General features: G+C 39.4%; 2 protein-coding genes across 2 annotated transcripts; both read left to right on the forward strand.

The window, feature by feature from the left end:
• Positions 1-14,246: 14,246 nt before the first annotated feature.
• On the forward strand, positions 14,247-15,781 carry LOC127106423 (uncharacterized). The gene is made up of 4 exons (XM_051043718.1): positions 14,247-14,328; positions 14,668-15,003; positions 15,049-15,405; positions 15,558-15,781. Exons 1-4 carry the CDS (start codon positions 14,247-14,249, stop codon positions 15,779-15,781), a joined length of 999 nt encoding a protein of 332 aa, XP_050899675.1.
• Positions 15,782-19,788: 4,007 nt separating this feature from the next.
• On the forward strand, positions 19,789-55,038 carry LOC127106434 (ethylene-responsive transcription factor ERF017-like). The gene is made up of 2 exons (XM_051043728.1): positions 19,789-20,015; positions 54,690-55,038. The coding sequence occupies exons 1-2, from the start codon at positions 19,789-19,791 to the stop codon at positions 55,036-55,038; spliced, it is 576 nt and encodes a 191-aa protein (XP_050899685.1).
• The last annotated feature ends 17,051 nt before the right edge of the window (positions 55,039-72,089 follow it).

Below are 72,089 nucleotides of genomic sequence, written 5' to 3' on the forward strand. Positions count from 1 at the left end.
CACAAGATTTGTTGTCATGTGGCCCCAACATTGACCGTTGTCGTATGCCATAGTCCATTTCTCCAATGGAATAATGTCAATCCACCCTACTGCATATGAGTTTGACAATCTTATTTCTTCGTGGTAGTGTTTGAAAGAAGTTTCTGATAATGCATAAACTGCATTGACAACCTTCTTCCGCAATGTTTTGTCTTTGATCTTCTGCATAAAATTTTGAGCAATATGTCTAATACAGAAGATATGCGTCAAAGGGGGATCCTGTTAGCCATTATCAATGCCATTATATGCACTGATGATTGAAGGGTGTCCGTCGGAGATCAAACATAAGTTAGGTTGAGGTGCAACTTGAGAAAGGGAACAACTTGAGTTCCTCATAATATATATATATATATATATATATATATATATATATATATATATATATATATTAATTAAAGATTATTGATTTATTACCAATTGATGTTTTATGAGTTCGATTCTCAATGCTACCGCCTTTAATTTTTATTTAAAAAAAGAAAGTTATATCACAATGATTTATTAAACTAACTGTTGTGATATATTTTTTTCTATTTTTTAAAAAAATTAATTGCTTAAAATTTGATGGTTTTTTTTTATAAATGATCATAAATGTAAATTTTATATCACAACAATTGTCAAAATACACAGTTATAATATAATTTTCATTATTTAAAAAAAAATTAATTGCTTGAAATCTGACGCTTTTTTATTAAATGTTATTAATGTAAATTTATATCAAGACGATTGTCTAAATACATCGTTATAATATAGTTTTCATTATTTTTTAAAATATTTTATTGCTTAAAATTTGGCGTTTATTTTCTTATAAAATATCATTAATGTAAATCTTATATTACCATGGTTGTCTAAATACACCATAATAATATAGTTTCATTATTTTAAAAAAAAAATATTTGCTTAAAACTTGACGTTTTTTTATAAAATTTCATCATATATCACAATGGTTTTGATAAACAACCGCGGTGATATGTTTTACTCACTTTAAACAGAGGTAGCTAACTTGTCTCTTTTGTTCCATATTTTCATTTCCATCAAGAAACAACCATTGGCGAAACAACGCAATTTTCAATTAACAACACAATTTTCAACCCTAACGAAACGTCCAACACCATCTTCGAACCTGAAGAAACAACAACATTTTCAACCAACGTTTGTGCTTTCGTGTCGTCGAGGAAGGAGCCAACACCGTGTTCTTTGTTCTTGACGAGCCTTCGATTTAGCAGTCGAGGAGGAACTCTAATATTCTGACAATTCTTATTCATCACGTTTTCGGTACGTAAATTTTTTCCCCAAGCATCCACACTACCGTCATTTTCTATTGGTGTTGTTGTTGATGTTATTGTTGATGATGTTATTGTTGATGATGTTTGTGTCTTGATGTCATAGTTATTGTTGATGATATTTGTTAATGATGCTATTGTTGATGATGTTTGTTGATGATATTATTGTTGATGATGTTGTTGTTGATGCTATTGATGGTGATGCTTTTGATGATGATGTCATTGTTGATAATGTTTGTTGATGATCTTATTATTGATGTTGTTATTGTTAATGATGTTTGTGTCTTGATGCCACTGTTGTTGTTGATGATGTTATTGTTGATTATATTATTGATGATGCTATTGTTTTGATGATGTTTGTTGATTGTTTTATGTCTTAATAGATGGTCTCTTCTTCATCTAGTAGTAACTAAATACGTATATAAATGAAATGAGTTCAAATGATTCTCAATCTATAGTAGGACAACAACAAAAAACATCAAAGAGATGCCACAATGATGGCTAAATTAGCAAAAGTCTGCAACTCGGGTATCAAACTTCCGATCGAGTTTAGTGTTGTTTATATTATTCTTGATGGTCCTTATTCATCGCTTTTTAAGAGTTATGTTGCGTTACTTGGGCATAACAAAATCAACATATTGTTAGATTATTGGAAATATGTAGCATCTGAGGTGAAAAATAGAATATACACAGATGTTCAAGTATATTAATTTTAATTTTCATTGATTCGATATTACTTTATATAAACACTAATATATACTTATCTATATAAATGTATAGTTGACGTTTGAGTTTAGTTATGATACGAAGTTGGAAAAAAATGGATCACTTATGGTGGTACGACTTGGAGAAGTTTTAAGTCATGGCTCATTAGTGACTACATTACGAAGCCTAAGCCTAATATTGAGCACCTGTGGGTGAAATATCCTTTTCTTGACAAGGAGATTTTGAATTTTTTTGTGAAGTCTTGTAGTGTTCATGGCTAGTACAAGTTTTATTTTCTGATAATTTTATAGATACAACCATGGATGTTAATATTTTTCCTATGTTTAAAACAGGTTAAAAGTGAAGTAGGAAAGCTGAACAAGCCTAAAAACAAATACCCCCATAGATTGTCTCATGGGGGATACATGGCATTTGAGAAAACAATGATTGTTGGAAAAAACAACAACTAGGAGATGAGGATTCCATGATTTGTGATCGGGAACCATCTCCATCATCACGACATGACAAGTGGAAAAGAGTTCGACAAAGACCAAGTGGAAAGTACACTTCAGAAGCCCCAAGAGCATTCTGTCGCATATCGAAAAATACGATCCTTCGCGATGGTCACGGAAAGAATTATTCGAACATAGTCGTCCGTTATCGCATCTTGAAAAATATGATCCTTCATGATGGTCACTGAAAGAATGATTCGAACAGAGTCGCTACCGAACTTTATTTATTCTGAATAAGGAAAGGGAAAATATCGATAAAACTATTTAAAGAAAAAGAAGATGGTTGTCTCAATCAAATTCGGGTTCGGGAGTCGATTATGCAAGAGGAATGTATTAGCACCCCCCACATCCGTTATACTCAACAGGAACTTTTAGTTAAACTTGCGATTGAATGTTGTCTTATGTTAATTGTTTTCTTTGAGTGGAAAAAATACAAAAGAAAAAGAAAAGGGGTTGCAAAAATGTTTTTATTAGAGTGCTTGACAAGATTGTAAGTCTTACTCCTATGTATCTCCAGATACAATGGAGAACTCAAAGCTACGTAGTTCTTGTTAGCAAATGAGTATTGGTTGATTGATTTTAATGGACAAATGTTTAAATCACACTCTAACGGTTAAACATTGGATTGCCTACTCGCGGTGGGGGAATAAGCGCTTGTTTGCATTCACATTAGAACGGACTAAATGATGTTGTTTGTGAAAAGGGTTTCAATCACACGCGGGCAAGAAAAGATAGGTTTGATTGGTGGAAGTTTTTTTTATCGAACAAGTGTTAAGATCAAATTCTAATGGTTAAACATTGGCTTGTTTTCTCGCGGTGAAAACTTAAGCGCTAGTTTGTATTCACATTAGAGCGGACTAAACAATGTTCTTTTACAAAAGGAAGTTGTTGATCGCACGAGGGAGAGAAATTAGGTTTAATGTATTTGAGTATGTTCTAGAATTGGAAGACGAGTATTCAAACAGAGAGCTCTACAATTGTGTCCAAATAATTGGAGACTGGGGAAGGTCTAAACCCAATCAGTCCTTTTTCTTCTAAATTATTACAAAAGATGTATGGCGAAGTAAGTCAATGATCATTAACATAATACGATTATTCAGACAGGGAGCTCTACAGCAGTGTCCAAATAACTGGATACTGAGGAAGGTCTAAACCCAATCAGTGTTTTTCCTTCTATAAGAGAACCAACTGAATTCAATTAATTATTATGTTTTAGTACGGAAGAGGAGCGTCCGAACATGGAGCTCTACAGCAGTGTCCAAACACTCAGAGAAGGAGAAAGGTTGATACCTAATCCCTCTTTTTTCTTCCAAGTTATTGCGAAAATGAGTTTGAAAGTGGTTTCGAAATGTTTTGAAGTCGATAGTGAAATTGGCTTGAATTGGAATTATGGTTAATCGAGAAAGATATCTGAATTTGAATTGAATTGAAACAAGATGAAATGAATTTTAGAAACGATCCGCTTGGCGTTGGACCAAGGTTTTGTTTAATGAAAAGTTTCATTTTAAGTCGTCTTATTACTTAATTGCAAACTTGATCTCATACGCATAGTTAAACCATGATTAGCAATGCATGATTAAGCAATCAAATGAAAATGAAGTTAATTAATTAAGATTTAATTGAATTAATTAATTAAAGTAATTAACAATAATTATCAAGATTAAATGATAAAAAATTAATTCTATCAACATAGTCGAGTTAATTAAATGTAATTAACAAAGTTAATTAATTAAAATCAAAATTAATCAACTAATTCTATAAAATGATTTTGATAAGAAGATGACTTATTGAAATTGAAATGAAATAGAAATAGAAACAAAATAAAAATATGCTCAAAGTCAGTTTGTGTGTAATGACAACACGAGTAGAATGTCATACACAATAATCATAACACGGCGAAATTACCATATCAATGTATTGAAATTTCGGCGGCATAACAACATAAATTTGTCGAATCCGCGGATCAAAATCTGACTTAATGCAATGAAATACATAAGCAACACAATACAATATTGTAACATATATTCACATTGTTGTACCAATATCACAGTATCAAAGTCCAGCATAGGCTCTGCATAATCGGATCGAAATCTACACATAATACTATATTTAACACACAACTAATAATATAATTACAATTTTTTAGCAATCAACTAACAATATAATTACACTAATATGGTTAAAACAAAATAGATAACAAACAAATTATTATTATTCTAACAGACCAAACTTAACAAAGAAAATGTTGAAAATAATTAGGTTGAAGGTGAAGTAGAGAAGAAGAGTCTATCAGACGAGGTGTGTTGGGAGTATGGTGAGGAAAGCAAGAAGACGATAGAGGTAACTTACAGAGGGTGTAATGGTAAGTTGAGGAATAGTTGTTTGCGGTTGGTGTATGCGTGTTTCGAAGGCGATTGGGTTTAATGGTGGCTTGGTTGTGAATCCGCGGAGGTCGAAACTTGGAGGTTGTGGTGTTTACTGTTGGTTTAAGAAGACAGAGGGAGTTTGGATCATGAAATCATCGGTTGTTGCACCGCAAAAAATACCCGAGCGCATCGCACGCTCTAAATACAACATAGTCGCCATTGAATTTTATTTATTCTAAGAGAAAGGGAAAATATCAAAAACTCCAAGGGGAAGAGAAAAAGGGTAAGGAAGTCGGTTATGCAAGGGGAATGTATTAGCATCCCCCACATCTGTTATACTCAACGATAACCGTTTTGATTGTTCTTTGCGTAAATGGGTGTTATTATCTAAAGGTTACTTGCGAATGGTTTTTAATTAAGGGGAAAATAAGTTTATCGTTAATGTGCTCGCCAAGGATTCGAACCCTCATGCCTATGTATTCTCATAGTGCGATGAGAAAATCAAAGTTTCATAGTTCGTGGTAGAAAACTATGTATTTGTTGGTTGATTTTAGGGAACGGTGTTATAATTATATCCTAGAAGTGCTTTAACGTTAGTTGATTTGATCCTAACTTTGATGCTTTAAGCTTTTAGTTTGACTGTTAAGGAATAAATTATAATAGTTCTTTTATGGAAAGAAAAAAAGTTGCTTAGGAAATGAATTGAAAAGGTTTATGAAGTGGTGAAGGTGTTTCTTGGACCAAGAGTGTATTTTTTGAACCCATGGAGAGGTATATGAACCAAGAGCGTGGTATTTAACCAATAAATGGTGATTAACCAATGCAAAATTATAGGGTTTTGCCGAGATTCGAGGGTTAAGGCCTAAAAAGGTTATTTTTCCTAAGCACCGAGACTCACAAGGCAAACATGAAAGAGATGGTCTGCTTAAGTTCTGGGACTCACAAGGCATACATACCTGAGAAGAGGTTTTTCCTAAGCATTGGGTGTCACAAGGAAAACATGCCTGAGGTGAATTGCCTAAGCACTGGGTCTCACGAGCATGTCTGGGAAATGTTTTCCTAAGCATTTGGTCTCATAAGGCAAACATTAAAAAAGAGGGTATGCCTAAGAGTTTGGTCTCACAAGGAAGATATGCATGAAAATGAAGGGTTTTCCCAAGCATTGGGTCTTAGAAGGAAAACATGCATGAAAAGGGTTTGCCTAAGCATTGTGTCTGACAAAGCTAACATGCATGGAAATGGTTTGAACCATGAGTAAGTGATTAACCCAAAGAGAGGTGCATGGTTTAGAGATGGGTGATTTAACCAAAAGAAGGTGATTAACCCATGAAGGAGGTATTTAACCACGAGAAGGTGATTAACCTCAAGAGTTGTATGGGTATCCGAAGAGTATTATGTTTGGTCTAAGGAGAATGGTGTTGTTGATGTGGATCATTGAATTATTGGCCTGAGGATGAAAGTTGAAATTTGCTTTGATTTAAATTTCCCTAAAGTATATGAGTAGAAGTGAATAATTTGAACAACCCAGTGCTTAGGAAAATTTTCTCATGCATGCTTGCCTTGTGAGACCCAATGCTTAGGCAATCCACCTCATGCATGTTTGCCTTGTGAGACCCAGTGCTTAAGAAAACCCTCTTCCCAGGCATGTCTACCTTGTGAGTCCCAGATCTTAGGAAGACCACATCTTTCATGTTTGCCTTGTGAGTCCCAATGCTTAGGCGAAACCCCCTTTGTAGGCCTTGACCCCCCAAATCTAGGCAAATCCCTATAATTTTGCATTGGTTAACTACCATTTATTGGTTAAATACCATGCTCCTAGTTTAGACACCACTCTATGGGTTCAAGCAATACACTTTTGGTCCAAGCAAAACCTTCACCACTTCATAAACTTTTTCAATTCATTTCCCAAGCAACTTTTTTTTCTTTCCATAAAGGAACTGTTATAATCCATTCCTTAGCAGACAAACTAAAAGCTTAAAGCATTCAAACTAGGATCAAACCAGCTAACGTCAAAGCACTTCCAAGATACAATTATAACACCGTTCCCTAAAACCAACCATCAAATACATAGTTTTCTACCACGAACTACAAAGCTCTAATTTTTTCATTGCATTATGACAATGCGTAGGCACAGGGATTTCAATCCTTGGTGAGCACATTAATTAAAAACTTATTTTCCCCTTAATTAAAAACCATCGCAAGTAACCTTTAGATAATAATACTCATTTGCGTAAAGAACAATCAAAATGGTTCTCGTTGAGTAAAACTGATGTGAAGGGTGTTAATACTTTCCCCTTGCATAACTGACTTCCTTATCCTTTTTCTCCTTCCCTTGGGTTTTATTGATATTTTCTCTTTCTCTTAGAATATATATAATTCAATGGCGATTCTTAGGTATTTCGAGTGTGCGTTGTTGTAATATCTCATATATCCTAAAATGCTCAATTACTTGTCAGTTGAGACTAACTGAGTTCCTATGTACTCTATCTCTTATCAATTCGAACAATTTGAGCTCCTATGTACTCTAATTGTGGTCAGTTGGGACAAATAGAGTAACCAGTAGACTCATAAGAGATAAATTATTATTAAAAGAGAATGACAATTATTAATAAGTACAAGAGGGGACTTTTCGGTAACATTAATAATTGGTCAATTGGTATTAGAAGAGAAAATATCATTTGAGATATTTTGTATTACTACCTAATATTAATATATATATATATATATATATATATATATATATATATATATATATATATATATATATATATATATATATATATATATATATATATATATATATATATATATATATATATATATTAATTATATGTTATTTATTTGTATGGTATAGAAAGAAAGAAGAAAAATAAGGGATAAGAAGAAAAGGAGAAAGAGAGATATCAATAAGAGAGATAAAAGGGAAAGAAAGAGAGAAAGAAGAAGGGAAGAAAAGAAGAGAAGAGAAGAAGGAAAGGAAGAAAGGAAGAAGAAGAGGAAACCATGGAAGAACTATCATCATCATATACAGCTTCATTTCATCATCTTTGTTGGTTCCTTGTGTTGGCATCAATTTTGGTAAAACTTAGAATTATCACAAGATGTCACGCATGTTGTCTTGACATGTGATATCAGCTTCCTGCAGGATGTTTAAATATGGTTGTGCAGGATTTAGTCAAGATGTCAAACCCGATGTTAAGACATGTGCACACAGAACATTCAGTCTGAATGTTATGTATTTTAGTATTGCGCTTTTCATGCAAATCTGTGTGTGCTTATGTGGAGGTTGAATGCGCTATTCAAGGAGTAATTTGATTTAAAACCAGAATGATCTATTTTCCAATAAGGGATGATTAGCTGCTGTTTCTTAGGAGATACGCAAGTAAAATAGAATTAGGGTTTTATGCTACACAGGCCCATTTAAAAAGCTTATATTTAAAGGCCATGTAAAACCTGGTTTACACACATAAGATACGAGCGATAAAGAGAGAGAGTTTTAGGGTTTTAGCCTTGTGTGAACTTGTGTATTGTGAGCCATTCATTCATCTTATTGATGTATGAATTGGACTGACTTTTGTGTTGTAATTTGTCCACTCTAAGCTTTGAAGTACGAGTGTATTTGTTTACTTGGTTGAAGCTTTTAAGAAAGATCAAGTATGTGTCCTTGAAGTGTGTCTTCTTTCTTTTTGTATTTGTTATTATATCACTGCTGTTATTGAGGGGGAGTGAGTAGGGTCTCATATCTAAGAGTTCTTAGATAGAAGTCACACGGGTAGAGATTAGGTGAAAAGACTGTAACTTGAAGTTATTTACTGAGAGTCTTTGAACTAATTCTGTTTAGTGGATTTCCTTCCTGGCTTGGTAGCCCCCAGACGTAGGCGAGTTTGTACCGAACTGGGTTAACAATTGCTTGTGTCGCTTGTTCAATTGTTTCTCTATTTTTATCCTGTTTATATTGCACTTGTTGTTCAGATATTAGTGTCGTGACATTACCTTAGACATCTCATATCTGATACCAGAATTTCAATTGGTATCAGAGCAGGCATCCTGCGCTGGTTCTGGGTGAGATCTTGGGACGTTACTTTCTGGTACTATGGATAGAGACAGAGGATCTATACACAGACCACCAATTCTGGATGGATCTAACTATGACTACTGGAAACCTCGAATGGTAGCCTTCTTGAAATCTTTGGATAATAAGGCTTTGAAGGTTATTCTAATAGGTTGGGAACATCCATTCACTGCGAAGGAAGAAGAAGCTACAACTGATAAGAAGCTTGAGGAAGAATGGACCAAGGAGGAGAATGAACTAGCTCTTGGAAACTCTAAAGCATTGAATTCTATATTCAATGGGGTTGATAAGAACATCTTCAGACTGGTGAACAACCGTGAGGTGGATAAAGATGCTTGGAATATTCTCAAAACCACTCATGAAGGTACCTCTAGAGTGAAGATGTCTAGATTGCAGCTGCTTACTACTAAGTTTGAGAATTTGAGGATGAAAGAAGATGAAAGTATTCATGACTTCCATATGAATATCCTTGAAATTTCTAATGCCTCAGGAGCCCTGGGCAAGAAGATGTCAGATGAAAAGTTTGTGAGGAAAATTCTCAGATCACTTCCCAAGAGATTTGCCATGAAAGTGACAGCCATAGAAGAATCTCAAGATATCTGCAAGATGAGAGTGGATGAGCTAATTGGATCCCTCCAAACATTCGAGTTGGGAATGAGTGATGGATCTGAAAAGAAAGTCAAAAGCATAGCCTTTATGTCAAACACTGAAGATAAAGAGGAAGACAGTAGTCAGGATACTGATGAAGGTCTGGAAAATGATGTAGCATTACTTGGGAGACAATTCAACAAACTCCTGAAGAGGATGGATGTGAGGTCAAAGTCTAATGTCAAGAACAACTCATTTGACATCAGTAGGCCCAATGATGCTGGAAGAAGAACAAAATCTGAGGAAAAATCCAAACAGGGCAAAGGAATTCAGTGCCATAAATGTGAAGGGTATGGACACATTAGAGCTGAATGTGGGACCTATCTCAAGAAACAGAAGAAGAGTCTTGCTGCTACTTGGTCTGATGACAATTCTAAAAGTGAAACAGAAGGAGAGTGTGCCAATCTTGTGACTGCCTTGACTGGAAGATGGAATTATGATGAAGACTCTAGTGATGATGAATTAACCTTTGATGAATTAGCTACTTCCTACAGAAAGTTGTGTTTCAGAAGTGAAGAAGTGTGTCAACAAGTGGAAAATCAAAAGAAACTGATAACCCAACTAGAGGATGAGAAGACAGAACACTTAGAAACCATTTCTAAGTTGAAGATCGAAGCCGTGTTCCTGAACTCCAAACTGGATGAGATGACGAAGTATGTCAGAATGCTAAACAGTGGATCTGACACCTTAGACAAAATCCTCTAGACTGGAAAGATGGTAGGAGACATGACTGGCCTTGGATTCAATGAATCCTCTCCTAATTGTAGTCCCACTGGTAGCAAACCAAAGATGTCACATCAGGTGTCTCAACATCACAAGGAAAGACAACATAAAGGAAAACACCAAAGATGGAGATGTCATTACTGTGGGAAATTTGGCTATATAAAACCATTCTGCTTTAGGTTGTATGGTTATCCTAGTCCTACTCATCATCAACCTAGACCCAAACAACACATCCCTGTTAACAAAAAACAGTGGGTTCCTAGGGCTGGTGCTACTAACTTGATAGCTCACACCTCCTTCAGAGTCTCAGCCAAAGAAGATTGGTACTTTGACAATGGATGCTCCAGACACATGACTGGAAGCAAAAACCTGCTAATTGACCTCCAACCTCATGCCACCAACTATGTAACTTTTGGTGATGGAGCAAAGGGTGAAATCAAGGGGATCAGAAATCTGAACTATCCTGGAGTCCCTAACCTTGATAATGTGTTGCTTATTAAAGGATTGACTACAAACCTGATCAGTATCAGTCAACTATGCGACCAAGGTCTAAATGTGAACTTCACAAAAACTGAATGCTTGATTATTAAAATTCAAAAAATGAGGTGATCATGAGAGGAGTCAGGTCTAAGGACAACTTCTATATGTGGAATTCTCAAGAAACTAGTTATTCATCAATATTTGCTCTAGATAAAGAAGAAGAAGTGAAACTATGGCATCAAAAACTGGGTCATCTGCATCTTAAAGGAATGAAGAGGATCATATATGTTGAAGCTGTCAGAGGAATCCCAAAATTAAAGATTGATGAAGGAAGAGTTTGTGGTGAATGTCAGATTGGAAAGCAGACAAAGATGTCACATCAGAAGATCAAACATGACACCACATCTAGAGTGCTGGAACTTCTCCACATGGACTTGATGGGACCTCTGCAGGTGGAAAGTCTTGGTGGGAAAAGGTATGCTTATGTTGTGGTGGACAACTTCTCCAGATATACCTGGGTGAATTTTATAAGGGAAAAATATGATGTGTTTGATGTGTTCAAAGATCTTTGCCAAAGACTTCAAAGAGAAAGAGAGAGTCATGTTATCAGAATCAGAAGTGATCATGGGAAAGAATTTGAGAACAATAAATTTGCTGAATTCTGTTCATCTGAAGGAATTGGTCATGAGTTCTCTTCTCCCATTACCCCTCAGCAAAATGGTGTGGTGGAAAGGAAAAATAGAACTCTCCAAGAATTTGCTAGAGCTATGATTCATGCTAAGAAGTTGCCTTACCACTTCTGGGCCGAAGCTATGAACACAACCTGTTATGTTCACAACAGAGTAACCTTGAGGAAAGGGACCCCAACCACTTTATATGAAGTCTGGAAGGGAAGAAGACCTACTGTCAAATACTTTCATGTGTTTGGTAGTAAATGTTATATCCTGGCTGATCGTGAACAAAGAAGGAAAATGGACCCCAAGAGTGATGAAGGAATATTTCTGGGCTACTCAACAAACAGCAGAGCCTTTAGAGTTTTTAATTCCAGAACAAAAGTTATGATGGAATCTATCAATGTTGTTCTTGATGATCAAGAGACTGATGTCACAGACGATGTTGAAACATTTCTGAATGATGCCCAGCTGATCTCCTGGACAAAAGTAATGAGAGTGAGTCAACTAAAGCTGAACCTGAAGTTGATAAAGTTAATAAGGGACCCTCTATCAGAATTCAGAAGGATCATCCTAAAGATCTCATTATAGGAGACCCAAATAAAGGGGTCACCACTAGATCAAGGGAAGTGATCTCACATGCTTGTTTTGTGTCCAAGATTGAGCCTAAGAATGTCAAAGAAGCCTTAACTGATGAATTCTGGATCAATGTCATGCAGGAAGAGTTAGGCCAATTCAAGAGAAATGAAATATGGGAATTGGTTCCAAGACCTGAGGGAATAAATGTTATTGGAACAAAGTGGGTTTACAAGAATAAATCTGATGAAAAAGGCGTGGTTACTAAAAATAAAGCAAGATTGGTAGCACAAGGATACACTCAAGTTGAAGGAGTTGACTTTGATGAAACATTTGCTCCTGTAGCTCGCCTGGAGTCCATTAGATTATTGCTAGGAGTGACATGTATTCGGAAGTTTAAACTGTTCCAAATGGATGTGAAAAGTGCCTTCTTAAATGGCTACTTAAATGAGGAAGTGTATGTTGAACAACCTAAGGGGTTCACAGACCCAAATCTTCCAAAGCATGTGTATAAGTTGAGGAAAGCTCTTTATGGATTGAAACAAGCTCCCAGAGCTTAGTATGAGAGACTCACAGTGTTTCTCATTGACAATGGATACAGGAAGGGAGGCATTGATAAGACTTTATTTGTCAAAGATGAAGGAGGAAAGCTCATGGTGGCTCAGATATATGTGGATGATATTGTGTTTGGTGGGATGTCAAGTAAGATGGTTCAACATTTTGTTGAGCAAATGCAGTCTGAATTTGAAATGAGCCTTGTTTAAGAACTAACCTATTTTCTTGGCCTGCAAGTCAAGCAAATGGAAGATTCTATCTTTCTATCTCAAAGTAAATATGCCAAAAATATTGTTAAGAAGTTTGGCATGGAGAAGGCAAGCCACAAGAGGACACCTGCTCCTACTCATCTGAAAGTGTCTAAAGATGAAAATGGTGTCAGTGTGGATCAAAGTCTCTACAGAAGCATGATATGGAGTCTGCTATATCTCACAGCAAGTAGACCTGACATTGCTTTTGTTGTAGGTGTATGTGCTATATATCAAGCTGAACCAAAGGTGAGCCACATAAACCAAGTGAAAAGGATCCTGAAATATGTCAATGGCACTAGTGACTATGGGATGCTATACACTCATGGATCTGAATCTGTGTTGTCTGGATATTATGATGTTGATTGGGCTGGAAGTGCTGATGATAGGAAAATCATATCAGGGGGATGCTTCTTCTTGGGGAACAATTTAATATCATGGTTTAGTAAGAAGCAAAATTGTGTGTCTCTGTCTACTGCTGAAGCTGAATACATAGCAGCTGGAAGTAGTTATTCTCAATTGGTGTGGATGAAACAAATGCTGACTGAATACAATGTCACGCAAGATGTCATGACATTGTACTATGACAACCTGAGTGATATAAAAATTTCTAAGAATCCTATTCAGCACATCAGGATAAAACATATTGATATTCGTCACCATTTTATTAGAGAACTCGTGGAGGATAAGATTGTAGCCTTAGAGCATGTTGCTACTGAGATGCAGTTAGCTGATATTTTTACAAAGGCATTGGATGCAAATCAGTTTGAAGTCCTGAGAGGAAAATTAGGGATTTGCATTTATGAAGACTTGTAGAAATTAATATGGAGTGGGAAAAGTAAGCAAAGTAGTGTCTACGTGGCTAAAATAAAGCGCCCCCATTATGGTAAATCATCACCTAGTTTTGGAAATTCCATCTATTACGTTTTCACACGCTACCCCCACAACCTCACTACCTACTCCAACTATTCCATCTTCATGCTCCTTCCTCACACTCCTCTGCTAGGGCAACAACATTTTTTCCACAAAAACTTCAAGATGTCACAACATCAAACTACTTCTGCTTCAAGAACTACTAAGTTTACTCACAAGGTTAGCACTCATTCCATGGACATTCACGATGATGAGATTTTGGATGTGGTTCCTCTATCAGTTATTCCCTGCGAGGCCCTTGATTTAAACCATCCCATGGAGGCCTCAGCTTCTGCATACCCCAATCAAGGTAACATCTCTAGTATCCCTTTTGTCTCAACTCATGCCACTAACTCTAAGGAAGATATACACCACACTGGTCGTGTCATAAGAAACCTAGTCACTAGAATCCTTAATGAAGGACATTCTGTGAAGGGAGTCTCTACTCCCCTGTCTAAAATGTACCCCTCTCCTGAGGTTGAACAACATAGTGAGAAAAATGACGATTCCTCCAGTTCTGAGAAGGACATGGCTGCTGAAGGTTTGTGCTCCCTAGGGCAAACTGTGTCTGGTAAAGGAAAATTTGTGGAATCTAAAACTGCCAATGCTTCCCACTCTGAGAAGCATGATGATACAAACTATGTGATTGACCTAGAGGATGATAGGTCTGATGATCAAGAGGAGAGCTTACTTCATCACTTAAAGCCAAGTGTGGCTAAACGTATGAAGACTCGAAAAGGAAGATTTGTGGCTGAACTTATGTCAGCTAGAAAAACTAAGAAGACTGCTGGTATTGGTCCCTCCAAATCTTGGAGCAAGGTTGAAGTGAAGAAGAGGAAGGTTAGAGAAGTTTCTGAGTCTGAAGAGGATGTTGAGGAAGATGTCCCTGACATCTCCCCTGTGAAGAAAACCACTGTGAGGAAGTCCCCTGGTAAAGTTGTTGTTGTGCATTTGGATAATATCTCTTTCCATCTTGAGGACGAAGCTGCCAAATGGAAATTTGTGATTCAAAGAAGGGTGGCTGTGGAAAGGGAGTTAGGAAAGGATGCTGCTGAAATCAAGGAGGTCATGGACCTGATAAAGGTTGCTGGGTTGTTGAAGACTGTGGCTGGGTTCTCTCAGTGCTATGAGGGTTTAGTTAAGGAATTCATTGTCAACATTCCTGAGGATATTGCTGATAAGAAAATCAAGGAATTTTGCAAAGTGTTTGTGAGAGGTAAGTGTATCACATTCTCTCCCACTGTTATTAACAATTTTCTAGGAAGAAGAGTTAAGGGTGCAGGTGAACTGGAAGCTACAGACAATAAGGTCTGTAGAGAAATTACATCAAGGCAGGTGAAAGGATGGCCTATTAAAAAGCATCTTCCTGTTGGGAAGTTGACAGTCAAGTATGCAATATTGCATAAAATAGGAGCTGCAAATTGGGTGCCTACCAACCACATTTCCACAATTGCTAATACCCTTGGAAGGTTTATTTTTGTTGTTGGAACCAAACTGAATTTTGACTATAGTAGATTTATGTTTGAACAAATCATCAAGCATGCATCTACTAATGCAGTTAAGCTGCCTATTGCCTTTGCCTATATGATTTGTGGGATTATCCTGAATCAACATCCTGGTATTATGAGTTCTAATGAATTACCTAGTTGAAGAAAACCTGCTCTGTCTGTGCACTATAAATTGTTTGAAGGCAGTCATGTTGAAGACATTGTCATGACATCTGCCATGAAAAAGTCAGCCTCAAAAGTTGGAACTATTTTTGAGCTGAAGGAGATTGTAAAGAGCTGGGTGAAGGGATAAGGGTAGAAACAGCTAGGAAACAATCATTGGAAGCATTGATTGCAAGCTTGGAGCAAGCTGAAGGGGAAAATATTGATCATGCTAAGGAAGTTGAAGCCCACACCTCTAGTGAGAGGTTTGCAACTAATGATGAGACAAGTGGTAATTCTGTTTCTAGTGTTGATGAAGCTGCAAGCTCAAGCTCCTCTGATTAGCTCCTTTGACTTTGGTCCCTAGTGATATGATGGTGTTCATTGATGTGATGGTTTTTATTGATGTGATGGATTTTCTTGATTTTGGAAATTCTGTTTTTCTGTTTTGTTGGTTTGTACCTCAACTTGCTTACAGCTGATTTTGTACTTGGTTTTGTAACCCCTTAACTTTTGACATTTTGGTTTATGACTGAATAAACATTTATTTTGTCTCTTTGGTCTCTTTTGGCTAAAAAGGGGGAGAAATAGCTATAGCTATAGATGATGTTTGAGATTATGTTTGATACAAAGAGGGAGAAGTGTTATGTCTGTGTGAAGCAGATTGGTGTGGACTAGCTGAAGGGGGAGGTGGTGTGTTCTGAGCACAAGCGCATGTGTGTTTATTAGTTGCTATTTCTGATAGTAATGTATGTATGTTTACTTCTACTGCTGAACTGATACTTTGATTGATTTCTTATGAACATATGATCTAATGTATGTTTTAGCCAAAATTTGCCAAAGGGGGAGTTTGTTGGTTCCTTGTGTTGGCATCAATTTTGGTAAAACTTAGAATTATCACAAGATGTCACGCGTGTTGTCTTGAAATGTGATATCAACTTCCTGCAGGATGTTTAAATATGGTTGTGCAGGATTTAGTCAAGATGTCAGACCCGATGTTAAGACATGTGCACACAGAACATTTAGTCTGAATGTTATGTATTTTGGTATTGCGCTTTTCATGCAAATCTGTGTGTGCTTATGTGGAGGTTGAATGCGCTATTCAAGGAGTAATTTGATTTAAAGCCAGAATGATCTATTTTCCAATAAGGGATGATTAGCTGTTGTTTCTTAGGAGATACACAAGTAAAATAGAATTAGGGTTTTATGCTGCACAGGCCCATTCAAAAAGCTTATATTTAAAGGCCATGTAAAACCTGGTTTACACACACAAGATACAAACGATAAAGAGAGAGAGTTTTAGGGTTTTAGCCTTGTGTGAACTTTTGTATTGTGAGCCATTCATTCATCTTATTGATGTATGAATTGGACTGACTTTTGTATTGTAATTTGTCCACTCTAAGCTTTGAAGTACGAGTGTATTTGTTTACTTGGTTGAAGCTTTTAAGCAAGATCAAGTATGTGTCCTTGAAGTGTGTCTTCTTTCTTTTTGTATTTGTTATTATATCACTGCTGTTATTGAGGGGGAGTGAGTAGGGTCTCATATCTAAGAGTTCTTAGATAGAAGTCACACGGGTAGAGATTAGGCGAAAAGACTGTAACTTGAAGTTGTTTACTGAGAGTCTTTGAACTAATTTTGTTTAGTGGATTTCCTTCCTGGCTTGGTAGCCCCCAGACGTAGGTGAGTTTGCACCAAACAAGGTTAACAATTGCTTGTGTCGCTTGTTTAATTGTTTCTCTGTTTTTATCCTGTTTATATTGCACTTATTGTTCAGATATTAGTGTCGTGACATTACCTTCGACATCTCATATCTGATACTAGAATTTCAATCTTCATGACATCTTCTACATCATCTTGTTCTTCAACAAGGTGAGTTCTAGTTAGAACCTTATGATTTTAGGAAGTAGGGTTTGTGCTAGAATCATATGATAGTTAGTAAGATGCATGATGAGTGTTCTATATTGACTATAATATTGCCATGAACAAGTGATTCCTCCTATTCTCCATGATTATGTGTTTCACATGTTCTAATCTTGTTGTTATTGTGACCATGATTATGTGCGTCATTAACTTGAGAAATCATGGAAATTGTATGTGTTGAGTGTTACTCTTTATGATTATTGTGTCTTGTGATTGAAGGATGTTATTGTTGTTGTTATTATGAATACGATATATATATATATATATATATACATATATATATATATATGTGTGTGTGTGTGTGTGTGTGTGTGTGTGTGTGTGTGTGTGTGTGTGTGTGATGTTCCCTTGATGTGTATTAATGTTCATGTTGGTGGATTGGGTTGTTAGGAATGAAACAAAACTTATGCAGGTTGGAAAAGTTGGGTTTTTATGTGGAAAAGACATGTATAGGTCAACACAGGCGAGTTTAGGTCGACCAATAATAGCTTTTTCTTTAGCATAGGTCGACACATACGAGTTTAGGTAGACCTATAGAAGTTTTTCTTAAGTATATATAGATACATAGCTTGTTTAGGTCGACACCCACACCCCAACAGTGAAGCCTGTAGCCATTGTCCATGTGCCTCTTATAGGTTGACCTAAGACCTTCATAGGCCGACACATTGCCTTCTTAGGTCGACCTATTGACCTAATTCTTTGTAAAATGAAAATACGCCACGAATGAGGGTCAAACCCGAGACCTCTTTTCATGGTGCTAACCTTACCACTAGGCCAATGCTTTTGTTGTTGAATATTTGTTCAATGAATAAATGTAAACCTAAATCTTGATTAGATTAGATTTCTAGATAATTTGAGTTTCGTAACTTCGTTTGATGCATGGTCAAATGCGTTATAAAGCTATTTCAATGATTTATTAGATGGTGAAGTAAAAACATAATTTTACGTAAATGATTGATATGATAATGATGATAAACTACTATGTATGCTATGAACTAATATGGATTGTTGATTGAATATCATGGTCCTTGTTTCCACCATAATTCAAGAACCATGAATCTGATTGTTATGAGACTGGAAGCTTTAGAAAGATAATCGAATGGACTATTGCATGGTGATGATATACCATGAAATAACTAAGGATGCTTGGTAGGGGTTTGTAATAGTTTCATACCTTATGTGAACTACTTATCTGATTTATGTTTGACTTGTTTGTTCCTTATGTATTTTATGAATTATATCATGATGCATGCCTTATATTATGGTGTGGTTTATGTAATAACATGATTAAAAGTATGTGAAGATGACTAAGGAAACCTAGGTTTATAAATAGGTAAATGAACTAGAAGGATAACTTAGGTTATGAAAATGACTTAGCTGACGATGCTTGGACACAAAGATACCTCAGTGTGTACCATGGGCGAGTATTCGCTAGAATTATAATTTACTCACGAGCTAATATGCTTTGTATGGAACATGATTTATTGTTATGAGAATTGGTGGATGTATAAACCTAGTGATTGATGTGTAAAATCACGTTGCGTTGATGAACTAGTCATGTATTCGAAAACAACCTCATTGCCATGCCCGTCTTAAAGTTTTATACTTATGCATTATTGCTTCGCATGTTCAACCAAATAGGTTAGAGTCCCATATGTTCAACCAAATGGGTTATAGTCCCATATGTTCAACCAAATGGGTTAGAGTCCCATAGTGCAACCAAATGGGTTAGAGTCCTATAGAAGAATTTGAAGTATTCAAGAAATTTGAAGCAAGATACAAGGATTTGTGACCCGTATCGAGATTACTAGACGTAGGGTTGGCCCGGGAAAGATGCCTTGGTATGGTTTCCAAATAATGATTGTTTTGAGTTGGTGAACTCAAATGTACATGTTTCCATACAATGCGATAATACCCTAGTTACTTAAGTCATTATCTTTTGAAGACTTGAGTTAGGAAACCGATTAAAAACCCTGTAGAGCCAAGTGAATCCATAGGATAGGAGAACTCATTGGGATTATCATCTCACCCCAATATTGTTGTTGCTTTTTAGGTATTATTTGCAGGTTATTTTATGCAAGAGGAGATGTGCATTGATGTTTCAAGGGATGCTTATTATTGTGATCTTCCGTTGTGGAGTTGTGTATAATGATGATATTGTACATAGTTCTTAGATTTTATTCTTAGGCTTTATTGTATAACATGTCTCTTGATGTATTTAATTTGGACATGTGTATATAATGATGCCATTAGGCTCTTATGTTGTATCAGTACCAAATAATAACACTTGTATGATATTATTCTAGATATATATTATACAGCTTACTACAGATGCCCTTGGGTATTTTTCGCGGCACGACACTGTCGATGAGTTAGGTTTTAGGGAAGTTTCATATGGCTTGGCCGATGATTAAAGGTTAGTTCAGTGGTCATGAAAGGCTTTGATAGTTGTTCACAGTGGAGTGCAAGGGCTGATGCCGACGAGCTTGGAGTTAATGTGGTTGAAAATCGACGGTGGGTCTGGATGAGTGATGGTGTGAATACGGATGGGAGTGTTTTAAGATTTGTAGAAAAAATAAACTCACTGTGGAAAGATGAGAGAGATACTGTATGTGGAAGATCATTGAAGCAAGAAGATGATGGTGGGTTTGAGTTATTGTTCATGAAAAGTGGAAGCAACTCTGAATTTTTTCAAGAAAAAAGAGAGTCCCCCCTTTTTTAACGTGAAAAAGTAGTCTCTTTGTAAGGCCTCCTTTTCTGTGGTGGATCCAAAAATGTTTCCGAGTCTGAGTATATTTAGTCATCACATTACAAGTCCATCCATTAGTCTAACGGTTTCCTTCTTTATTCCGCATGGCACACGTTGAGTGGAGGAAATCTCCCCTTTTTTATGCCGCGTTTGGTAACGTATCAGCCTCCAAAATGTTTTTTTTCCTCTTTGATAAGATACGCATGTCCCCTTACTATTGGGGGAAGGAAGATATTTTGATTTTTTTTATATTTTTCTTTATTAACTTTATTCATTTAATTTTATTTTGTGATTGGTTGCAAGGAATTCACTTGGATTGCAAATATGAGTCTTTGATTAATCCTGATTCGATGGTCAAGATTAAATCAAAGAAACACAAATGTTTTAATTGATAAAATCAAATTAAATCAATTAAAAAAAACTAAAATTCAAATATTTCTAAATAAACACCATAAAAATAAAATGAAGTGTAAATAATTTTATTTAATATTTCTGAATCTTTTGATAAAAATACAAAAATAAAAAGACTCAAAATGAATGTGAAATTCTGGTATCAGATATAAGATGTCGAAGGTAATGTTACGACACTGATATCTGCTAAGACACAATGGATAAAATAAACATAATGGTAAAGCGAATAACACAAGCAATTGTTAACCCAGTTCGGTGCAACTCACCTATGTCTGGGGGCTACCAAGCCAGGAAGGAAATTCACTAAAATAGAATTAGTTCAAAGACTATCCGTACACTTCAACAAGTTACAGTCTTTCTCACCTAATCTCTACCCGTGCAACTTCTACCTAAGCACTCTTAGATATAAGAACCCACTCACTTCCCTTACAATCACACACTAGTGATCTTAAACAACAATCCCTTGTGAAAAGAAAATACTTTTCAATTACAAACTCTTGATTTTACTTCACAGTTTCAATCCAGAAGACACACTCTTGATCTTGCTTCACAGCTTTGATCAAGAAGACACACACTTGATCTTGCTTCACAGCTTTGATCAAGTGGACACACACTCTTGCTTAACAGCTTTAGAGTGACAAATTACAACCACAAATCAGTCCAATTCAATCATCAATGGATGACTTGAATGACCTACAAGTCTTACGACTAAACAGACACAAACCCTAGCTCTCTTTCTATATTTCGCTCAGTCTTGGTTGTGTGTTCAAACAGGTTTTCTAAGTCCCTTTTTATAGAAGCATTGGACATCATGAAAACCCTAAATATATTTTCCAATCAAATCTTTTTATAACAGCTGTAGAGATCTCCTTGGAAAATAAGCAAATCTGGTTGTAATCCATGATTGAGTGCGCCAGTTAGCCATATCTTCAATCATCCAATGATTGCCATTAATTGTGCAATCACAAAACACCAGACATTCATACTGAATGTTTTGTGTACAGGATGTCATGACATCGGGTCTGACATCCTGGAAAAATCCTGCATAATCCAATTTCCTTTTATAGCAGGTACAACCATATCAGATACCATGACATTGTGTATGTCATCTGAAACAATCCTGCATGAACATGTCTTCCATATAAGCTCCAGCAGATACAACCAATATCAGAAGCCTTGTTATTGTATGTGGCATTCTGAAACAATCCTGCTTGCACATGTTCTTTAACTCCAGCAGGTACATAGGATATCTCATGTTAAGACATCACACATGACATCTTGTGAACACTCTTTGTTTTACCAAAATTGCTGCCAACACTTAGAATCAACAAACTCCCCCTTTGGCAAATTTTGGCTAAAACATATATCTGTCCTTTTTGTTCACAAGGCAAACTATTAGCAGTTAAACAACATAACAGAAGTTTAATCAGCAGCAGAAGCAAAATAATTACTAGCTATGGCTACTAGTAATACACACATGCACAAGGGTACTTCTCCTCCCCATAAATCTGTGCAACAATCAACAGAATTACTAGTTATGGATGTAACTAGTAAGACACACAAATGCACAATGCACCAGGGTACTTCTTCTCCCCCTAAATCTGTGCATATAACAGCTACTGTAACTCCAACACCTGTACCAGCCAGAATGTCATACTGACATCTGCTTCAACATCAACACCTGTGCACCATATCAGACATCCTCTTTGACATCTGTAAACATCTGTAAACAGAACACCATTCTGTCTTCGCACCTGTGCACTTCTTTCAATAATAGTTGTCCTCCAGTCCAGCCACACACAACTTCCATATCAGCACTTCTCCCCCTTTTTAGTCAAAATTGACCAAAGGTGACCAATTAGACAAAATAAATGTCTATTAGCCTAGCAGAGAATGTTAGAACAGATGTTATAACATTAAGCATGTTAAAACAAAAAGTCAGGAAGAACACACCATCATTAAACACAGCTGTGATAGCTGGAATAATGAACAAATCCAAGGAACTCATTAAGAGCCCTAAATATTACATAACAGGCATCAAGAGGACTGCTACAAAATACAATAACAAAAACCAATCAAGACAACAGCCTTCCAAACAGCAACCCAGCTTCCACCACACCTCCCAGTCTTCAATTCAGGCAGGAACCATTAATCAGAAGAGGAAGTATCACCTTCACCTTCATCTTCATCTTCTGAACACTCAGAGCTTCCAGAGCAGCCACTAGATTGTGCTTTTCCATCTGAGTCCTTACCATCCTTCTCTAACTCTTCTTTTTCCAGGTTACAAATAAGAGCTTCCAAAGCTTCTTTTCTTGCCTTTGCCACCTTCATACCCTTCTCCAATTCCTTGCAGGTATCTTTCAATTGATCAATTAGGCTTCCTTGAGATGTAGGCTCTCTTCTGACTGATGTCATAACAACATCATTTATATGACTTCCCTCAAATAACTTATAATGAATGGATAGAGGGGTTTTTCTCCTGCTTGGTATGTCATTAGTATTAAGTATGCCTGGTTGTTAGCTAAGGATAATGCCACACATAAGGGAAGGGAATGCAATAGGTAACTTCACAACATTTGTAGAATCATGTCTGATGGTTTGATCAAATATGAATTTCCCAAAATCATAGTTTATCTTGGTTCCAATTGCATGAATGATCCTTCCCATGGCAATGGAGATGGTAGAGACATGATTAGTAGGTACCCAATTTGCTGAACCAATCTTATGCAGAATGGCATATTTCACAGTGAGCTTACTAGCTGATAGGTGTTTCCTACTAGGCCATTCCTTAACTTGGCCAGCTGTAATAATTCTACAGACCTCATTGTCTGTGGTCTCTAGATCTACTCCTCCATCAGTTCCTCTCCCTAGGAACTTGTTGATGATAGTAGGTGAAAGTTTCACACACTTACCCCTTACAAAAACTTTGCAGCCCTCCCTACTGCTTCTTTCATATATCTCCTCAGGGATGTTCACAATGAATTCTTTGACCAACCCCTCATAGCACTGAGGCAGAGCAGTCACAGTTTTCATAAGACCAGCTGTCTTAATTAACTCCATGACTTCCTTTACTTCACTTGCTTCTTTTCCCAATTCTCTTTCAACTGCTACCCTTCTTTGAGTCACAAACTTCCATTTGGAAGTACCACCTTCCACGTGAAACGAGATATTGTCAAGATGAACAACAACCACTTTGTTTGGAGACTTCTTTACAGGCTTCCTTTTAACAGGGGGAATGTCTGAGACATCATATTCGACATCCTCATCAGATTCAGAACTCTCACTTTCCTTCATCTTCCTGACCTCTACTTTACTCCAAGTCTTGGAGGGACCTATACCAGCAACCCTTTTCTCTTTCCTACCTGTCCTTATCTCAGCCATACTCTTCCTTTTCTCAGCCTATTAGCTACACTTGTTTTCACAAGATTGACCAACATGTCATCTTCTTCCTCAGACCCTTCTTCCTCAATGTCCTGAGCAGTATCAGGGGACATACTAGGTAAGTTTTTTCCAAGAGAACATAGTTCCTCAGCAGCTACTTCCTTTTCTGTTTTAGATGAGTCATCATCTTTCTCATCTTGGGTTTCCACCTCAGGTGAGGGGTCCCTTCTGGACAGAGGGGTAAAAATGTCCTTAACTTCATGCTCTTCATTCAGTATCCTAGTAACTAGGTTTCTTATGATGCGATCAGTAGAGTGCATGTCCTCTTTATCAGGCGATTTTTCAGGAGTGTTACCTTGCTTAGCTCTAGCCATGAAAGGGGAGCTTGGAACCTTACCTGGTATCATACGCAGAGGACTCACGTCCATCAAATCTTCATCTAAAAATTCCATGGAGGAAGTTCTAGTATGAAAGGATTTTGAGCTAGATGTTGACGGATGTTGAGACATGTTGTTGAACTTTTGAGAAAACTTTCTTTGCCCTAGCAGAGGTTCTTTGAGAAGTTTGATGAAGATGGAACTGTGTTCAGGCAGAGTGTGCAAATGAAATAGATGCTATTTCCAATACTAGGAGATGATTCATTATTAATGTGGCTTTTTCTTTTCATTGGGCAGACAATATTTTTGTTACCTTTTCCACTTCTCATTAATTGCCATATTTTCTCAAGAAACCAATCCCCTAATTTTCCCTTTTCATATTTTAGTTGAACAACATACCAATCCCTTGCAGTCCTGTTGGTTAGTTGCATTTCATGTTGTAGAACTATGAACATATTTTCTACATGAGTGATGAAAGCAAGTGATGTACTTGGTCCAGCTGTGCTGAATATGTTCTTTGGACAAAGGTGTACCATCCAGGTTGTCATAATATAATGTCATAAATCGAGTGTGACATTGTATATAATTATCAGTAATTTCATCCAACTTGGTTGAGCATTGTTGCTTTCATCTGATATTTTCTCAATTTCCTTTGAACTCATAGTCCCTTGTGTCTCAGCAAAGCTCTTACTACCTTCAGACTTCATACCACCAGTCATATGTTCAGGTGTTTGGGCCATCATGACCTTTTCTTCCTTGAGGTTAGGTCTTAGCATCCTTATTTAACACTTTTCCTTTCCCTTGATGATTCTTCTTGCAACTGTACTCATCTTAGAGGGGTTATCCATTTGAGCGCTCCACATGTAGCAGTTGTTGTTGGTCCTTGATCCCCTAGCTGACTGATGCTTATTAGATTTGAAGTCAAGCCCTTGACCAGTAGAATATTGTCAAGTTTAGGAGCTCCAGGACACTCAAGCTTGCCTATCCCCTTTATTTCACCTTTAGCTCCATCACCAAAGGTTACATGGCTTAAGTCATGAGGGTGAAGATCAGTTATCAAGTCTGAGTTCCTAGTCGTGTGTCTAGAGCATCCACTATCAAAATAACACTCTTCTTTGTGATCCATTAGACTTGTAACATTAGTCTTAGGAACCCATTGCTTCTTGTTGATAGGCCTGTGATGTTTGGGTCTGGGTTGATAGTGAGTCTGTTGATGAACATGGCTAGGATAACCATATAACTTATAACAGGAAGACCTAGAGTGTCCAGATTTCCCACAGTATTGACATCTCCATCTTTGGTGTTTGCCATCCTGCTATTTTCTCTTCTGATGATGTTGATGAAAGGAGGTAGGGTAACCATACAGCTTATAGCAGAAGGGCCTTGAGTGTCCAAATTTCCCACAGTAATGACATCTCCATCTTTGGTGTTTGTCTTTCTGCTGTTCTTTCTTCTGATGGTGTGACATATGATGTGACATCTTGGAACTGCTCTTACTATTGCTGCATTTAGGTTTAGCTTGAGGTTTGCAGCCAGTGTAACTACTTTCAGCCTTAGTTTTATGGTACCCTATTCCAGATTTGACTCCTGTGATTTGTCCAGTTTGAAGAATCTTGTCTAAGGAGTCAGATCCATTGTTCAACATCCTTACATACTTGGTTGTCTCTTCTAGTTTTGAGTTTAAGAGCACAACTTCAGTTTTTAGCTTGAAGATGGTTTCCACATGTTCTGCTTTTTCTTTCTCCAGTTGAACTATCTTCTGGCTCTCAACTTGTTGATCTTCATCTAGCTTGACCTTTAGAGCCATAACTTCTGTTTTCAATTTGGAGATGGTTTCCAAGTATTCTACCTTCTCATTCTCAAGTTGAGTTATGTCTTTCTCCTGGTTTAAAGACTGCTTGTTTAGCTCTACACTTTTCTGACACAGCTCTCTGTAGGTAGAGGCCAATTCCTCAAAGGTTACTTCACCATCACTTGAGTCTTCATCAGATCCCCATCTTCCTGTCAAAGCAGTCACAAGATTTGCAGCCTCCTCTGTATCACTCTCATCTGACCAGGTGGCAGCAAGACTCATCTTCTGCTTCTTAAGGTAGGTACCACATTCTGTTCTAATGTGTCCATACCCATCACATTCATAGCACTTTACTTCTTTTCCTTCTTTGGGCTTTTCTTCTGACCTTACTCTTCTTCCATTGCTGATGTCAGATGAGATGTTTTTGACATTTGCCTTGGATCTAACATCCATTTTCTTTAACAATCTGTTAAACTGTCTCCCTAGCATTGCAACTTCATTGGCCCACTCTTTATCCACATCTTGACTGTTTTCCTCTTCTGTGTTGGATACAAAGGCAATGCTCTTGGTTTTCTTTTCAGTTCCCTCAATCAATCCCATCTCAAAGGTTTGGAGGGAGCCAATTAGCTCATCTACCCTCATGTTGGAGATGTCTTGAGACTCTTCTATGGCAGTCACCTTCATTGCAAATCTCTTAGGGAGTGACCTGAGTATTTTTCTTACCAACTTTTCATCTATCCTTTTCTCTCCCAGGGCTCCTGATGCATTAGCAATCTCAAGGATACTCATGTAAAATTCATGAATGTTTTCATCTTCTTTCATCCTTAAGTTTTCAAACTTGGAGGTGAGCAGCTGAAGTCTAGACATCTTTACCCTAGAGGTGCCTTCATGAGTGACCTTGAGAATGTCCCAAGCATCTCTGGCCACTTCACAGTTATTTACCAGCCTGAAAATATTCTTGTCTACCCCATTGAATATTGCATTCAAGGCTTTAGAGTTTCCAAGAGCAAGATCATCCTCCTCCTTGGACCATTGTTCTTCAGGCTTCTTCTCAGTGGTGGCTTCTCCTTCTTTAGTAATGACAGGATGCACCCAACCTGTTAGCACAACTTTCCAAGCCTTGTTATCAAGGGATTTCAGAAACGCTACCATTCTAGGTTTCCAATAGTCATAGTTAGAACCATCCAAAATTGGTGGCCTATGAACAGATCCTCCATCTCTCTCCATTGTACCAGAAAGTATTGCCCCTAGATCTCACCCAGAACCAGAGCAGGATGCCTGCTCTGATACCAATTGAAATTCTAGTATCAGATATAAGATGTCGAAGGTAATGTTACGACACTGATATCTGCTAACACACAATGGATAAAATAAACAGAATGGTAAAGCGAATAACACAAGCAATTGTTAACCCAGTTCGGTGCAACTCACCTACGTCTGGGGGCTACTGTAGCACCTCAAATTTGCACCCCTCATTCATTCATTCATTTCATTTTTAGGTCATTAACATTACATTAACATTGCATAACACATTACATCGCATCAATCAAGACTAGCATCAGGAGAAGTCAACTGTGCAAGAGACCAAGCATTTCCATGAGATGAAGGCCCTATGGTTGTTCTAGATAGCTTGTGTGAATCAAGGATCATTTTGATGCAATTTGGCCAAGTGTTGAAGGCTCAAAGTCCACAGTGCAGTTTCAAGTCATCTGAGGCCCATAAAAGTCAACTGCAAGTCAACTAAGGGCTAGGAGGTGGAGAAATGGTTTGAAACACTTCATTCATGTCCAAAAGAGGTTTATTCAACATTTCAAACATCTACCTTGAAGATTTTGAAGCCAGATCAAAAGTTTCCCAAAATGGAAAGTGACCTGTAATTTCAAGTTTCCAAAAATGGCTAGTTTTTGGACCAACTTCAACTCAACTTTCCAACATCAAATAAGCTTCAAATGAAATTTTGTCCAACATGAAAGTTGAAGATATTTCTCTCCCATTTCCAAAAAGTCCAAGATCATGAGCATCTGATGAATGGTTAAGGAGTTATGATCAAATCATTGCAAAGTGTGCTTGAAACTTCAAATGGCCATATCTTTTGAACCAAGACTCCAATTTGAGTGCTCCTTTTTGCACAATTCTCCTCATGACATGAACTTTACAAATACCTCATCAAATTTGAACATATGATCATTTGCTCATTCATGAAGTTTTTGAAGGAAAATTGCCAAAATCAAAATTGGTTGATCACATGCATATATTTCCAATTCCAATGTGTGCATGGAGTGATTTTAAATGAATTTGGGCCCTTGGTGTGTACTGTTCACGTGGCCATTTCATGCATGAAGTGAAAATGCAAATTGGTGCATACACCCTATATCCTTCTAATCTCATTTAGCTTTGGCCTAATCATGATTTCAGATTAATTAGCAGGACATATATAAGGTTAATTATAACTGCATTGCAGATAACACACAGTTTCAGATCTAGAATTTGAGTTTTGATCCAAAATTTCTCTCACAAAGAACTTCAAAATTCCACGCATAAACACCGTTTCTCTTGGTAAATTATTGATCCTGGTGAAGTTTAGAGTAAGAATCAAGTGCTACTTTGTCCAATTCGTGCCAGATTCATGCATGCTTGAAGCTTGAAGGTGTTGATGGCAATTTCAAATTAAGCTGGATCTACACGTTTCTAAGCCTCAAATTCTTCATCAATCATCACTACAAGTATTCATAAGGAGATTTGGATCATTTGGAGCTTTGGATCGTGCAAAATCAGAACCTGCTCTTCAAGAGGTACCTAAGTTGCTTTAAGTTCATTTGAACTTTGCTTTGCTTTGCTTGTGGTTGGCATACCACTTAGGTATAATTCCTTGATCTTCATGTAGTCTGGAAGACCTGTCATGTTACTTTGGCAGGCACCTGTCTGAAGCCCTCCTTAAGAGGCAATGTTTATGCTTGTTTATCTTTGTGCCTTGTACATATAAAGACCTCCTAAGTGAAGAGGCATTGGCAGATACAAGGGATGTGCAATCCATCCCCTGCTATTCAGTTGAGTCATTCATCCTGCTCACACCATGTGTTGATGCACTTTGAATAAAAACCCAAAATCTTGTTGTGTCAGTCATTTGTGGAGAAGAGTTCCTACATTCTGAACTCCCACACTTTCTATTTGATTCAAGCTCTCCCAGGCCAGGGATAAGAGCTATGAGGCATAACCCTCATTTCCATTTCATCTGCTTCACCCTAACTCTCAATGTTAGGGTTAAGAGCTCAAAACACCCCTTTCCAGTTGGCTTGTTTGTCGAGGTTGATTTGACCCCTTGACTAAAGCCCAGCCTTGTGTGAGCCAATTGTTTGCATATAGTGTGTGATACTTGTGCTTGTGATTGCTTATGTGCTGTTTAGGATAGCTTGCTTCCTGTACAAGTTAGGATAGAGACCTCAACATAGGGATCGTATGCATGACAACTTCTAGGCTCGAGTCGTAGTCTCCCTAGTAGCTTGTTATCTCCCTAGTCTCTGGTTAGGATAGAAGTTCTTTCCCTGTTAAGGGGAACTACGTCGCCCTGATCCTCATACCATATGAGGTACGTAGGCAGGAGATGAGCAGATCTCTCCGGGCGCCCTTCTTCTTTTTCAACCCTTGTGTTTGCTTGTTGGAGTCTGACGTAAGTCCAGCGATTGGCAGTCGGTTTCCTGTGTCTTGTTTGCTTGTTGGAGTCTGACGTAAGTCCAGCGATTGGCAGTCGGTTTCCTGTGTCTTGTTTGCTTGTTGGAGTCTGAGGTAAGTCCAGCGATTGGCAGTTGGTTTCCTGTGTTGAGTTTTTTGGTGTGGAGTCTAACATAAGTCCAACGATTGGCAGTCGGTTTCCTGTGTGGGTTTGTTTGTGCGGAGTCTGACGTAAGTCCAGCGATTGGCAGTCGGTTTCCTGTTTGTGTTTTGTTTGGCGTGCGTTAGCCGAGCTACGAGTGCTCTGATTCTTCCTCTGGTTAGAGAAGATATGTATGCATAGGATGCGACATCCTAGCGAGCACGTTTCCCCTGTCCCCGAACTACGTCGACTCTGATGTTTATGTCTGACAAACTATGTAGGACCAGGATGCGACATCCTGCCGAGTCACCTTCTTTCGTCTTTCATCTGTGTTTTATTCCAGTTTTGTGCATTCTTTCAGCAGTTTATTTAGCAACCTTTCTTCTATTCTTTCTGAGCGTGGATCCCGTCGAGTACGACGGATGCGCAGGGGTGCTAATACCTTCTCTTCGCATAACCGACTCCCGATCCTATCAATCTCTGGTCGTGAGACCATTCCTTTCCAGGTTTACTTCGAGCGTTTCCTTTCCCTCCTTTGGGATAAATAACGCACGGTGGCGGCTCTGTGTCTTTTTCCCGCCGGTTTTTCGCGTAATGCGACAGCTGGCGACTCTGCTGGGGATTAGAGAAGTTGACCTCCTGCTGGTCCATCTTCCCTAAGCGAGTCAGTCCTAGCGCTCATTAGGATAGTTTTGGTTGCTTTTACTTCTTTATTTATTGCCTTTATGATTATGCTGTGATTGTATATATTTGCATTTATGTTTGCATGCATCAGTTATCATTGTGCTGGCTGTGTCTCTGCTTTTCTGTGGGGTGGGAATCACAAGAGGTAAAAGGCCCAATACCCAGGCCATGAGTGAACTTTAGGACACCTAGGAATAGAGTGATTCATGGGAAGCGGGTGGTATAGCGCCACTTAGCGGAATATGGTATCACGAGCAGTTCAGATCCTGATGGGGTATTATCGTTACATACATCGGGTGTGAATATGATGATATTCTTGAAAGGGTTGTTTATCCTGCGTTTCTCTTGACATTACCCTGGCCTAGATGACACCCGTGAGTGGGGAGGGATTGAATCATTTGCAGGTACTGATGGTGACTATGGTTCAGATGGACTTATGGATATCTATCTCTGACACGCCGGAATTCTGTCCGTGATATCTATCAGCGGGTTCCGTTTATTTCGGATCCCGGGGTTGAATTTGAGGATACTTGTTCAGAGGATCTGGTTGTCATCCGTTCAGTGGATTTCTTGTGATGATAGTGATATATCCCCCGGTTCCGTTTATTTCGGAACCTCCCAAGTTGGATTTATGGTTACTCGGGCCCTCAGATGATTGTGATCAGTTCAGAGACCGGTCCAGTACAGTTGATCCTGAGTTGACTTGGAAGATGGCACAGTGACCTGCCTGCATGCATTTGCATCATTCCATCATTCCCGTTTCGCATCCATCCGCATTCCACCCATGTCTATCCGTACTCAGGGTCCATTTTTGATTGAGATTCTGGTTGAGAGACATCCAGATGTCAATATTATTGTTGAAATATTATCCATCTCAATGAAGCCAGAATCAAAGGACAGAATATTCCTAGTACGGATAGACATTGCATGTGTGAGTCATATTAACCTGTTTTCTATTTTGTAGGTGTTAGTATCTAACCGGTGCGCATAGCTCTCCCGTTCAGATATCCTGCCAGACTCAACAAATCCAAGCTAATGGATCCACCCAACGCCGACATTCTCGAATTGAAAGAGATGATGAGAGAGTTGTTCAGTGTTGTGCAAGGGCTCGCCTTGGGGCAGAAAGCAATTGCTGAGAGGTTGGAGAGAATTGAAAACTGGATGATAAAGGAGAAAGTTCAGGGAAAGGCTCCGTCATCCGTAGTAAAGAAGCCCTCTGGCAATGGTCAGCCCAAGAAGGAGGTTGAATCAGGTGGTGTGCAGGCAAAAAAAGAACGCGGTAAGGATCGTTACCACCCTTATGCTGCCACTGTAATCACTCCTGTTGGTAATCCACCTGCACAACAGCAACAACCGCCACCTCAACAGAAAACACAGAAAGCTGGGTGCCAAGTGAAGAAGGGGACGACGGATCGTCAATTTGGTAAGCCACCTGTGACTTATACCCTTCTGTTCAAGAGGTTGAGGGATCTTGGGTTAGTTCGGCCAAGGATATTGGTCCCTGTAGAACTGCATCGGAGGCCTGCAAACTACGATGAGAACGCCAGGTGCGAGTTCCATTCTGGGGCACCCGGACATAACATTGAGGGTTGTAGAGCTTTTAAGCATGCCGTCCAAGATATGGTGGATTCTAAGGCCATCAGTTTGGCACCAACACTGAATGATAATGCTAACCCCGTGCCAATGCATGGTCCTGTGGGGGTGAAGGTGATGTCAAAGGACAAGAGAGGAACAAATGTGACTGATGGGGATCAATTAAAAACTCCAATGTCTGTGGTCCCGAAACATCTGGTGAAGAGTGGAGCTTTCCCTAGTGTTGATAATTGTTGTGCGGCTGTCGCCATAAACGGGTGTGTAATGAGGGAGGAGACGATCCAAAGAATGATGAAAGGGGGAATGGATGGTGAACCATGTGAAACACCAAGTCAGGCAGTTGAAACCGTCAAGGTAGAGGATGCCATTCTAGCTGAGAAAGAGAAGAAGTTGTCCATTTCTTCTTACAAACATGCCATGGAAGTGGTGAAAAGCGGAGAAGCCCTAGGCTGGGGAAAGATCATAGACATTGTGGTGAAAGTAGATATGTTTGGAGTTGGCTATCAGCCAGACCAAGACTCGTCTAGACAAAACAGAGGACGTTGTCAACCGTTCACATTCGTCAGTGCCGGAATGCTGGATCCAGGTCACGCCTGTACAGTGGGTGAAGAGATTGACCGTGACCGCGAGCTTGACTCGTGGATAAGATCGTGCGTACCAGGAAACTGGAAGGCCTCAAAGATCATCACTGTCACTCATCCCGAAGAGTAGTATTTCTGTTTTTCAATTCTGTTTGCATGAAAGCCATACGTTTTGCCCGAAACGTATTGGTCCATTGTAAGGGCCATCTCAAGTGTTTCATTTTGCAACATTTTGCATCAGTAATAAATTGATGTTTTTGTATTAAAAGCGATGTTCCCTGTTTTTCATTTATTTTTGCAGTTTAAAAATAAAAATAAAAATGGCAATGTTTATTTTCATTTTTCTTTCTTTTGATTCATTTGGTTCTGACCTCAAAAGTGACTATCCTCCTGATCTCATTGATAACAATTCGGTTACACCTCTGTATGACTTCGACAATCCGATCTATTATGCCGAAGAAGAAGGCGAAGAAGATTGTGATCTGCTGGCATTAGCCAGGTTGTTGAAACAAGAGGAGAAGGTGCTTCAACCCCACGAGGAGCGATTCAAGATTGTTATTCCAGGCACCGCCGAGGGCAGAAAGGAAGTGAAAGTTGGGGCCGCTTCAGAGGCAAATGTCAAGAGCAGAATGGTAGCACTGTTGAAAGAGTATGTCGATATCTTCGCCCGGTCTTATTAAAATATGCTAGGGTGGAATACCGATGTCGTGGCGCACAAGCTACCATTGAGAGAAGACTGTCCTCCAGTGAAGCGGAAGCCGGGGCCGAAAAAGGATGAGAAGGTGAGAATGTGTGTTGACTACCGAGATTGAACAGAGCCAGTCTGAATGGTGATTTCCCATTACATCGATGTGTGGGTAGATAATACAACTCAGTTCTCGGTGTTTTCCTTCATGGATGGCTTTGCTGGCTGTAGTCAGATCAAAATGTCGCCAGATGATATGGAGAAAACAACGTCCATCATACCATGGGGCACTTTGCGTTATAAGGTGATGCCGAGTCTCAAGAGCGCCGGTGCCACGTATCAAAGAGCCATGGTAACTTTGTTTCATGATATGATTCATCGTGGAATTAAATGCCATGTTGATGACATGATAGCAAAGTCCCAAGCAGGAGAGGGGCATCTGGTGGATCTGGCCAAGTTGTTTGACCGGTTGAGACAACTCAGACTGAGGTTGAGTCCGAATCAGTGCACTCGTGGAGTGCTGTCCGGTAAGTTGCCGAGGCTTATTATGAACGAAAGAGGAATCGAGGTGGATCCTGCTAAAAAAAAGGGAAAAAAGAAAGAAAAGAAAAGAAAAAAAGCAATGCAAAGAAATGCCTGAACCGAGAACAGAAAAGAAGGTTTGTGGTTTCTTAGATAGATTGAATTGCGTTTCACGGTTCATATCTCATCTGACAGCCACGTGGGAACCCATTCAAAAAAAAAGAGCAAACGGTCAGGTGAATAATGATTGCCAAGGGGCATTGAAAGGTCAAAAGAATAAGTTGCAGGAGCCTCCGATTCTGATGCCTCCCGGTGGAGAGACGGTCATTAATTCTGTACTTGACAACCCTCGAGGGGTCTATGAGGTGTGTACTGGGTCAGTATAACGAGTCTGGTCGAAAAGAGCATGCAATTTACCTTAGCAAAAAGTTTACCAATTGTGAAACAATACATTCACTGCTCGAGAAAACTTGCTGTACTTTGGCATAGGCTGCTCGCCGACTGAGACAGTATATGCTGGTTCATACCACTTTGTGGATTTCCAAGATGGATCTGATCAAGTAAACAAGTGAAAAGCCAGCATTGACCGGACGGGTTGCGAGTGTTGGAGAATTGCCATCCTAGGCGCAGCGGAATTTAAAAATTTCTCCATTTAGTGATCCTTACGAATGGGCATGATCAGTGATAGAATCGTTACCTCTTGTGGCGATTCAAACCTTTGGTGCAGATCTCTGATAATGATCAAAACCTTTGATACAGATCCACGGGGCGATCACGAACGTTGAACGATGACAACGTCTCTACTCAGTCCACACGAACGGATTCCTTCAATCGCAGTGCTAGCTGTTATGAATGAAGGCTTTGAGTGAGAGAGAGATACGAAATTCCAACTCTTTAGTTGTGTTGTATTCCCATGCAAAGCTTCTGCACAAGAGCTCTATTTATAGAACCACTTGTGTGGGCTTCAAGCCAAAAAGCCCACTTAAGTGCATTTTGGCCTATATCTCATAATATGCCAAAATCACTTAAGTACTTGATACCTTACCATATTTCGTATTCTACTTAAGTACACCGTACCTTACGATGTTCCTTAATTATTCTATCTCTCATCAATCCGTCCTTTGTGTGTGACCCTATAGGTTTTCGCGGCGTTGGCAATTATATTAAATCACGTATTTAACATAATAAACAGTGAGCGGTATCTAGCAACACATCACTGCTACCCAAGTCACGAAAATGTCATGTGATCTGACAAAACCTCCTGTGATAATAATTATGTGTATAATTACCCCTTTGCCCTTATGTCTATATTGAACACAAGGTATAGACCGTGTCACCCTTGTCCAGTTCAATATTGGGCCCATAGACATTTATCCTGTTACGCAGGATTGGCAAATTCCATCTAGGACACTCATGTCCCTCAGCATGCTTCGTGGAGTACCCATTAACTGTCTTTATGGTTATCCAGTTACGGACAACGTTGGATCAGCAATAAAGCACTCGACTCTACATCTAGGATCCATAGTGGTTTCAGGTCGAAGAGTGGTATACACTATTATCACCATGAGAATAACTTATGACACTTTGCATAACTTTCTATATAGTATTCTCATAGCGGGTCAATCCGGTATAAATATTACTCCTAATATTCATACCTATGTTTAAGACTTGATAACTCTTTATCCATGATCCATGAGATGTGATCATCAGTCTACAAGCATAATAGTCTTAATGCTTTAATGTTATCCCACTTCACATTAAAGCTCGACTATGGATACTTTAAGAATAGTGTCCTTATGTTTAATGTGTTCTCATGATTAAGTCACACTTAATACATTAAACGGACTATCTATTCCAGGGACTTTATTAATCAACCATAATAAAGAAAATGCCTTTAAATAATTCGATACAAGTACCAAAAGTATTGGCCTCTAGGGCTTACACCAACAATCTCCCACTAGCACTAGAGCCAATCAGGCATACCCCGTATGCCCATTGATCTAGTATGGCCATCATGCTTCTGCTGCGCAAGAGGCTTTATCAGTGGGTCAGCAACATTGTCAAGTGTAGGTACTTTACATATTTTCGCACAACGCCTAAGTATGTGTTTGGATCGTTGGTGAGATCTAGGCTCCTTAGCTTGTGCGATAACACCATTGTTATCATAATAGATACCAATGGGATCCACAATGCTATGGACTATGCCAAGTTTATTGATCCAAACAGCTTCCTTTGCTGCACTTAAGGCAACAATATACTCGGCCTCAGTTGTAGAATCAGCAACTGCATCATGCGTTGAACTTTTCAAGCTCACAGTGCCACCATTTAAGCAAAACACATAACCAGATTGGAATCATTCATATTAAAGCGTCTCAGCACTTTGTCTATGTACTCTGACTTAGGCCAAGCATTTCATGATCTATCTCTATAGATTCTGATAGGCTGCTTCACCCAGATCCTTCATAGAAAAGCATTTCCCCAACCAAGACTTTACTTGTTGCAGGGTAGGGATATCGATTCCAACGAGTAATATGTCATCTACATATAATATCAGGAATACGATCATGCTCCCACTAACCTTCTTGTAGACACAAGTCTCATCTTCGTTCTTGATGAGTCCATACAGTTTTACTGTTTCATCAAAACGAAGATTCCATGAGTAGGTCACAGGCTCATCTTGATCCATGAGTAATACATCACCTTGATCAGATATCCATATATCTCAGGTAGGTGACGTATCCTGCCTGACCTACGCTGGTCTTGTTCTATTTGAGCAGGTTGCTCTTACACAACTACTTGTGTTTCCTGCTCTAATTCCTCCATAGGTGTATCGATACTTTGTGATTCTTGAATTTCTTCAAGTTCTACTTTCCTCCCACTGATTCCTTTGGAAATAAAATCCCTTTCTAGGAAAACTCAAGTTCGAGCGACAAACACTTTGCCCTCAGAAGGATTGTAGAAATAATATCCTCTTGTTTCTTTAGGATACCCCACAAATAAGCATTTGTCAGATTTGGGCTCAAGCTTAGTTGAAATTTGTCGTTTCACATAAACTTCGCAATCCCAAATCTTCATGTAAGACATATATGGTCTCTTACCACTCCATATCTCATATGGTGTCTTTTCAACCTTTTGGATGGAACACGGTTAAGTGTGTTAGCTGATGTCAATGGTGTATGTCCTCAAAAGGAGTTTGGAAGATTGGTGTGACTCATCATGGATCGGACCATGTCCAACAGGGTTCGATTCTTTCTCTCAGATACACCCTTCCATTGGGATGTTCCAAGAGGAGTAAGTTGGGATAGGATCCCACACTTTTTCAGATGGTCATCAAACTCTAGGATTAAATACTCACCACTTCGATCTGATCGAAGAGTTTTAATATTATTACCTAGTTGGTTTTAACTCGTTAGGTTTCACCCTTTTGTATTAATGTTATTAATAGGCATTTCAAGATCAAGGACATACAGTCCATTGTTCATTTGTGCAGTAGCATAGAATATATCATTCAAATAAATTGAGCAACAATTGTTCTTTATTATAAATGAAAAACCAAACTTGTCCAAACAAGCAATGGAAATAATATTCCTGCTAATTGCAGATACATAATAACAGTTCTCTAACTGAATTATTAAACCACTAGGTAAAGTCAATACAAAAGTTCCTACGGCTAAAGCAGCAACCTTTGCTCCATAGCCAACTCGTAGGTCGACTTCACCTTTTGCCAAATCTCTACTCCTTTTTAGTTCCTGCACATTTGTACAAATGTGAGAAATGCATCCAGTATCTAATACCCATGATGCAAAAGTAGATAAATTAATAACAAAAATACCTGAAGTTGAAGTCTCTACTCCATTCTTCTTATCTTCCAGGTACTTTGGGCAGTTCCTCTTCCAGTGTCCGGTCTTACCGCAATGGAAGCAGGTGCCTTCTTTTGCTATGCCTCCACTAGGCTTCAAAGCAGCAGTGGATCTGGGATTGGCAACTTCCTTGCCCTTCCCCTTATCACTCTGCTTAGTGGGTCTTTTGTTCTGTCTCTTTCCATTTCCGATCATCAGAATGGACTTCCCTTTTGACTTCAGATTCTGCTCGGCAGTTCTTAACATGGTCGGCAGTTCAGGAAGAGATTTGTCCATATCAATCATATTGAAATTTAGGACAAATTGACTGAAACTATCTGGCAACGATTGCAAGATCAAATCAAATGCAAGTTCCTTTTCGAGGGGAAAACCCAATCTCTCAAGGTTTTCCACATACCCAATCATCTTGAGTACATGGGGACCTACAGGGGCTCCCTCAGCTAACTTGCTTTGAAAAAGGGCTTTTGAAACTTCAAACCTCTCATGCCTTGCTTGCTCTTGATAGAGCAACTTCAGGTGTTCGATCATATCGAATGCTGACATGTTCTCGTGTTGCTTTTGCAATTCTGAGTTCATGGTAGCTAGCATGAGACAAGCAGTTTCATTGGCATCATCGACATGCTTCTTATAAGCATCTCTTTCTGCCTTAGGTGCAGAACTAGGAGGTTCCTCTTCAGGAACAGGTGTCTCCAAGACATACAGCTTTTTATCATGTTTGAGGACAATCCTCAGGTTTCGGTGCCAATCCAGAAAATTTGTCCCAGACAATTTTTCCTTATCAAGGATTGATCGCAGGATGTTGTTAGAGGTGTTTGCTGTCATGGTAATCTACATAAGGATTAATGAAAATATAAGTATCATTGACATATTTAATTAGGCCTTTAATTAAATATGCTCCCACTATTTTACTCAAAACAAATGACCCTCATCATCTGATTCGGAAAATCCCGTTGGAAGATTTTCTAGTGGGTCGAGATCCATATTTCACTTCGTTCTAAGTCCGCGTAGGCGGATTACACAAAACTAGGTTATTTTAGGTAGGAACTCCTTCCAATTGTATCTCATACAACTCTCGAAAATTTCAGTTGGGTGAATAACTCCTTATTCCAATCCATCATATGGATTATTCCCAACTCTTGCTTCTAAACATATATATAATCTTATTATAATTTGTTTAGTTAAGTTTGACCCATTGTTTTAACAGTTGGATATTACAATTATCCCATCACACCTTACTAATATATAGATCATGCACCTCGCGTAGGCGAAACCTACATTATCCATTACTAGTCTTGATGAGTGTTAAAACTTGGAAAGCATAAACTTAATATTTATTTTGAGGGAATCGCAATTTTTCTGATCTCACCGGCTTGTTTATCATATAAACCGTCTCTCACATGCATCAACATACATTCACATGCATCAACATACATACAAACAAAATGAAACAGTTATGGCCCCTAGCGTAATTGTTCTCCCAAGCCAATGAGAGAACCTAAGCTAACCTACAACGATCTAAGCTTCTCCAAGCAAGATCTTCAAGGTTGTCCTCCTTTGGCACTGACTTCTTTGCTTTCTTCATATCATTACATTACATGAAAGAAACTCGTTTTACATACGAGGGAGTGAGATGAGAAAAGAAGTTACATTTGGGAGATTAAGAGAGAGGCACGACACGCAGGTCGTATTTTAAAATCCAAAGCAGAATAAAGGAAAACTAAGGCCATAACCGATCACCACAAGACAATAATAAACACTTTATTATTATTATTAATTCCTTTAATTAATTAAAATCAAATTAAATTTCGACGACCGATCATCACATTTTAATGAACAATTCATTTAAAATCGATGTCGCTTTTCGTATCAACACTTGACACTTTTAAAGCACTGAGTTAGCCGAATGGGTGAAAATTTCCTTGCGTTAACCGGTTAACCATATGCGTTAACCGGTTAACACTGTTTGAAATTAAAAAAAAAATGTTTTCTGCCTTGCGTTAACCGGTTAACCAAATGCGTTAACCGGTTAACACTGTTTGAAAACTTAAAAATTTTAATTTCGCATTGCGTTAACCGGTTAACCATATGCGTTAACCGGTTAACACTGTTCCAAAAAAGTGTTTAGGAAGCACAACTCTTGTGCGTTCAAACCCCAATCGCATAACTCTCTGACAACACAACCCTTGTGCCGTCATTAACCCTGATGCACCAATTTCAGACCGTCAAACACATCTCGATTGTTAATTCAGTATGATTGATCAACACGTCATTGCTTCACCATACTAATGTCGGATCAAGAAGCAAATGACCATTGATCGCTCAAAGGAAAACAATCATTGAGGGTTTGAATGAACGAAACGAGAACACTATATCATATATAATGTATTTTGCATCAGGATTACATATATCACATATATGTAACTTGATCGATCTCAATTTAACCTTCGATTCATTCTGTCTTTAATCATATTATTACAGAACAAAAACAGTTATCAGATTCATGGTTTCGTAAGTGGCTCTGATACCACTGTTGGAGAATTGCCATCCTAGGCGCAGCAGAATTTAAAAATTTCTCCATTTAGTGATCCTTACGAATGGGCATGATCAGTGATAGAATCGTTACCTCTTGTGGCGATTCAAACCTTTGGTGCAGATCTCTGATAATGATCAAAACCTTTGATACAGATCCACGGGGCGATCACGAACGTTGAACGATGACAACGTCTCTACTCAGTCCACACGAACGGATTCCTTCAATCGCAGTGCTAGCTGTTATGAATGAAGGCTTTGAGTGAGAGAGAGATACGAAATTCCAACTCTTCAGTTGTGTTGTATTCCCATACAAAGCTTCTGCACAAGAGCTCTATTTATAGAACCACTTGTGTGGACTTCAAGCCAAAAAGCCCACTTAAGTGCATTTTGGCCTATATCTCATAATATGCCAAAATCACTTAAGTACTTGGTACCTTACCATATTTCGTATTCTACTTAAGTACACCGTACCTTACGATGTTCCTTAATTATTCTATCTCTCATAAATCCGTCCTTTGTGTGTGACCCTATAGGTTTTCGCGGCGTTGGCAATTATATTAAATCACGTATTTAACATAATAAACAGTGAGCGGTATCTAGCAACACATCACTGCTACCCAAGTCACGAAAATGTCATGTGATCTGACAAAACCTCCTGTGATAATAATTATGTGTATAATTACCCCTTTGCCCTTATGTCTATATTGAACACAAGGTATAGACCGTGTCACCCTTGTCCAGTTCAATATTGGGCCCATAGACATTTATCCTGTTACGCAGGATTGGCAAATTCCATCTAGGACACTCATGTCCCTCAGCATGCTTCGTGGAGTACCCATTAACTGTCTTTATGGTTATCCAGTTACGGACAACGTTGGATCAGCAATAAAGCACTCGACTCTACATCTAGGATCCATAGTGGTTTCAGGTCGAAGAGTGGTATACACTATTATCACCATGAGAATAACTTATGACACTTTGCATAACTTTCTATATAGTATTCTCATAGCGGGTCAATCCGGTATAAATATTACTCCTAATATTCATACCTATGTTTAAGACTTGATAACTCTTTATCCATGATCCATGAGATGTGATCATCAGTCTACAAGCATAATAGTCTTAATGCTTTAATGTTATCCCACTTCACATTAAAGCTCGACTACGGATACTTTAAGAATAGTGTCCTTATGTTTAATGTGTTCTCATGATTAAGTCACACTTAATACATTAAACGGACTATCTATTCCAGGGACTTTATTAATCAACCATAATAAAGAAAATGCCTTTAAATAATTTGATACAAGTACCAAAAGTATTGGCCTATAGGGCTTACACCAACAGCGAGATGGTAAATAATTTCGACTGATGTTGATATACAGTATACCTCTCAGAGGGCGATCAAGGGGAGTGTATTGTCCGATTACCTCGCCCAGCAACCCCTTGAGGATTATCAACCGAGGAAGTTTGAGTTCCCTGATGAGGACATCGAGGTTTTCAAATTAAAAGATTGTGAGGAACCAATCCCGGAGGAGGGGCCTGACCCTGAATCCGAACGGATTCTGATGTCTGATGGGGCTGTCAATATGAATGGTAGTGGGGTTGGTACCGCTTTGGTTACGCCAAAGGGATCCCACGTTCCTTTTGTTGCCCGGTTAGCATTTGAATGTACCAACAATGGTGGCTGAGTGCGAAGCTCGTGTCCTGGGTATTGAACCTCGGTGCGTACGTCTACTGGGGCAACGCCTTTCTCACTCGTGTATGGAATGGAAGCCGTGCTAGCAGTTGAGGTCCAGATCCCATCATGGAGAGTCCTGATGGATGAGAAATTAGAAAAGGTTGAGTGGATAAGGACTCGGTATGACGCGTTGAGCCTGATTAAGGAAAAGAGGCTGGCAGTTACTTGTCATGGGGCAGTTGCACCCAGTGAATGAAGCGTGTTATTGACCGAGAAGTGCGACCTCGTGCGTACCACGTGGGAGAGTTGGTGTTGAAAAGGATCCTTCCTCCTCAAGACGATCGTGGGGCAAGTGGATATACAATTATGAAGGCCCATTCGTGGTCAAGAAGGCGTTCTCTGGCAGAGCCTTGTTGTTGACGACCACGGATGATGAGGACTTTCCATCCCCTGTGAATGCGGACGCAGTTAAAAAATACTTCGTAAGAGAGACCCGATGGACGAAAAGAATAAAAGAGTCCAGGCAAAAATGGGCATTCCGGCGAACCAAAAAAAAAAAAAGGTTCGGGCAAAAATTAGGGATAAAAGAAAAAACTGTACTCCCGGCAAGTCGAAAACCCCACAAGGGCGGCTTGGGCAAAAAAGGGTATCCCGGTGGACTGAAAACCCGAAAGGGTGGTCCAGGAAAAAGAGGGATTGAAACAAACAACTGCGTCCAGCATGATCGTTTGTGCTTTGGATATGACTTGGATAATCCCCGACAAAGATCGATCGGAAGCGTCTTGTTCAGAAGACAGAAAGTGCGGAAAGTCTTGAGGACATATGAGGTGTAACCGAGTTGGAACCCGATGAGATCACGGTTTCACATTGCCATTAGGATAGATTTTTCCTTTTATGCGCAATCACCTCTTTCCAGGGATTGCTTCCTGTGTGTTGCTCGGTTCTGAGCCACCTTTTTTCAGTCAATAAAATGCATGTTCAGTCAAATAATTTTGTTTTTGTCTTCATTACCGCTTGGATTGCAAAAACATCTGTTTAGTTTGATAAAGAATATTTGCATTTTGAAACATGGAGATCCCTTCCGATGCATGTCTATAGGATTGAAATCTGGAAATCTTATTCGGAAGTTTGAGTGACCTAGGTGGTGAAATTTTGGCGCGCCTGGGGCACGTTTTTATCTAATGATATCTTTGCAGGGGCTGTTGGTTTGTTTTCACTCACTTGCAGGTTGTGATATGAAACCTTTTGACAAAAGATCCCCGCAGAGTCCAATCAGGGGCAAAGAACGGTGAAAAGACGGCGAAAGAAGGACGACGATCCTAGAGGGTAATCAAGAAGACTCTTCAGAGTCTGAAGATTAGAGGGTTGGCCCGAATCTGAGGAGATCGATCGTCTCGAAGTAGAGAAAAGCCGAGAATACAAGGTGATGAATCAAAGAGACCGGATGAGCCTGGGAGCTCTCAAAAGTGGAAAGTTGACACTGCGGTTGGATGATGAATGCCGGTGTTCGACGAATCGACGGGTGTCCCGTGTCAAATAGGCCGTATCTCCCCTAGTGGATTCGGGAGTGTTATCTCCACAGCAGATGCGAGATCGGTGTCTCCTCAGCAAGCCTGAAGGTTGCCATATCCCCAGTGGAGGTGTCTGTTCGAAATGCCTTCCCCCAGCAGGGTGGAGAGATGTTTTTCCCCAGCAGGGTTGAAGATGTTTTTCAGCCAGGTCGGCAGGTGGCCTTTTTCCCAGCGGATCTGAAAACTGTTAGTTCCCCACTGAGCCTGAAAGTTTGCTATATCCCCAGCGGAGGTATCTGTGAGTAATCTGTTCCTCAACAGTCGGGTATGAAGTACTGTAATCCTCAGCCGGGTCGTGAATGCCTTTCCTCAGGTACGGTGAAAATTATCCCCAGTAGAGATAAACATTGGTTGTTTCCCCTAGCAGAGTAGTCCCCAAGCAGATCGGGTTCGGTGGAGGTCATCCCCAGCAAGGGTTATCTTTCCCCAGCAGGGTGGAAATTGAAGTGGTATTGAAATCCTCAGCAGAGTTCCTTGAGTTCCCCGGTGTTGTCCCTGGAGGGGACATGTTTTTATGCATTCATCATTTAGATAAGCATGACATATTGCATCATTAATGCGTAGCATTTCCATGATTATGGAGCATTGCGCTGGAAAAAAAACCCATGCATCGGCATTGCAAGCATAGACTAGCCCTAAGCCGTGGTGACCATCCGAGAATGGGTTCATGTGGTAGGGGGAAATGTTATTCATAAAGGTTTAACATCACAACGATTAGGTCATTGGGGTTGATTTCAGAGTTGGTTTCCCCAGCATGGTTGAGAGGTTGGTGTTTTCCCCAATAAGTGACTCCTTAGTTGAGTGGGTATCCCCTGCAATGCTACTCCCCACAATTGGTAGCATCTTGCAAGCTTCGATCAGGTCCCCAGCAGAGGTGAATCATTGTTCAACATCTGTATGGCACAATTGCTACAGTTGCTCTTGACAGACAACATTCAAGATTGATAATCCCCCAGAGAGGTTTATTTCCTCACCCGTCAGTGGAAGGAAAGTTTGACTCCCCAGGGTAGTCACCGGCAAGTGTCTGACCTTGTCTTGACATATGTAGATGTCATCCTCGTGATACCAGTAGGTGTCGAGTTGATCCCTGTGTGGGTCCTTTTTGGTGTCTGTAGACATCATCTTTCGATGTTCGTAGCATTCTTTCTCTCCCATTCGTCCGTTGACGTATGGTTGAGTCTTCCCAGTCATCCGTTGATGTTTGGTCACCTCTCCGTTGGTGTCGGTAAACGTCGAGTTTCTCCCATTCATCCGTTGATGTCTGGTTGAGTCTTCCCAGTCATCCGTTGATGTCTGGTCACCTCTCCGTTGGTGTCGGTAAACGTCGAGTTTTCCCATTCGTTCGTTGACGTCTGGTTGTATATTTTTCCATTCATACGTTGATGTCTGGTCACCTCTCCGTTGGTGTCGGTAAACGTCGAGTTTCTCCCATTCATCCGTTGATGTCTGGTTGAGTCTTCCCAGTCATCCGTTGATGTCTGGTCACCTCTCCGTTGGTGTCGGTAAACGTCGAGTTTTTCCCATTCGTCCGTTGACGTCTGGTTGTATATTTTTCCAGTCATCCGTTGATGTCTGGTCACCTCTCCGTTGGTGTCGGTAAACGTTGAGTTTTTCCCATTCATCCGTTGACGTATGGTTGAGTCTTCCCATTCATCCGTTGATGTCTGGTCACCTCTCCGTTGGTGTCGGTAAACGTCGAGTTTTTCCCATTCGTCCGTTGACGTCTGGTTGTATATTTTTCCATTCATCCGTTGATGTCTGGTCACCTCTCCGTTGGTGTCGGTAAACGTCGAGTTTTTCCCATTCGTCCGTTGACGTCTGGTTGTATCTTTTTCCATTCATCCGTTGATGTCTGGTCACCTCTCCGTTGGTGTCGGTAAACGTCGAGTTTTTCCCATTCGTCCGTTGACGTCTGTTTGTATATCTTGTTTCCCCAGTCATTGGTCAATGTTGGGTTATGTATCTTTTCAAAATCCCCAGTAGAGTCGTCGGTAAACGTCTTGTCTGGTCCCGATAAAAATTAGATCCCAGTGGAAGCTGCCATTGGTGAACAGTCTTTTCTTGGATCCCCGCAGAGTGCAAATTTCTACGGTTCTTTGGTATTCAATCCCTGTGTACCTTGAAGGTTTGACAGCCGTTGCTCTCATCCGTTCAGGTTCCCAGTTGATTGAATAGGGGCAGCTGTAGGACCTCAAATTTGCACCCCTCATTCATTCATTCATTTCATTTTTAGGTCATTAACATTACATTAACATTGCATAACACATTACATCGCATCAGTCAAGACTGGCATCAGGAGAAGTCAACCGTGCAAGAGACCAAGCATTTCCATGAGATGAAGGCCCTATGGTTGTTCTAGATAGCTTGTGTGAATCAAGGATCATTTTGATGCAATTTGGCCAAGTGTTGAAGGCTCAAAGTCCACAGTGCAGTTTCAAGTCATCTGAGGCCCATAAAAGTCAACTGCAAGTCAACTAAGGGCTAGGAGGTGGAGAAATGGTTTGAAACACTTCATTCATGTCCAAAAGAGGTTTATTCAACATGTCAAACATCTACCTTGAAGATTTTGAAGCCAAATCAAAAGTTTCCCAAAATGGAAAGTGACCTGTAATTTCAAGTTTCCAAAAATGGCAAGTTTTTCGACCAACTTCAACTCAACTTTCCAACATCAAAGAAGCTTCAAATGAAATTTTGTCCAACATGAAAGTTGAAGATATTTCTCTCCCATTTCCAAAAAGTCCAAGATCATGAGCATCTGATGAATGGTTAAGGAGTTATGATCAAATCATTGCAAAGTGTGCTTGAAACTTCAAATGGCCATATCTTTTGAACCAAGACTCCAATTTGAGTGCTCCTTTTTGCACAATTCTCCTCATGACATGAACTTTCCAAATACCTCATCACATGGCATGAAATTTGAACATATGATCATTTGCTCATTCACGAAGTTTTTGAAGGAAAATTGCCAAAATCAAAATTGGTTGATCACATGCATATATTTCCAATTCCAATGTGTGCATGGAGTGATTTTAAATGAATTTGGGCCCTTGGTGTGTACTGTTCACGTGGCCATTTCATGCATGAAGTGAAAATGCAAATTGGTGCGTACACCCTATATCCTTCTAATCTCATTTAGCTTTGGCCTAATCATGATTTCAGATTAATTAGCAGGACATATATAAGGTTAATTATAACTGCATTGCAGATAACACACAGTTTCAGATCTAGAATTTGAGTTTTGATCCAAAATTTCTCTCACAAAGAACTTCAAAATTCCACGCATAAACATCGTTTCTCTTGGTAAATTGTTGATCCTGGTGAAGTTTAGAGTAAGAATCAAGTGCTACTTTGTCCAATTCGTGCCAGATTCATGCATGCTTGAAGCTTGAAGGTGTTGATGGCAATTTCAAATTAAGCTGGATCTACACGTTTCTAAGCCTCAAATTCTTCATCAATCATCACTACAAGTATTCAGAAGGAGATTTGGATCATTTGGAGCTTTGGATCGTGCAAAATCAGAACCTGCTCTTCAAGAGGTACCTAAGTTGCTTTAAGTTCATTTGAACTTTGCTTTGCTTTGCTTGTGGTTGGCATACCACTTAGGTATAATTCCTTGATCTTCATGTAGTCTGGAAGACCTGTCATGTTACTTTGGCAGGCACCTGTCTGAAGCCCTCCTTAAGAGGCAATGTTTGTGCTTGTTTATCTTTGTGCCTTGTACATATAAAGACCTCCTAAGTGAAGAGGCATTGGTAGATACAAGGGATGTGCAATCCATCCCCTGCTATTCAGTTGAGTCATTCATCCTGCTCACACCATGTGTTGATGCACTTTGAATAAAAACCCAAAATCTTGTTGTGTCAGTCATTTGTGGAGAAGAGTTCCTACATTCTGAACTCCCACACTTTCTATTTGATTCAAGCTCTCCCAGGCCAGGGATAAGAGCTATGAGGCATAACCCTCATTTCCATTTCATCTGCTTCACCCTAACTCTCAATGTTAGGGTTAAGAGCTCAAAACACCCCTTTCCAGTTGGCTTGTTTGTCGAGGTTGATTTGACCCCTTGACTAAAGCCCAGCCTTGTGTGAGCCAATTGTTTGCATATAGTGTGTGATACTTGTGCTTGTGATTGCTTATGTGCTGTTTAGGATAGCTTGCTTCCTGTACAAGTTAGGATAGAGACCTCAACATAGGGATCGTATGCATGACAACTTCTAGGCTCGAGTCGTAGTCTCCCTAGTAGCTTGTTATCTCCCTAGTCTCTGGTTAGGATAGAAGTTCTTTCCCTGTTAAGGGGAACTACGTCGCCCTGATCCTCATACAAGATGAGGTACGTAGGCAGGAGATGAGCAGATCTCTCCGGGCGCCCTTCTTCTTTTTCAACCCTTGTGTTTGCTTGTTGGAGTCTGACGTAAGTCCAGCGATTGGCAGTCGGTTTCCTGTGTCTTGTTTGCTTGTTGGAGTCTGACGTAAGTCCAGCGATTGGCAGTCGGTTTCCTGTGTCTTGTTTGCTTGTTGGAGTCTGACGTAAGTCCAGCGATTGGCAGTTGGTTTCCTGTGTTGAGTTTTTTGGTGTGGAGTCTGACATAAGTCCAGCGATTGGCAGTCGGTTTCCTGTGTGGGTTTGTTTGTGCGGAGTCTGACGTAAGTCCAACGATTAGCAGTCGGTTTCCTGTTTGTGTTTTGTTTGGCGTGCGTTAGCCGAGCTACGAGTGCTCTGATTCTTCCTCTGGTTAGAGAAGAAACGTATGCATAGGATGCGACATCCTAGCGAGCACGTTTCCCCTCTCCCCGAACTACGTCGACTCTGATGTTTGTGTCTGACAAAGTACGTAGGACCAGGATGCGACATCCTGCCGAGTCACCTTCTTCCGTCTTTCATCTGTGTTTTATTCCAGTTTTGTGCATTCTTTCAGCAGTTTATTTAGCAACCTTTCTTCTATTCTTGCTGAGCGTGGATCCCGTCGAGTACGACGGATGCGTAGGGGTGCTAATACCTTCCCTTCGCATAACCGACTCCCGATCCTATCAATCTCTGGTCGTGAGACCATTCCTTTCCAGGTTTACTTCGAGCGTTTCCTTTCCCTCCTTTGGGATAAATAACGCACGGTGGCGGCTCTGTGTCTTTTTCCCGCCGGTTTTTCGCGTAATGCGACAGCTACCAAGCCAGGAAGGAAATTCACTAAAATAGAATTAGTTCAAAGACTATCCGTACACTTCAACAAGTTACAGTCTTTCTCACCTAATCTCTACCCGTGCAACTTCTACCTAAGCACTCTTAGATATGAGAACCCACTCACTTCCCTTACAATCACACACCAGTGATCTTAAACAACAATCCCTTGTGAAAAGAAAATACTTTTCAATTACAAACTCTTGATTTTACTTCACAGTTTCAATCAAGAAGACACACTCTTGATCTTGCTTCACAGCTTTGATCAAGAAGACACACACTTGATCTTGCTTCACAGCTTTGATCAAGTGGACACACACTCTTGCTTAACAGCTTTAGAGTGACAAATTACAACCACAAATCAGTCCAATTCAATCATCAATGGATGACTTGAATAACCTACAAGTCTTACGACTAAACAGACACAAACCCTAACTCTCTCTCTATATTTCGCTCAGTCTTGGTTGTGTGTTCAAACAGGTTTTCTAAGTCCCTTTTTATAGAAGCATTGGACATCATAAAAACCCTAAATATATTTTCCAATCAAATCTTTTTATAACAATTGTAGAGATCTCCTTGGAAAATAAGCAAATATGGTTATAATCCATGATTGAGTGCGCCAGCTAGCCATATCTTCAATCATCCAATGATTGCAATTAATTGTGCAATCACAAAACACCAGACATTCATACTGAATGTTCTGTGTACAGGATGTCATGACATCGGGTCTGACATCCTGGAAAAATCCTGCATAATCCAATTTCCTTTTATAGCAGGTACAACCATATCAGATACCATGACATTGTGTATGTCATCTGAAACAATCCTGCATGAACATGTCTTCCATATAAGCTCCAACAGGTACAACCAATATCAGAAGCCTTGTCATTGTATGTGGCATTCTGAAACAATCATGCTTGCACATGTTCTTTAACTCCAGCAGGTACATAGGATATCTCATGTTAAGACATCACACATGACATCTTGTGAACACTCTTTGTTTTACCAAAATTGCTGCCAACACTTAGAATCAACAGAATGCAAAATGCAGGCAAAAAATGCTCAAAAAACTAACGTGAATCCACTAAAATGATCAGCACGGAATACATTTCTGGAAAACATATATGTTTTGATCAAATTTTGAAGTGAAAATATCCTGTTGAAAAGGCTCATAAGGGTCAAAATGGTATCAAAAATGGTATCGGAAAAATTAAGCGAGCACGCTGGGTCAAACTTCCTGAACCGTAGTTTAATAATATCGACGTGTGCAAGCCCGACCTTTAAACTTTTCTCCTGCTAAATTTATGTACATTTGAAAATTGATTCAACCGGTCTGTCTGTAGATCCGAAAATTTATTATGGTCGATATTTTAGGCATTATGTGTGATGAAATGCATGTTATGCTATGTAGATGATGCAAAGTAAAGTTAATGCATGAATGTTTTAAAATGACCCGAAAAAATTGGAGTATGACACAATCGCTGAGAAAATTGTAAGTAGGATTTTTTATGCATATCTTATGTGTTATTTAAATCCCTTTGATGATAAACAATGTATGTCTTATCATGTTGTGTATGATTCATTGGTTAACTCATCTCGTGAAGGTTCCTTTGCTCCAGAACCACGACATGATATATTAGTAGAAGCAATCCGAACAAATGAGCATGGTGGGCGTGTTTGTGGGGTTGGAGATGGAATCAACCAGAGAGTGTTTTTTGGTACGTTTAAAAAAACATTGGGAATGTGCAAAAAGAAACGTTGGAAGAGCTTTAAGGGAAGATAGATACTCAAAAGCAAGAATTTGACGAGTGTCATAACTCAATTTTGTCCGGGAATTTTAAATTCATCTGATACATATCCATTTGTCAAGTTATGCATTTTTAGCTATATGCATATTATTCATCAAATAAAGTTATCATAATTATGTATGTATGCATATATAGTAAAAAAAAGTCAACATAAAGTTAATATTTTATATGTTGAAGAAATTGACTAAAATTGTATTTTTTTCATTATGCATTTTGAAAAATAAATTCATGATCATTTGATTTATCATCAAAATATCCATTTGAATTTTATTAATCATTTGCATTCATCATAAAACAAGAATCAATATTTCTAGAAGGCGCAAAATATCTCTCATTTATTATATCATTATTCCATGCATTTGTTATATCATTATTCCATGCATATATTACATCATTATTCATTATTTAATTAAATAAGTTTCTAGAAGACACTCACACTTTTTGTATAATTCATAAACTACCATTTTTAGAGTCTATTCTCATTCACAAATTACACCACCAATAATTCACAAAAACTAAGTCAAAACTCTCTTCGTTTTTCTCTTCATTTTATTTCAAGTCATTTCTTTCTTTTTATTGAATATGTAGGCTCTTATGCTTGTTCTTTAGTTAATTCTATTGCATTTTTACTCTTACTTTATTTATTTAGTACCTTAATCATCACCATTTTGCATGGAAACTCAATTCATTTTAAATAAAGAGTTGAAAAGTGTTCTTGAACCTCCATAAGCAAAAGTGATTTGTTGTTATTTAGATGACTCTTATGTTTTGTTCTTTATTTAATTCTATTGTATTTTTACTCTTTATTTATTTATTTAGTACCTTAATCATCACCAGTATGCATGAAAACTCAATTGATTATAAATCAAGACTTGAAAAGTGTTCTTGAACCTCCATAAGCAAAGGTGACTTCTTGTTGTTTAAATAACTCTTATGCTTGTTCTTTATTTAATTCTATTGTATTTTTACTTTTGTTTTATTTATTTAGTACTTTAATAATCACCATTTTGCATGAAAACTCAATTGATTTCAAAATTAAGAGTTTAAAGTGTTCTTGAACCTTCATGAATAAAAATGGTCAAATGCAAATTAATGTTTGTTTTACATAAATAGTGTATCCAATAACTTCTCAACATCATCCCGAGCATAAATCCATAGTTCGTTTGTCATGAAGGTGGATAAAATGGCAAAATTAAGCAAATATATATGTTGCTGCATTTTGTTGATTTTCGAATTTTGTTGTTATTTATTTTTTTATTTTGAATATACCATTGTGTTTGTGAGATCGAGTAGATAAATTTTCATTATTTATTTGCTTAATTTCATGAAAATTTGAGAAATTTATGGTGTTTTTACGTTTTTGTTGTAACATTTTTCTTCTATTTTTGTTACTACGAGCTTAGTAACCAAATGTGAGGTTGGGGAAGATGAAGTCTTCTCACACCACTTAATTGCTTAGCACTCCCTTGTGACCCCCTCCCCTCCTTTGGGCCTAGAGCATTTTTCTAGCTACACCCCAATTTTCGGTTTGTTTTTGTCTTTTGTATATTTTTAATTTTTTATTATTTTTTATCATTTTTTTATCTATTTATTTTTGTTCTTTCTTTTATTTCCTTTAATTTTTTTAATTCTTTTACCTCTTGTGTTGATAGTGTGTCTCCTCCCTTTTATTATTTCTTTTACCTTGTTATTGCTTTATTTATCTATTTATTTTATTGTATTTTTAGTTGATGCATAATTGTTAATCCAAAAAGACAAAATGACTATTAAAATTAACCTTTCAAAAATAATAAAATCAAAGGTGCGCTATCAACATCAAGTACATTTTTCAAAATCATTTACAATTCCCTTTTCATTTCAAGTGCAAATTAAAATCTCGACTTATATCGAGTATTTTATCCAAATTAAACTAATATACTTAATTATACTTAAAACACTATTTCATTTAGAGATGAAAATGGGGATGATCTCGAGCCTTCGATTCCTCTTCTCAATTGTTTGGGTATGAGTTATCTTACTTGATTATTCAAATAATTGTCATCTCTTAAACATTCCTAATCCGATCAAATCCAAATCATTTTTACAATACCTTAGACGGAAAAGGAAGTGGTATAGAGCCTTCTATTCTCTTTCCCGAATACTTGGATACGAGTTCCCTTACTGGACCATTCGAGTATTCATCGTCCATTCAAAATACCCTAACATCATATAAATCCTTTCATAATTAAGGATGAAAAGGGAGATGGTCTATAGCCTTCGATTCCTCTCCTCGATTATTTGGATATGAGTTTCTTTACTCGACTATTCGAGTAATCATCATCCAACAAAACACTCAACACATTAAACTTTTTTTTCGCCCCCATGCGATCGAAACCTTTTCAGAAAGAACATTGTTTCAGAAACAAACTAAAACAAAAAAAATTAAACTACTCTAAATAATCAAAATTAGATCGAAACGAAAACATAAAAAAAATATTTAATTATTTTGAATATTTTGATAAATAAATAAAAATAAAAAGACTCAAAATGAATAAAAATAAGGTACAAAAAGTCAGAAAAATTAAAATGAATGCACCAAAATGATCATCGTGAAATAAACTTTTCGGAAACATACAAGTTTTGATTAATTTTTGAAATAAAAAATACTGGTTAAAAGGCTCAGGCTTATCAAAATAAGACGAAAAAAGTAGTCGAAAAATTAAAATGAGCACGGCAGATTAAACTACACGGACCATAGATAAATAAAAATGACGTTTGTAAGTTCGATTTTGAAATTTTTCGCTCGCATGTACATTTGAAAATTGATTCAACCGGTCTGTATAACCAAAAATTTATTATGGTTGACATTTTAGGCATTATGCGAGATAAAATGTATGTTATGTTATGCAGATGATGTTAATGACCCGACGAATGTATCGATTAAGTTATTTAGGGTCAAAATTGGTGTGTGACATTCACCAACCGAGTAATTCTCTTCGTAAAATTGTTGATGGTCTTCTTCTCCTCCATTTGAATAAACTCAAGTTGTCTTTTATGAGTTTGTAAACCTTCATCTTTTCAGCCCCTGCATACATCTTCTTCAAGATTTCCCACGCATGTTTCGATGATTCGCAATCACCAACTTTCTTAAAATTATCTGTATCAACACATTGATGTATAAAAAATAACGCCTTGGAATATTTCTTCTTCTCTTCCTTATGCATTGCTCGTTACACATCTGCTTCACCTTTAACAAGAGAATTTATATCGTTCTTGATCACTTCAAGATCATCTTGGTAGCCGAACAACACCTTCTTTTATTTGCACCACTTGTCATAATTCTTCGCATAAAAGATTGAGAGATTTGCATGAATTCTTACAATTAATTTTTTTTTGAAAATATTTAATGTGTAATCAATTGAGATATTATATCAACCGGTTGCACTAACTCATTGTTTTAATTCTTAACTAATTTTACACAAGTGTAATCGATTAACATATTATGTCACTCGAGTGCACTTTGTTGCTCGTTCTATTAGCCAATATTAAAGGAGTGTAAAGGTTAACATAAAAGTGCAACCAATTATATGCACATGAATTACTTTAATCATTTAAAATAAAAGAGAAAAATGAATGATCCATTTTAATTTCCAATACATCTTTTTTAATTCCACTCTCTAATTATTATTACTTTAATTATTTTCAATAATTGATAATAAATATTTTAGTAAAAATATAATTCTCTCTCTTTTTTTATCGATTTTGAATCATTCATCATGAAACGGAATAAATAAATTTTAGGAATCCAATTTTGTCACTTTATATCGATATGTTCATCTGGATTATTATTATAATTATAATATAATAATATAAATTACAAAACATGGTCCAAATGTTTCGATTCTTATTTCCATGGCCGCATAGTGAACTTAATCTCCTCTCTTTATATCTTACACAAGCTTCTAACTGCGTTGACCATTCACAATTAGTCAATTTTCATCAATCGCTTCACTTATGCACCTATATATACTCACCCGCAAAACTCTACTCTAAAAACATCATACAACAGAGATCATATTCTTCTTAATAAAAACATAACAACACTTGTGATTAAATTTTAAGTGTTTCTATAGTTACTTTCTCAGAGACCATAAAAAAGTGAACATAGTGAAAACAAATGTGGAGAAACCTGCGGCGGAACAAAGTGATTCATTGTTCCGAGGAGTGAGGAAGAGGAAGTGGGGAAAATATGTGTCGGAAATTAGATTACCAAACAGCCGTCAAAGAATATTGTTAGGTTCTTACGACTCGGCAGAAAAAGCTGCGCGTGCATTTGACGCGGCTATGTTCTGCTTACGTGGCAGCGGTGCCAGGTTTAATTTCCCGACTAATATTCCGGATATTGCCGGAGGAAGGTCCATGACCCATTCTGAGATTCAAGCAGCTGCAGCCTGTTTTTCCAATTCGGAGCCCCGTAATGAGTATTCAGGTTGACCCGATAATAGTCCGGATCAAACACCGTCTTCTTTGGTGGGGACTCCAATCACACCATTGTTTCCTATGGATTTGCCTTCTCCAGCTCTTTCTGATGTGACGGTTCAAACGGAGAGTGACCTAAGAGAGTATTAAGAGGGTTAAAACAAAAACTCCAAGCAGCAAAAGGAGATTGGGCAAATAAACTCCCACACATTTTCTATACGAACATGATTGTACCTCATTCAACCACATAAGAGACTCTCTTTCACTTAACCTATGGACTGAAGACGTCATCCCGGTTAATGTAGAAGAACTAAGGTGAAGGACAACACAACCTCTAGCTATCAGAAGAAAATAATCTCAAGATAATAAAAAAGGAGGTTGATTTCTTGGAAGAAAAGAGGACTACCGCCGCAAGCGCTTTCTTCAAACAATCGGCAACAACTAAGTACAACTAAGTACAATAAGAAAGTTAGGCCCCAAGAATTCAAACTATACAACCTATTGTTAAAGCATGCTAATATTGGAGGAAAAAACTGGAAATTTGCAGCCAACTTAAAAGGATCGTCCAAGATCAAAATCAATACAAGAAATAAGTCTTACGGTCTAGAAAATCTTACCGGTGAAACCATTTCAAGGTTGTGGAACACTACATAACTTAAATAATATTATAGCTGAGTGTTTCAAAATTTGTCCAAATGTGTAATAACTCACAATTATGTAATACTTTAAAGTAAATAATATAATACTCTTTGTAGGAATTATTGATAATTTTCATTAAAAAAAGTAGTAGGCAAAGACAACTCTGGCACACCAAACCATAACCCGCACACTCCATGTTAGTAGCTAACCACTCTAGAGCATAGGTAGTGAAATCCAGGATACGTCGAATCTAAATTAGGTTTAAACCTAAGGGCAAACAAGAGGACACGACTCTTGGTCGGGCATGGTCCTCACCGATGTCACATGTCACAATGTTTCCAAGTAAAGGGACGAGTAAATACCAACGAGCTATGAAGGAAAGCAAAGTGATGGAACAAAATCATAGACAAATAAAATGAAATAAAATTTCATGTGAACAAAGTGATGAAACAAAATCACATGTGAAAAAGAAGTATTACACCTGGGAGACAGGCAAAGTCTCAGTGGTAGTGGGAGGATGAATAGGAGCACTAGCTACAGAAGGATAATTAAGTGTCAAAATTACATAAAATACGCACACATTTATTAACTTATTTTATACAGAATCAATACAAACCTGTTAGCTGCCAAATTTCGACCACAATGAAGGGAGAAATCAGGACAGCAGAGATGTGATCGAAAGCGAAGTCGACAGAGGGAGAAATCAGGAAAGCGAATTCGACAAAAGGGGTGATCCTGTCGAAGTCGAAGTGAAACGTGTCATGATGGACACCGATCGTGGGAAGTTACTAGAGACGTGGGTTGACAGGCTCCGACACATGGCGCCTCATGAATGAGTCATAACCTCCTGGCAGCTATTTTTTATTACTATTGGTAAAGTGTCGAAGTAGATGTGATTTTCATTTCTAAGGGAACATTGGTAACATTGCAATGGGAAAACACTTGAACAATTAAGCGTCTGAGAGAAAAGAGTTAACTTCCTACAAAATGTACACCTGCTTCCACATTTGTTTTCAAACCATTTAACTTGTCAAGTCATTTCATTTGTTTTGTTTATTTACATCTTTATCTTAATTTTATCCTCTTTTACTTTTACTGCACTTTCTATTTGCAAACATTTTACTTATTATTCTATTGTTCTAAACACTTTACCAACAAACACACCATATACTCAACACCTATTAGTCTAGGACTTTGTAGTCAGTCCTGCAAGTAAATCTCGATAGGAAGGCTAGAGATTGTTGCGTTAACGAATTGGCACACCTGGTGAGACACAGTATGTTCAGTATATGCAACTACGTAGTGGAAAAATGGTGTCACCACGTCCAAACGAAGAAACGTCTTCGAGAGGATACAGAGTTGCATCGCAAGCGACTGATGTTGGTTCTGGCATTATACCTACGGTTTCGAATGCATATAGTGGACCAATTTTAATACTGCGTCATCCTGAAACTCCAAGGTCGACGACGACGGGAACTTCAGGGCAATACATGCCCAGTTTTACAGTCCCTATGTATAGAACGTTGGGAATGCCAATTGATTTTATGAAAAGTATGCATAATACCAGTTCGACATTTGGCGAAACACCATCGTCGCCATTCCCACGCTACCAGGGGTTAGGATCTTTGGAAAACCAATTTGGTCGACCCCCAGGTCTAGGATTGCTATCTCAGTCAATCCCAACTTTCACATCAAGTTCTGTCGCAGTCTTGAGACAGCGGATGGATGAAAGCAATCACGAAATGATCCACATGCTGACTCAACAAATGGGTACCATATTGAGACCTTTAATTCAGGATTCGACCTAGAGTTACCAAAAACTGGCAACTCAGATGACCCGAATAGGGGATTTCCTATGGGCCCCTAGAGCGCAAGTTTGTCAGACTCACCCACCTCCACCTCGACCGGAAACCCCGGTTCGACATGAGGAGATGGCAGACGAGACGATCGAACAAGAATACGAGGAAGTCGAACCAATACCTAGGGTGGCCCAAAGGCCTCCCGTTGTATTAGTTAATAGAAACCAAGATCCCGACCATGTGGTCAGGAAGATTCGACAAGAGGTAATGGTTTGGGAGTAAGACTTAGAAGTTATTGTCGAACGAATCATAGTTCAAAACGGGATAAACCCAGGCCTACAGAGGCCGACATATTCTTCTCCCTTACCAGATTTTGTTTTACAAACAGAATTACCTAGGGAGTGGACGGTTCCAAAATTCACCAAGTTCGCTGGAGACACCGAAGAGTCTACCGTCGAACATGTTACCAGATATCAAACCGAAGTTGGCGACATAGCAAATAATGAGGATTTGAAGTTGAAATACTTTCCAAGTTCTCTTACAAAAAAATGCATTCATATGGTTTACAACGCTACCTCCACAATCCGTCTAAATATGTACACAATTAGAGAGGTTGTTCCATGAACAGCTTTACATGGGACAATCAAAAAATAAGTCTGAAAGAACTAGTCAGCGTCAAATAAAAGACTGCTGAGTCAGTCGATCAGTACCTCAACAGGTTTAGACTTTTGAATGCTAGATGCTTTACTCAAGTCCCTGAGTACGTATTAGTCGAAATGGCCACAAGTGGTCTAGACTATTCTATCATAAAGAAGTTAGATACACAATATCTGAGGGATATGGCGTAATTAATTGATAGGGTTCGACACATAGAACACTTGAAAGTCGAAAAGACCAAAATTGGTCGATACCATTAGAAAGAGAAAGTGTCTTATATAGCAGTTGATGAATACTCTTTTGACGATGAAGAGTTTGTCGACGAAAGTGAAGTCAACGTGGTTGAACTCAAGCCTGGACCTCCTTACGTGTGTAAAGTATTAAAACCATCGAACGAGAAAAATCCCATCGAAGCAGAAAAAATGGATAAATACGTTGATAAAAATTACACGTTTGATGTGTCTATGTGTGACGAGATCTTTGATTTGTTAGTTAAAGATGGTCAAATTATTGTTCCTCGGGTTTTAAAGGACCCCCCTTTAGAACAGAAAAACAAAAGGGGATTTTGCAAGTTTCATAACTCTCTTGGTCATAAAACTTATCAATGTGTTCTTTTCAGGGATTTGGTGCAAAACGCATTGAAAGAAGGCAGGCTTCAATTTGGCGAAAGACCAAAGATGCAAGTGGAATCTGATCCTCTAAAGGTTGAAGAAGCCTTGTACTCTGAACCCTTTAAATTCATGATGATGGAGACCATTGATGGTCTCATGGAGTCTCTGGATGTTGAGTCTTTAGCTGAATCTTTTGAGGTATTAATGGTTGAAACTACTGATGGTTTCGACAAGAGAACTGAAGGTGAACTGGAAGTGGTTTATCCTCAAGCAAGTGAAGACCTAACAGATTTCCAAGAGAAATGCAAAGTGAGTGGGTCAAAAGCGGTACTATGACCAAGATGTAACGCTATGTTCGACGAGAAATCCACTGAAAGATTTGAAGCTAACAAAAAGAAGGCACAAAAAGAAGAGAAATCTATCATCCCCATATTTGTGTTCGACAAATATGGAACACCACACTGAAACAGAGATTCCCCCTAAGTCGGATGAGGAGGAACCTGAGTATTCTCCCCAGTCCGATGAAGAGTTCGATGAGGATATGTATGACGATACTAATGATGACACTTATGGTGAAGATTGCATCGTTAACTGTGACATCGTATCAGTGTTACATGCAGAATATGATATGTGTAACACCTCAAAATTTGCCCTCCTCTTCTTGGGATTAGTTTCGCATATTGCATTTCACTTTTAGGACATTAGGCATTGCATATTGCATATCATGTGGAAATAAGGGAGTCATCCTCCAAAGTCTTTTCAGAAGATTGGAGGTTACATGGTTCAAGCCTGAGGGTTTCCATGAATTAATCATCAACCATCTGAGGGTTTGCATTCCAGTTAGGGTTTTCTTGGTTCTTCAAGGAGGTTGAGCATTATCTTGTTTGCAGGGATATGTCACCATTATCATGGTTATGTCATCATCAAGGGCTTCATGATTCAGGCTCAGGTTCCTTTGGATTAGGGTTTTGACCTCTGGTCAACCCTAATCAATGTATTCTTCCAGCCAGGGTTTCTCAAGAAGATGAGGCATTCTATTGAGATGAGGATCACATGAGTATGATTTTGAGCTTACAAGAGCTAGGGTTTCATTTCTGAGCCATTTCCTCAAGTGGTGGAGGCTCAAGCTGATCAGAGCATTTCTAGGTCATCTAAGGACCAAAGAAGTCAACTGTAAAGTCAACTGAGGGCTATGAGGTGGGGAAATGAGTTTCAACATCTCAATCATGTTCAAAAGAGTTTCATTTGTCATTTCAAACATCTATCTTGAAGAATTTGAAGTCAGGACAAAAGTTTCCAAAAATGGAAAGTGACCTGTAATTGAAAGTTTCCAAAAATGGCAAGTTTTTGGTCCACATTCAACTTAACTTTCCAACATCAAAGAAGCTTCAATTGAAATTTTGGTGAACATGAAATTTTAAGATCTTTCTCTCCTCTTTTCAAAAAGTCCTAGATCATGATCATCTGATAAATGGTTGAGGAGTTATGGCCAAATGATCACAAAGTATACATGGAATTTCAAAGTGGCATAACTTTTGATCCAAAACTCCAAATTGAGTCACTCTTTTTGCAAAATGCTTCTTGTGACCAATATTTTCCAAATCAACCATTGCCTTGCATGGAAAAAGCTCATGTGATAACTTGTTCATTCATGCATTTTGGAGGGAAAATTGACAATTTGAATTTGGTTGATTATGCAAGCCATTTGATCATTCCATTGTGTTTATTAGATGATTTTGAGTGAAATTGGACCATTGCATGGCACTATTCACGTATGGTTTATGCATGCTACCTCATTTTTCATTTTTTTGCAAAACACTTCATAATTCATTCAAGATTAACCAAGCTTAATGTGGATTAGCATTGTGATTAGTGAACCATATAAATAGATAATCCTAACAGAATTTGCTCATAATCACAATTCTAGATCTAGAATTCCATTTTCCCTCCAAAAATTCTCTCAATTCAAACTTGAATTTTCTTCACATAACTCATCAATATTCTTGCATAATCATGTTCACAATGCATCATTGATGAAGAATCATCACCTGGATTGAAGAATTTGGTGCAGATTCGAGCTCCACAAGTACAAGGTCATGAAGATGGTTTTCTGAAATTAAGCAAGATCCAAGCCTTTTCAAGTGTTAATTTGTGCATCAAACTTCATAACAAGGTTGAGGAAGGAGATCTGGAGCTGGAGGAAGCTTGAATCCACGAAATCAACACACTGCTCTTCAAAAAGGTTAGAATTCGAATCTCTTGTTTTGGTTAAGAAATGAGTGAGATATGTTGACTGGAAATTTTGATGTTCATAATGTTTCTCTTCGATCCGTGTTCTACGTAACAAGACCTTTCCAACGGTGTATCATATGATAAATTCTGGGGAAAAATGTTGGATGTCGCCGTGAATTGGCCGGAGAAGACGACCGGAATTACTATTCCGGCCGTCTGGTTCGTGACTTAGGGTTTCACGTTAGCGCGCCTGCAACCTTGCCGTCTTCAGTTCGATTCCTTGCGTTGGCATTTTATTTTCCACTTGTTTTTCCTTTGCCATGCCAAACGCAGTGTTTCATGTTGAACGCGCTTGCAAGCTTCCAAACCTCTGTTCGATCCTGCGCTTTGCATGTTTGTTTAATTTCATTTTTGAGCGCGCATGTGACCTAACAGACCTTGGTTCGATTCCAGCGCTTGCACCTTTTAATTTCCAATTGTTTTCCATGAAGCGCCTGTAACCTTAGGAGCCTTGGTTCGATTCTTGCTTGGTGCATGTTATGTTTTCTCATTTCAAATATTATTTCCACATGATTTGCATTATTTCATTTTTATTTTCTCCAATTTGCAAAAATCATAAAAAATAGCATACTAATCCAAATTAATTCAAACATTTTTCCATATGCTTGTCTTGATGTCTTTTATTTTTTGATGTCATTTTCATGATTTTTGTGCTGCTGGATTTTTTAATTGTGCTTGATTGTTTGAACATGATGCCATAATGATATGTTGCATTCATTTGATTGTAAAATGCTCATGGTTTATCCAATTTCTTTGAAATTTGACATGCCTAATCCTAACATGAAACATGATATTTTGGCTTTTGTTTGGCATTTTTACCATTTAATACCACTGTTTTGGACACATGGATATATGTTGTAACATTTGGTGTCACATTCTTGACCTTGTACTTGTGCATTTTCATTCACACACCATTTGTTATCTCCTGGACTTAATTTTTGGTATGATCCTTGTCCATAACATGTTAAGTGCACATAAAAAATTTCATGATCATTTGATTCATTTCTGTTTTAATGTGGATTTTCTATTCTTGATATCTAAATGTGATCACATTGTTTGCCTTTGCCTTATCTTGATTAATTGATGGCTTTGCTTAATGATTTGGCTTTGGTCCTTTTGAGGCTTTCTTCTTGTTTGATTGAATGTGCTTCATATGAAATGTTGACTTCTGTTTTGGTCATTTGACTTACCTTTGACCCTAGTCTTTGTACTAGTGGTTTGTACTCACCAATTGTGTTTGTGTTTCAGGTATTTAGCACTAATGATTGGTGTGGCCTCATCCTTTGAGATGCCATTTGCTTTGTTTACTAACCTTTGTTGTGTTGTAGGTCCCTTGATGTGATGAACTCACTTGAGTGATTGCATTTGAGACTTACCTTGTGTATAATTGTTGGATGATTCCACTGTTGTCTGCTTCGTTTTCTGAATACAATATTAACTGTCTGGCTTTTTGTACAGGTACATTAGCCACTTGCTAGCTAGCTTTTGCTTTGCTTTGGAGTGTGGTTGATACACCACTGAGGTTTTTTAGCCTTCTCACTCCATGTAGTCTGGAAGCCCTGTCGCTTTTTTTGGCAGGTATTTGGCTGAAGTCCTCCTTAAGAGGCAATATTTGTGATTGTTTATGTTTGTGCTAAAGACCTCCAAGTGAGGCATGCTACTTGTTAAGTCCTCCTAAGGGAAGAGGCAATTGACAGATAGAAGGGACTAGTAGCCAGTCCCCTGTTATTCAGTGAGTCGTTCATTATGCTCGCACTACGTGCTAATGCTCTTGAACACATACCCAAGATCTTGTATAGAGTCAGTCAAGTGGAATAGGGTCCCTCTTTCTGGACCCCCACACTTTCTTTGATTTGAGCTCACCCAGGCCAGGGTTAAGAGCATGAGGTCTGATCCTCATTTCCATATTTGATCAGCTTCACCCTAACTCTCAATGTTAGTGGTTAAGAGCTTCAGCATACCCCTACAGTTTTGGCTTGTTTGTCGAGGTTGATATGACCCCTTGACTAAAGCCCAACCGTTTGTCTGAGCCTCTTGTTTGTATATAGAGTGTGATGGTTGCTTGTGTGTTTGCTTTTGGTATGTTTATTTGCTGTTCATTTTGACTTGCTTCCTGTGCGAGTTAGGTTCTGATTAGATACCTCAACCTAGGGCTACTGTGGATTGCATGACAACTACTAGGCTTGAGTCAGTCTCACTTTTAGTTTGTTATTCCCCAGTCTCTAGTAAGGAGAGAGTTTATCCCCTGTTAAGGGGAACTACGTCGCCCTGATTCTCATACCAGATGAGATACGTAGGCAGGAGATCGTGCGAGGTCTCTCCGGGCAACCTTTTTTCTTTTTTGTGACAACTATTAGGCTCGAGTTCCAGACTCCCTATTAGTTTGTCTGTTCAACCTTTTCTTTTTTGTGACAGCTATTAGGTCCGAGTTCAAGACTCCCTATTAGTTTGTTGATCTGATACCCTTTTGCTTTGGTGTTTGCTGGTTAGCGTGTGCTTGTTTGGAGTCGGATGTAAGTCCAGGTTTGGCATTCTGTTTCCTTGTGTGTGTGTTTGGAGTCGGATGTAAGTCCATGTTTGGCATTCTGTTTCCTTGTGTGTGTGTTTGGAGTCGGATATAAGTCCATGTATTGGCATTCTGTTTCCTTTTGAGTGTTTCTTTTGACGTCTCAGCGTCTCCTTTCGGTGTTTTGTTTCGGTGTGCGTTAGCCGAACTACGAGTGTTCTGATTCTTACTCTGGATAGAGAAGATACGTAGGCATAGGATGCGATGTCCTAGCGAGCATGTTCCCCATTTCCCCGAACTACGTTGACTCTGATGTTTGTTTCTGAATAACTACGTAGGCCCAGGATGCGACATCCTGCCGAGTCCCCTTCCTCCGTCTTCTTCCACTTGTTTCTTATTCCAGTGTGTGTGCATTTTCTTTGAGCAGTTATTTAGCAACCTTTTCCTATTCTTTTGAGCGTGGATCTCGTCGAGTACGACGGACGTGAGGGGTGCTAATACCTTCCCCTTGCGTAACCGACTCCCATACCTTGCAATCTCTGGTCGTAAGACCGTTCCTTTCCCATTTCTTAGGTTAGTCTTGCGCTTCCTTTCCGTCATAGGATGAATAGCGTCGGTGGCGGCTCTGTAAACATGTTTTTTACGCCGGTTGTTTTTCGCGTTGCGACAGCTGGCGACTCTGCTAGGGACTAAGTTGACCTCTTGCTGGTCCATCTTCCCTAAGCAAGTCAATCCTAGCGCTCTCTAGGGTAGTTTTGGTTGCTTGTGCTGCTCTATTTATTGCATTTATGATTATTATGCTTTGTATATATTTGCATATGTGTTTGCATGCATCATATTATTATTGTGCTGGATTCTGGACAGGTTTGGTTCCTTTGATTTGGGGTGGGTGTTCTGAGTGGGGCTAAAACCCAGGCCCGAGTATACACCTAGGATTAGCGTGGTCTCACGTTCCTCACATGTTGGTTGGGCATGATTGTTGTAACATGACATACCACAAGCCGGACGAGGTTCTTTTGAGAGAGCTCTTCCATTGTGGGGTTTCCACTATGGTTGGGTTACCTCTTCTGAGCTGTTGACTTCGGTGACCGTTCTTTCCCGGATCTTTGGTTTAGATGATCTTATGAGAGCTGCAACGGCACACCCGAAAGGGCAAACCCGTTGAGTATCTTGTCCGATTTGTCGAGACCATTATCCGCCTTAGGATGACCTTATAGAATTCACCTGTGAGGGAAGGGTTGATTCCTACAGATGTAGATTTTGTCGGTGACTCTCGGATGGTGACATTGGTTCAGTTGGATTTATGGATATTTATTTCTGACACGCCGGAGCTCTGTCCGTGGTATTTATCAGCGGGTTCCGTTTATTTCAGGATCCCCGGGTTGAATTTGGGGTTGCTTGTCCAGATGATCAGTGACTTTCTTATGATGGTGGTGATATATCCTCCATTCCGTTTATTTCGGAACCCCAAGTGGGATTTGTGGTTATTCAGTCCCTCAGATGGTTGTGATCAGTTCAGAGACCGGGGCTTTCGTACAGTGGATGTTCAGAGGACTTGGAGGATGGCATTGTGCATTGCATTCATGCATCAACATCATTCCCATTTTGCATTCATCCACATCTAACTCATGTCTATCCATACTCAGGGTACATTCTCGATTGAGATCCCGGTTGAGAGACATCCTGATGTCAAAATGTTATTGTCAAATTATTATTCGTCTCAATGAAGCCAGAGTCAAAGGACAGAATGTTCCTCATACGGATAGACATTGCATTCATGCGTGAGTCATAATAACCTGTCTTCTGTTTTGCAGGTGTTAGTTTCTAACCTGTTTGATTGACTTAGGAATCAGTGCTCGCGCACGCCGAGTCATTCCTTTGCACATAGCTCGTCCACTCAGATATCCTGCCAGACTCAACAAACCCAGACTGATGGATCCACTCGGCGCTGACATTCTCGAGCTGAAAGAGAAGATGAGTGAGTTAATCAACGCCATGCAAGGGTTCGCCTTGGAGTAGAAAGCAATCGCCGAGAAGGTGGGGAGGATTGAAAGTTGGCTGAAGATGGGGAAGATACAGGGAAATGCTTCGTCGTCTGGATCGAAGAAACCCTTTGGTAATGGTCAGCGTAAGAAGGAGGGTGACACAAGTGTTGTGTATGCCCAGAGAGGACCCGGTAGGGATCATTACTACCAGCATACTGCTGCGGTAACGATTCCTGCTGGTAATCAATCGGTACAACAACAGCATCAATCCCCTCAACAGAGAACACAGAGAGCTGGGTACCAAGTGGGAGGAAGGATGCCAAATCGTCAGTTTGATAGGCCACCCATGACGTATGCTCTTCTGTTGAAGAAGTTGAAAGATCTCGGGATGTTACAGTTGAGGACGTTAGCTCCATTGAGACCAGACCAGAGGCCCGTAAACTATGATGAGAATGCCAAGTGGGAGTTCCATTCTGGTGCTCCCGGGCATAATGTGGAGGGTTGTAAAGCTTTTAAGCATGCTGTCCAAGATTTGGTGGATTCCAAAGCCATCAATTTTACACTGTCACTGAATGTTAATGCTAATCCCATGCCGGCGCATGGTCAGATGATGGTGGGTGTAATTTCTGAGGATAAAGGTAAAATCTGGGTGACGGATGTGGATCAGTTGAAGACCCCATTGGCTGTGGGTGAAGAGACTGACGGTGACTGTGAACTTGACTCGTAGATAAAACTGTGCGTACCAGGAATGGAGATCCAGAACTGGAAGGCCGAAAAGATCATCACTGTCACTCTACGTGAAGAGTAATATTTTTGTTTTTCAATTCTGTCTGCATGAAAGCCATATGTTTTGCCCGAAACGTAATGGTTCATTGTAAGGGCCACCTCATGTGTTTCATTTTGCAACATTTTGCATCATTAATAAAAGGATGTTTTTTTCACAATTAAAAGCGGTGTTCCCTGTTTTTCATTTATTTTTGCAGTTTAAAAACAATAAAAATGGCAATGTTTATTTTCATTTTCCTTCCTTTTGTTTTGTCTCGTTCCGACCTTTGTATTCTCCGGATCTCATTGATAACAATCCTGTTACACCCTCATATGACTTCGACAATCCGATCTATCATGCCGAAGAAGAAGGCGGAGAAGATTGTGAACTGCCGGAGGAATTAGCCAGGTTGTTGAAGCAAGAGGAGAAGGTGATTCAGCCGCACGAGGAGCAAGTCGAGACTATGAATCTGGGTACCGAGGAGGTTAGAAAGGAAGTGAAAGTTGGGGCCGCTTTGGAGGTGAATGTCAAGAGCAGAATGGTAGCCTTGTTGAAAGAGTATGTTGATATCTTCGCCTGGTCCTATCAGGATATGCCAGGGTTGGATACCGATATTGTTGTGCACAGGTTACCATTGAGAGCAGATTGTCCTCCAGTGAAGCAGAAGTTGCACAGAACTCGACCTGAGATGGCCATGAAAATCAAAGAGGAGGTGCAAAAACAGTTGGATGCTGGTTTCCTAGCTGTCACCAATTATCCACCTTGGGTCGCGAATATTGTGCCGGTGCCGAAGAAGGATGGAAAGGTGAGGATGTGTGTGGACTACCGGGATCTGAATAGAGCTAGCCCGAAGGATGATTTTCCATTACCTCACATCGATGTGTTGGTAGATAATACAGCTCAATTCTCGGTATTTTCCTTCATGGATGGCTTTTCTGGCTATAATCAAATCAAAATGTCGCCAGATGATATGGAGAAAACAACGTTCATCACACCGTGGGGCACTTTTTGCTATAAGGTGATGCCATTCGGTCTCAAGAACGCCGGTGCCACGTATCAAAAGGCTATAGTGACTTTGTTTCATGATATGATTCATCATGAAATTGAATGCTATGTTGATGACATGATAGCGAAGTCCCAAACAGAAGAGGGGCATCTGGTAGGTCTGGCCAAGTTGTTTGACCGATTGAGACAACTCAAGCTGAGGTTGAATCCGAGTAAGTGCACTTTCGGAGTGCGGTCCGGTAAGTGGTTGGGGTTTATTGTGAGTAAAAGAGGAATCGAGGTTGATCCTGCTAAAGTAAAAGCAATACAAGAAAGGCCTGAACCGAGAACAGAAAAGGAGGTTTGTGGTTTCTTAGGTAGATTGAACTGCATTTCACGGTTCATATCTTATCTAACAGCCACGTGTGAACCCATATTCAAGCTGTTAAGAAAAGATCAAATGGTCAGGTGGAATAATGATTGCCAAGCGGCATTTTAAAAGATAAAAGAATGTTTGCAGGAGCCTCCGATTCTGATGCCTCCTGTGGAGGGACGACCGTTAATTCTGTACTTGACAGTTCTCAAGGGGTCTATGGGGTGTGTACTGGGGCAGCATGACGAGTCTGGTCGAAAAGAGCATGCAAATTACTACCTTAGCAAAAAAGTTTACCGACTGTGAAACAAAATATTCACTGCTCGAGAAAACTTGTTGTGCTTTGGCATGGGCTGCTCGCCGACTGAGACAGTACATGCTGGTTCATACCACTTTATTGATTTCCAAGATGGATCCGATCAAGTATATATTTGAGAAGCCAGCATTGACCGGACGGGTTGCGAGATGGCAAATGATTTTGTTTGAATACGATATTCAGTATACCTCTCAGAAAGCAATAAAGGGGAGTGTATTGTCTGATTACCTCGCCCGGCAACCCATTGAGGATTATCAACCGATGAAGTTTGAGTTCCCTGATGAGGACATCATGTTTCTCAAATCGAAAGATTGTGTGGAACCAATCCCGGAGGAGGGGCCTGACCCTGAATCCGAACGGATTCTGATGTTTGATGGGGCCGTTAACGTGGATGGTAACGGAGTTGGTGCTGTTTTGGTTACGCCGAAAGGATCCCGCATTCCTTTTATTGCCCGGCTAACATTTGAATGCACCAACAATGTGGCAAGTACGAAGCTTGTATTCTGGGTATCGAACCTCGGTGCATACATCTACTGGGGCAACGCCTTTCTCACTTGTGTATGGGATGGAAGCCGTGCTACCAGTTGAGGTCCAGATTCCTTCGTTGAGAGTCCTGATGGACGTGAAATTGGAAGAGGCTGAATGGGTAAGGACTCGGTATGAAGAGTTGAGCCTGATTGAGGAAAAGAGGTTGGCGGCCATTTGTCATGGGCAGTTGTACCAGCAGCGGATGAAGCGTGCTTTTGACCGGAAGGTGCGACCTCGTGTATATCATGTGGGAGATGTGGTGTTGAAAAGGATCCTTCCTCCTCAGAACGATCGTCGGGGCAAGTGGACACCCAATTATGAAGGTCCATTCGTGGTGAAGAAGGTTTTCTCTGGCGGAGCCTTGTTGTTGACGACCATGGATGGCGAGGATTTTCAATCCCCTGTGAATGCAGACGCAGTTAAAAAATACTTCGTATAAGAGACCCGCTGGACGAAAAGAATAAAATAGTCTAGGCAAAAATGGGCATCCCGGCAAACCAGAAAAAATGAAAAAAAGGTTCGGGCAAAAATTAGGGATAAAAAGGAAAAAACTGTACACCCGGCAAGTCGAAAACCCCACAAGGGCGGCTTGGGCAAAAAAGGGTATCCCGGTGGACTGAAAACCCGAAAGGGCGGTCCAGGCAAAAGAGGGAATGAAACGAACAACTGCGTCTAGCATGATCGTTTGTGTTTTGGTTAAGACACGTGGATAATCCCCGACAGGGATCGGTCGGAAGCGTCTTGTTCAAAAGGCAGAAAGCGCGGAGAGTCTTGAGGACATATGGGGTGTAACCGAGTTGGAACTCGATGAGATCACGGGTTCACATTGCCATTAGGATAGATTTTCCTTTTGTGTGCAATTACCTCTTTTCAGGGATTGCTTCCTTTGTATTGCTCGGGTTTGAGCCACCTTTTTCAATCAATAAATGCATACTCAGTCAAATAATTTTGTTTTTTGTTTTCATGACCACTTTGATTGCAAAAACATTTGTTTATTTTGATAAAGAATCTTTGCATTTTGAGATATGGAGATCCCTTCCAATGCATGTTCATAGGATTGAAAACTTGAAATCTTATTCGGAAGGTTGAGTGACCCAGGTGTTGAAATTTTGGCACGCCTGGGGCACGTTTTTATCTAACGATCTCTTTTGCAGGTGTTGTTGGTTATTTTCACTCACTTGCAGGTTGTGATGTGAAGCTCTTTGACGAAAGATCCCCGTGGAGTCCAATCAGGGACAAGGGATTGAAGAACGGTGTAAAGACGGCGAAAGAATTGCGACGATCCTGGAGGGTTAATCAAGAAGACTCTTCAAAGTCTGGAAAGTGGAAAGTTGACACCATGGTCAGATGGTGAATGCCGGTGTTCGACGAGTCGACAGGTGTTCCATGTCAAGTATGCCGTATCTCCCCAGCAGGTTCGAGATCGATATTTCCTCGGCAGTCAGGCCTGAAGGTTGTTGTTTCCCCTAGCAGGGTTGAGATTGTTATTTTTCCAGCAAGTCTGCAGACTGCTGTTTCCCCAGCGGAGGTGTACGTTGGTGGATTCTTCCCCAGCGAAGTCCCCAAGCGGATCAAGTTCAGTGGAGTTTATCCCTGGTGAGGGTTGTCCTTTCCCCAGCAACAGTGCTATTACCCAGCAGGGTTGGAGATTTGGAGCGATATCGAGTTCCTCGAGCTCCCCAGTAGAGTCCCTTGAGGGGGATGCTTCTTATGCATTCATCATGTAGATAAGCATAGCATATTTCATACCTCATTGCGTAGCATTTCCATGGTTATGGAGCATTACGCCGAAAAAAAATCATCATGCATCAGCATTGCAAGCATAAGCTAGTCTCAAGCCGTGGTTACCGTTTGAGAATTGGTTTAGCTGGTTGGTGAAGATGTTACTCAAGCCGTGGTTACCGTTTGAGAATTGGTTCTGCTAGTTAGAAGATGTTACTCTGAGGAGTTTGGCATCATGATGTTGGAGCAACAATGTTCCCCAGTAGTGCGATATTGGAGGAAAATTTCCCGTCGGGCGAAGATGGAAATGAAGATCAGAGAACGTTACGCGATCAGCGCGGAGAACGGGGTTCAAATGGAGATTGGAGTTGAAGATGGTATCCAGGATGAGGTCCTCAGGATTGTCTTTTGATCATGTGTCACCTTAGACTTTGGCGAGGCCAGGAGAAGTCGTTATGGGTGTCTTCGGAGGAAGAAATGCACATGTTACCTTCCTTTTGTGAAGATGTACCCTCTGATATGTCGCCATCAGAGTGGTGTTTGGTGTTATTTCCGACATTGCCAACGGAATTAGCACAAGCAAATGGAGAACGGGGTTCGTTGTTTGGCATTAAGAGTGACATGAAGTTGTCGGGGTCCAAATGCGGTGATCAGGGGTTATCCGCGCAAAATCAATTGAAAAGTTTCGGGGTTAAAGGAAATAAAAAAGAGAAGTCAAAAAGTTTCGGGGTTCAAGAAAAGCAAAAATAATAAGAATAATCCCCGGCGGAGCGAGAATTGTTCGTCTGATCTTTGTATTCAATCACTCTTCACCCTGATCATATGAAGGCCAAGGTGGTTCATATCGGCAGGTTCACAGTGGATTGGATAGGGGCAGTCTGTTCATGACTTATTATCCTCAGCGTAGGTTGTTGGCCCGCGTGCCACCTTAATTATCATTTTCCCTATTTTCTATCGATGCTGACAGGCATGAAAGTTTTTCCGATGTTCAGGTTGAAGCATTTGTGGAACTCAGGCCAGTTTTTCCGATGTTCAGATTGAAGAAGTTTCCGACGTTCAGGTTGAAGCACTTGTGGCACTCAGGCCAGTTTTTCCGATGTTCAGATCGAAGAAGTTTCCGACGTTTAGGTTGAAGCACTTGTGGCACTCAGACCAGTTTTTCCGATGTTTAGATCGAAGAAGTTTCCGACGTTCAGGTTGAAGCACTTGTGGCATTCAGGCCAGTTTTCCGATGTTCAGATCGAAGAAGTTTTCGGCGTTCAGGTTGAAGCACTTATGGCACTCAGGCCAGTTTTTCCGATGTTCAGATCGAAGAAGTTTCCGACGTTCAGGTTGAAGCACTTGTGGGCATTCAGACCAGATTTTCCGATGTTCAGATCGAAGAAGTTTCCGACATTCAGGTCGGCGCGAAGTGGTATTCAGACCGAAGTGGTATTCAAACCAGATTTCCGGTGTTCAGGCCGATATTAATACTCTCATATTCCGATGCTCAGCATTCAGACTGATGAGCGGCATTCAGGCCATGGTTATTGCCTTGTTACCATTTAGTTTGGTATCCAGGTCAACATCTTTCGGTATTCAGGCCGACTTTCGCCGTACCAGACGGATTTTTCTTTCAAGATCACTTCTTTGCCGATTCTGACAGGCATTATTAATTATTTCCCAGCGGAGCGCAAATTGTTCATCTGTTTTGGTATTCAACCACTCTTCACCCTGATCATCTGAAAGCCGAGGCCGTTCATATCGACAGGTTCATAGTGGATTGAATAGGGCCAGCTGTAACACCTCAAAATTTGCCCTCCTCTTCTTGGGATTAGTTTGGTATATTGCATTTCATATTTAGGACATTAGGCATTGCATATTGCATATCATGTGGAAATAAGGGAGT

This window comes from Lathyrus oleraceus, chromosome 1 (genome assembly GCF_024323335.1).
Source record: "Lathyrus oleraceus cultivar Zhongwan6 chromosome 1, CAAS_Psat_ZW6_1.0, whole genome shotgun sequence".
In the NCBI taxonomy this organism is placed as follows: Eukaryota; Viridiplantae; Streptophyta; class Magnoliopsida; order Fabales; family Fabaceae; genus Lathyrus; species Lathyrus oleraceus.

Bases quoted from the DNA above. Each gene is read 5' to 3' on its own strand.
- LOC127106423 (XM_051043718.1), top strand. From the start codon at position 14,247: ATGTACCCCTCTCCTGAGGTTGAACAACATAGTGAGAAAAATGACGAT. The intron at 15,004-15,048 runs GTAAGTGTATCA...ACAATTTTCTAG, and splicing joins TTGCAAAGTGTTTGTGAGAG to GAAGAAGAGTTAAGGGTGCA. The intron at 15,406-15,557 runs GTATTATGAGTT...TTTGAGCTGAAG, and splicing joins TATCCTGAATCAACATCCTG to GAGATTGTAAAGAGCTGGGT.
- LOC127106434 (XM_051043728.1), top strand. From the start codon at position 19,789: ATGAAAGGCTTTGATAGTTGTTCACAGTGGAGTGCAAGGGCTGATGCC. The intron at 20,016-54,689 runs GTTCATGAAAAG...TTACTTTCTCAG, and splicing joins GATGGTGGGTTTGAGTTATT to AGACCATAAAAAAGTGAACA.